Source organism: Tenrec ecaudatus, chromosome 2, assembly GCF_050624435.1.
Source record: "Tenrec ecaudatus isolate mTenEca1 chromosome 2, mTenEca1.hap1, whole genome shotgun sequence".
Classification (NCBI taxonomy): Eukaryota; Metazoa; Chordata; class Mammalia; order Afrosoricida; family Tenrecidae; genus Tenrec; species Tenrec ecaudatus.
Genome location: NC_134531.1, coordinates 199,604,656 through 199,676,744, shown reverse-complemented (window position 1 = coordinate 199,676,744; position 72,089 = coordinate 199,604,656). Strand labels below are relative to the sequence as shown.

General features: G+C 36.0%; 4 protein-coding genes across 4 annotated transcripts in view; all 4 read left to right on the top strand.

The window, feature by feature from the left end:
* The first annotated feature begins 17,049 nt into the window (after positions 1 to 17,049).
* On the top strand, positions 17,050 to 20,815 carry OR2T6 (olfactory receptor family 2 subfamily T member 6). The gene is made up of 2 exons (XM_075543260.1): positions 17,050 to 17,957; positions 20,800 to 20,815. Exons 1-2 carry the CDS (start codon positions 17,050 to 17,052, stop codon positions 20,813 to 20,815), a joined length of 924 nt encoding a protein of 307 aa, XP_075399375.1.
* Positions 20,816 to 28,698: 7,883 nt separating this feature from the next.
* Positions 28,699 to 29,667, top strand: OR2T1 (olfactory receptor family 2 subfamily T member 1). Its single transcript, XM_075543259.1, has one exon. The coding sequence runs from the start codon at positions 28,699 to 28,701 to the stop codon at positions 29,665 to 29,667; it is 969 nt and encodes a 322-aa protein (XP_075399374.1).
* Positions 29,668 to 44,442: 14,775 nt separating this feature from the next.
* On the top strand, positions 44,443 to 45,396 carry LOC142441203 (olfactory receptor 2T27). Its single transcript, XM_075543258.1, has one exon. It carries the CDS (start codon positions 44,443 to 44,445, stop codon positions 45,394 to 45,396), a length of 954 nt encoding a protein of 317 aa, XP_075399373.1.
* A 26,268-nt stretch (positions 45,397 to 71,664) lies between these two features.
* Positions 71,665 to 72,089, top strand: part of LOC142440393 (olfactory receptor 2T2) — a 969-nt gene continuing 544 nt past the window's right edge. The window contains exon 1 of the mRNA XM_075542845.1: positions 71,665 to 72,089. This exon is cut by the window's right edge and continues 544 nt beyond it. Coding sequence (XP_075398960.1) covers positions 71,665 to 72,089 — 425 coding nt within the window.

The window sequence follows — 72,089 nt, the reverse complement described above, 5'->3', positions numbered from 1 at the left end:
TTAATTGTTGCATAAAGATTGTCCTGTGCCTGTGTCTAAGAAGTCATCTTGGATCTCTCATCTAGAAGACATATTCTTTTATAACATACAATATTCACTCAGACTATGTTGTAGCAATCTTCTGTCAGAAACGACTCTGAATTGTGCTCTTGAACATAGAGAAGCTAAAGTAAGTGGAAGACATGATGCAGTAAAAAAATCTGAATAGAAAATGTCTAAGGATATTTGAAGAAGATAGAGTAAAGGATTATAAAGATTGTGTATAAATTTGTTGCTTGAAAACCAAAAGGAAAGAAAATCCTTGGATTTTATCAAGTTGAAAGAATAGAAGAAAAAATATTCAAGTCTTGAATTGAAATGTTGAATATTTCTATGAGAAAAATATTGAGTGATAGATAAAATATCAAAAGAAGATGGAAAGAATATCCAAAAATCATTGTATCAAAACATATTGGTCAATGCTCAAGTTTTTCAAGTGATAATATATGATCATGAATCAATGACACTGTAGGAAGTCCAAGCTGAACAGAAAGCACTAGCAAAGTATAAGGTGATAAGAATTGGTGGAATACCAACTGAATTATTTAAACAAACAGATGTAGTCCAGGAAATATTTAGTTGTATAATCCAAAAATTTTAGAGGACAGTTCATGGGTCAAATAACTAGAAGATATTTATGATAATTTCAAAGAAAGGTGAACTAAAAATGTGGAAGTTAACAGAAAGCATCACTAATGTCACATTCAAATAAATTTTTGTAAAATAAAAATTTATATGTTGATCGCATTACATCATCGTGGATCTGCCAGAAATTCAAGCCATATTAAATAGTGAATGTGGAATGAGGCACATTATTTCTGATATTAGGTGGATATTGACTGAAAGGATAAAATATCATAAAGATGTTTACTTGTATTTCATTGATCATGTTGTCCTTAGTTTCACATCTTCTTCTGAATCCGGCCTGTACTTCTGGCAGTTCCTTGTCAATGTACTGTTGCAAACATTGTGGAATGATCTTTATTTATGTATGATATCAATAATACTATTCTATAATTTGAGCATTCCATTTGGTCCCCTTTCTTTGTAATGGGCCCAAATATGGGTCTCTTCAAAGTCAGAAGGCAAAGTAGCTGTTTTCCAAATTTCATGGCAAAGGCAATGAGTATTTCTAGTGTTTCCTCAGCCTTCTGAAATTTTTAATGCGCAATCTACCAATTCGGAGAGACCTTTTTTGACTAATGCATTCAGTCTAGCTTGAACTTCTCCCTTCAGCACCATGGTTCTTGCTTATTTGCTACCTCCTAAAATTGTGGAATATAAACTAGCTGTTTGTGGTACAGTTACTATATATTCTTTCCATCTTTTCTTGATGTTCCCTGCATCATTCGCTGTTTTGTTGATAGGATATTTTATTATTGCATCATAGCAACACACAACCATAGAATGAGTGATATCATTGGTGAGGTCAGATGGATCTTGCCTGAAAGCACAGAATACCAGAAAGATGTTCACTTATGTTTAATTGTGTATGGCATAGACTCTATGCCATCACAAAGAAACACCTTTTTGACATTCTTTGCTTTCAGCCAAGAACCATCGAATATGAGCAGTGATCTCCTGGAATCTGCATACTCCTCTGAATCAGGCTGTAATGGCTTACAGCACCCCACTGATGCACTGTTTCAGTCAGCTGTGAATTACCTTCAACACCAAATTTAATTGTATGTTATAATGGTGATATTGCATGATATACCTCATCCTTTAGGGTCACTTGTCTTTGAAATGGGCACAAATATGGATTTCTTCAAGCCCATGAGACAGCAAGTTATCCTCCAAATTTTTTGGCATTGACTAGTGCTTCATCAGCATGCCAACACATTTCAATATAATTTTTCAATATTGAATTTGAAGGCTTGAATGATTTTCTCTAGTTCTTTAAGCTTGAGTATGCTGAGCATTTTCTTCCCTTTTGGTTTTTGAGCTCCAGGTTTTTGCACATTTCATTGTACTATTATACTTGGTCCTTTTGTACTGCCATCTGAACTTTTCTGTTGAGCCCTTTTGCTTCTTTTTTCACATCCCCTTTAGCTATTCTATGCTGAAGAGCAAGTTACAGAATTTGTTTTGGCATCTTTTTTTTCTTTCCATTTTTAAAACCTATTTTTAATGGCCTTTAATGGCCCTTTTCTTTCTTCATGTATTATTCATGCATCATTCTATATCATTAGTGTTCAATGCATCAAGTTTGTTCTTGTGGTGTTCTCCAAATCCAGATTGGACATACTCAAAATACACACTTTAGCAAAATTGTTTTAAAATTCTTTATTTTCAGTCAGAACTTGCATATAAGCAAATGATGTTTTATCATATAATTGGCCCCTGACAATTTTGACTGTCAATAGAGTTTCTCTATCATCTCTTCCCATAAACAAAGTTAACTTGATTCATGTGTATTCTTTCTGGTGACATCCTCATGTATAGCCATAGTGATGTTGTTGACAAAAAATTAAGATATTCACACTGGACATGTAATTTGTCTTGCAATATCCTGTAATGAAATCTCCAGATTTTTTTTTCTATTAGTAAGGCCACAGTTTCAACTACTTGTCCTCCTTTGTTTTCAACTTTCACACTCCATCACCAATCACGGCATCTTGTGACTGATCAATTTTAGACCGGGGAAACTGGTGGATCTTGAAATGTTCTTTTTGACAATGAATGTGATGCTATTCCTCTTGAATTTGTCATCTATGACAGCTCATGAATGTCTAGGATATTGGCCTTTAAGTGATCCAATTCAATTTTAATGGCTTCTAATGTTCATAGATTAATATTTGTACATTCCATCTTCTGATTTTTTATGGCTGTTTGCAGCTATTTCTTCTATTTTTAATCCTGCCCCATCAACTGATAAAGATCCCCCAAATTTTGTTCCAGCCATATCAGTAAGGTTGATTCTTATTTAAATCTTTCAGGAGCCAACTCTTTTTAGTGGTATTATTTTTTTTCCTAACCCTTCAGTGGTATTTTGAAAGTCTTCCAAACTTACTGGTTACCTTTCAAGCCCTGTGTCAATGCTCCACATGTATTCATTTGGTTTTCTTTTCAGTGACTATCAGAACTGAATCATTGATTTCTTATTTCTGGTCTTTTCTTAGTCTGGAAGCCCTGGTGAAACATGTTTACCATGCATAACTCTGCTCATGTTTGAAGTATTAGTAGAATAGCTTCCAGCATCACAGAAACAAGCAAGCCATGGCTTCAGCAGTCTAGTGGTGGAAGAATATGTCTATAGGACTATGAAATATATCTAACAATACTTTACCTAAGTCAAGGTATTTTTAATAGTCTCGTATGCTTGTGAAACTGGAACATCTATAAGGAAGACCAGAGAAAAATTGATGTATTTGAAAATGGGTGTTAGTGAAACATATTGAAAATACTGTGGATTGCTAGAAAAACCTGGTAGAATAGTGAGTTACATGTTGGGCTTCTTACCACCAGGTCAAAAGTTCTAACCTCCCAGCAATTCCGCAGTAGACAGATGAGGATTTTTGTTCTTATAAAGATTTACAGATTCAGAAACTCATGAAATCTTGTCCACTTTGTCATATAGGGCCATTATGAGTCAGAATTGATAATATAGCACAGGTTTTGAGTAGCTAGAATAATTAAAATACCTGATTTGGGAGAAGCACAGCCAGAAAGCTCCTTATAAGAAGGAGCAAGGCTTTATATTATGCACTGAGACAATGTTATCAGGAAGGACCAGTTCATAGAAAAGCACATAATGTGTGATAGAGAGTCATAGATAAAAGATAACGAACCTCAATTGACTGTAACAATGGACTCAGACATAAAAACTATGGGGCATGGGATCAGATGGCATTTTGTTCTGTTGTACACAGGGCTACTATGACACAAAACAGACTTGATGCTACCAAACCATAACAACAACTTCCCTAATAAGCTTCACAAAGTATGGTATTTGAGTTCTGTGTGTTTTCCATGGGTTATAAAAACCCGGTGAAAGTAGAGATTTCTGTGGAAGGGACAGTTTGTGGAGGAATTAGTAAGGTAGGGTAGAGGGTGGAGGCATGTCTGACCTCAGCCTCAAAGAAATCAGCCTTGAGTTGATGCTAATGATGATGCACTCTCCAACCCCTATCTCCTTATGAAGTAAGTGGAGGTAGGAGATGTGGCCCCCATACCATTTTTATAACACATCTCAGCTTTCAATAGGGCATATATTTTCTTTAATACTTTAAAGAGGTCTTTTGAAGCAGATTGAGCCAATACGAAATTTCTTGCAGTTCTTCCATTTCTTGTCGGCTGTATATATGAATGTTGATGGTGAATCCCAGTAAAATGAAATCCTTGACCACTTCAATTTTATCTCTCCTCATCACATCTTTGTCTATTAGTGCAGTTATAATTACTATTTTTTAAATTTTACTTTGGATTGTAATAAAAACTGAAGGTTGTTGTCTTTGACTTTTTATGATTGTTTCAAGTGCATCTTGCTTTCTCCAACCAAAATTTTGCCTTCCCCTGATCAGTGGTAATGACCACGTTGGGGTCAAAACTGACTGTGAGTACATAACAACAGCGAAATAGATATAAGTGGTAACAGTACAATGGTAGCATGGTGGAATGAGCGGTTGGATTTCACATATATTTAAAGTGGAGACAGCAAACCCGAATGATGCATTTGATAAAAGGTATGAGCGAAAGAGGGGGGGGAAACAGTAAAGGATGTGTGGGTATTATGTGTGGGTTTTTAATGCATAGTCAGAATGCTGGGTAGCAGGTCTGATTTCACATCAAGATCATGCTGTTCATGTTTGAGTACTAATCAGCTTTCAGGGGAGATGCCTTTCTGTCTTAACTTGCTCCACACTGCTAAGCCTTTGATTGATGCCATGGTCTGAGGTTCCCAGGTTTATTACTGGAAAGAAACAAAAGACTGCTAGGCACATCGTTTTAAGGAAAAACAAAACCAAGAATGTTAATGTTGGTACTGGTAGCTGTAATAGAATAATAATGGCAGTTTATCAGTTAATCACTTTGAGTTTCACATTTTTTTACAAACATATGAACTCTAAGCCACTCATAATGACTAAAATAAGCTACAATTTACATATTAAATAAGATGAACATAAATGATCACTTATTTTCTTAATCACTTATAAGAGCTTTAAAAGCAGATTAGTGAATTGTGAAATTTGGTATATTAATTATGAAGTGAAAGAATATAGTAAATATATTTACTAATAATAACTTTGTCTATCTATGATCTTCCATTAGCATACACACAGCAAAATGTAATAATGTTCTTTTGTGTATTTACATGTAGTATCCATGTTTTACTTACTTCTGTTTTTCTGGGAGCCACCAGAAATTTCATACTAGGTCTGATGCTCCCAGAGAAAATTAAACATATAAAACTTTCCCAAATGACTGGTATATTCTTTCCTTTGTCTATTAGAGGAAATAGATGAATAGTTCTAGAGTTTTAAAGAAATTAATTGTTAATATAAAAATTGAAAAAAAAGGCTTTTATATATAAAGAAAGTTATGGTGAAGCAGTTAATCCTTTTATTTTTACCAAATAAAACTAACCTGTTGTTCATAGAATTAGAGACCCCAGTCCAGGATAAAGTACTTGATTTATGTACATCAACTTGATTTATGTTCAGGAGTTCAAATGTATTTTATAATTGATTCCATAACTGAATTTTCATGTTAACAGATATACCAAAAATGAGATAAATAGTAATGTCTTGGTCGGTGATTTTATAGAATTAATTGATTACACAAGTTGCTTAGATACTACTATAAAATTATCATTTAATTAATATTTGTTATGGGAAACTGCTGCATGGAAGTGAGAAAGGAAGTTGTCAGAGATTATGATTGTTGTTAAAATGAGAAATTGAATGGTCGCAATTTAAAACTTCTCATCCGGTCCTTTGGCAATTTACCCATTTTTATTAATTTGCCCTTGAGGGAAATGACAACATAAGGAACCTGGTGCTGAACCATCCAGAGAACAGTTGGTCTCAATCTGCTAATTACAAAAGAAAAAAAAAGGCGGTTCACTTCAATTTTTAAGAATGTTATTTAATTGCATTCACGTGTTTTAAGTAAAGTTTCAGTGCCACTGTACCAACTGGATCAGTTTAATAGCTATTTCCCTGTTTTGCCCTTTTTCCTGTGAGAAATCTAGGATTTTATGGATCTCTCCAGTTTCAGGCCCCAAAGTGTTAGTGGTGCTGACGTGGAAAATCAATGGCTCTGGTTAATTGGTAGTCCTTAAATACCTATAACACCACTCTCCTGTTTGAAGCTCTGTGCTCTTAATACATGTATCTCCTACAGTTTCTTCAGTATGGAGATAGAAACAGAAAGGACAAGGAGGCTTCCTTTTACTACATTAGTTTCTAAAATTTAATTCCTCATGAAATTGTGCATAAATTTGCATTCAACTACTATCCCTCTCCGTAGATATCCGTGCAGTGATTTGGTGTGCTCGGCTTCATCTGTCTTCATTTTCATGGTAAGAAAGTCTTTAGGCTTCTAGACAATGTGCTTGTTGGAGGGACGGCGTAGATTGGGTGAGAACAGTCACTAAGGTGATGATTTGGAAATATTTGGTGCTTGTCCATTTCATACTAATGAACTTGTTAAAAGCTTGAGGTCAGGGACTTCAATTACATGAACAAATAATTGACCTTAATAGCACAAATAAAAATTTAGAGGAGCTATGAAGTATTTAGATGTTGTAACTGAAATATCATATTAGAAGTGAATGCAGCATAATCTAGGATATGATGCAGAGAGGCTAAATTATATATCAAATAAAGATTTTTACAAATCTAGAAGTAAAATTAAAATAATACAATATTATTGGGATATTGCGGGTACTTCCAAACAATTAATTACTATACTTACAGATATCATTTTCTCATAAATTATTTTTTTACAATTAATGATTTTCAGCTGCTTGGCATTATCATGGAAACACTTGATAGAGATAATAATTTGCTGTTGCTTCATCTCCAAAGTGTCTACACATTTATTTAGAATACATTCATTTATTGATAAAACATTTTGTATAGAGTTAACAAAATGTTATATTGTCTTTTCAGCACATCATGGAACTAGTCACCATTTCATATTTTCTTTTTTTATAATCCATTTTGGACACATTCAGAAGAATAATCTGGAAGTTCAGAGTGACCTTCACTGATGTATTAGGTTTGTTTTGTGAGTTTGTGTTTTATGTGTAAGTGTACATATGGCTAGAAGGGCCATATATGCCAAAGAGGATCCCGTCACCGTTTGATCTTATGATTATTTATTCTTCAGAGAGCAAGCAGTTTTGTTCTGATTTAGGTAACTGTTTAAATTACCCTGTTGGTATAGTGTGATATAGAAAATATGAATGGAAAAATTTGCCTCTTTTGTACCATGGAAAAATGCACAATTCAAATGCGAAAGGTTCGCAGTGCTGCTGTTAGGTACCAGCTGTTGGTTCCAACTCGCCGTGGTCTCACATTTGTAAAAGAGACAAATCCCACCCCTTTCTGGATAATACTCAGTCTTCGCTATGTTTGAGGCCATTGTTGAGACCACTGTGGCAATCATCATAAGGGTCTCCTTCACTTCTTTTAATTCTCTCCTTTAGGATTAAATATAGAAGACATTAACTTCTAGGAGAAACCAATTTGCGTATTACTAAAGAATGTATGTAACATTCTGCTAATGACTCTAAATTTAAAGATCATAGAGAATGTGATAATAAAGATCATGTAGAATGCTAAACTGCCAACACTTTACATTGTCTTCGGGGAGAATAAACACACAACATATATAGCACCAGCCTTATGCTGCAAGTTGTGAAAAATTAAAGTCATTTCAGGCCAAGGTGAGCATGTATTCTCTCTGGTTGGAAGTTAAAGGAAGCATCACAGAGCTACAGAGGTGTCTTACTACACTTTGCTAACCATAGATTCTAGCCTACTTTATTGGAAAGATAAGTCCACAGTAGAACATTCTTGTATGTGCTGATGATTTTATTTACTCTTTAATACCCTTGCAGTTCAACAGTTAGAATATTCTGTATACACAGATGATTTTATTTAATCTTTAACACCCTTACAACTCAACAGTGTCTCAGAGTTGTTAATCTTGAACATGATGTATTTCCTTGGGTTTTATATTCCTTATCTCAACCTGAAACGTGTGGGATCAATGATGGACTATTATGATTTTTCTATGAGCTTCTATTTCTGTAAAAGGTATATGTTTTCATTCTATAACATGTCCTTTAGTGCATAATTTATTACACACATGTTTATACATGAATAATAATATCATTATTAATTAACATGATTTAAACTGATTAATATTTAATTTAGTCTCTCTGGGATTATTGCTCATATGGATTATTTATAAAATTTTTGTTTGTATATATTTTACTAAAGACCCCTGGTGGCATAGTGGTGACTATTTGGGCTGATAACTGTAAGGTCAGTAGTTCAAAACCACCAGCCACTCCATAGGAGAAAGATGAGACATTCAATCCCAGTAAAGAGTTAAAGTCTCCAGAAACCCATAAGGGCAATTCTACCCCATCCCATAGGCTCACTATGAGTAAGTATTGACTCGATGGCAGTGCTTTTGTAAGTTATGTTTTTTTATGATCAATAACAATGTTTTATCTAATGTATTTGCATACACTGAAATCTTTACATTACATCTATCTGTTTTATAGATTACATCAAACAATTTATAGATATATAACTTCTGCTTTTAATCTATAATTCCTGGTTACATAACTCTAGTTTTACAGTTTCCTTCATGGTTGTGAACATTAATGGATTTCTCATTATTCTTGTTTATATTTTTGATGGCATCTTATATATGTATCATTTTCTACACATATTTTCATATAAAGTTGTTCACTAATAAACATTTTAACTGAATTAAGCAATCAACAATTTTGCACATGCTTTTAAAAGATTTTGATTACTATTAGCAACTTTTTTTGTTAATAGTAAAACAAAAAGAAATTGTTTTAATTTATGTTTATACCAACAATGCATAAAAATTACTACTTCATCATACTGGAAATTCTATATCATGCTTTAAATATAGCTTTTCCTGTGAAACTTTTTTTTATTGAAGAGATTCTAACAATGTCCTAGTATTTGGTTCTAGAAAGGTCTTAAATTTTTGTACTTCAGTCCTTGAGTAAAGATTTTTTTGTCACATCATTGTTGTAAAATTTATTTTCCTCACTTACATAATGTTCCTCATTATTATGTGAAAACTGCTTGCTACCTTTCTGTTTCATTTTTTTGGTAGGGGAAGCTATTTTTAAACTCTTCTGAAATGTTGATCTGTCCATTTTTGTATCTCTATAACAAATGCTATAGTGCTCTCAATTTTCCTCTCCTTAAAAATGAACTTGCACTTATTTTTTCAGATAAAATTTTGAACAATGTGTCAAATATCTCTAAAAAATTATTTGAGACTTAGAATTACATTTTATTTAAAAATGAAATAAGAAAGATATTTGAGAATTTGAATTTCCCGTGGTTCTATCCAGGAACATTGTATCCATCAGTACTGATATTTTAGTAATTTTACAGTTTCCTTCATGGTTATCAACATTAATGGATTTCTCATTATTCTTGTTGATATTTTTAATGGTGTTCTATTTATGAATCATTTTCACATATATTTTAATATAAAAGCTGTTCATTAAACATTTTGACAAAATCAAACAATCAACAATTTGGTTGATTATCTTTCTTCCTGTTTATTGTGTGTTGATGTAGGAAGATCTCCTATGGATCCGTCACGCATTTTTTTAATGATAGGTTTTAATGATAATGAACCAAGAGAGAGGAAACCCACACTGTTTATGATCTAGAGAGAATTGTCAACCAACTACATAGTCAATGCTAAAATTGTAATGCGGTTATATGTGCCATATTTAATATTATCTCTGACCACAAGGATGATCCATGAGGGAAACATTATGATCTGACACCTGCGGTGGCAGTTACTGAGTGGAGAGGTGAAGATTGTGCACCAGGCAGAGGGAGTTCTTCACATCAAAACTTTATAGAGATCTAGACATTAGAGAATTAAACATTCTTCTGCAAACCACATTCTGGACTTGAGGAATTTTATCATTAGCTCCCCCCAAAAATATAGAACTTTGAAGGATATTAAGTAGGTAAGAGAGTGGATTTATATGAGCATATTTGTAGATCGATATATTACAAAAAGACCTTAAAAACTTGTGGATAAATGGAATTAAAGAGAGTGCAGTTTTTAATAAACTTGTAAAAAATCCCCTGTATTATTAGTCTATCATTGGTTTCAACACCTAATATTTGTTTAGAATTTTTTCTTTAGTATTTGTGAGAATGGTTTATACTTATTTAGTTCACATAATTAGTGACTTAGAAGTGTATCAAATACATACATAATTAATGAAAACCTTTTACATCCACTGGAAAATTAATTTTAAAATGAATGTTCTTAGAAGTTCTGTGGACATGAGTGAGGATGGTGCAGGACTGGGCAGTGTTTTGTCCTGTCGTGCATATGGTCACTGTGAGTTGGAACTGACTCTATAGCACCAAGCAACAAGAAGTTTTACATAACATGTTTTCTGAGCTAGGTATATCTCAGGGCTATTGTAATATTTTTAATATTTACAAATGTATGGGGGGCTTAATTGATCATTTTTCATGAGTGAATTATATATCATTTTTGAAATATTAATTACAATTAGTTTGTGAAATAATTCCTTTCATTTTTAATTCCATTTTTCCAATAATTTTAAAGCCTTTTTTGTGTGCATATGCATAGTATATGCATTATATATCAATATAATATATACATATACATATGCATAGATAGATATGTATATATAAATTTAATATATATTGCATTTATTGAAACTTCCAAATTTTTAACACAATGTTGAATATAATATTCCTTAATGGAGCCCTGGTGGTGTGGTGGTTAAGCGTTGGGCTGTGGGCTGCATAGTCTGCAGTTGAAAACCACAAGCAGCTCCATGGGAGAAAGACTGGGATTTCTTCTCCCACAGTTACAATCTCAGAAACCCACAGAGGGGTGCTATGAGTCCGCATGGTAGTAAGTTGAGTAACTGGTTTGTTTGCCTCACATCCCTGTTTAGATATTCTTCCTCATACTTAATTAGTGTTTTCTTCTTTCCCCACACCCACATTGCCTGCCATTGTCATAACATGACCTAAAGACGGTTCATTTCATTCTCAGTTTAAATTCATGCAATTTTTGTACGATTTATTTCTTACTCTGGAATCCTTGGATATGTGTTGAACTATTTTATATTCTCTTTCTCTTAACTCTGTTTATAATGTATTGGGTTAGCAATTAGTTACATAATATACCGTTGTAGCGAGTATATGATTGAATGTGATTCAATGTCTATTGAGGAGACCTGGTCAGCAGTCAGTTGGAGATCAGAATCTGCTCAGAGGAGCAAGAGGATGCCTTCAATTTCTGTACAGCTTTCCCTTCCAGCAATCTCACAGGAGTGGTTCTGCTGTGCCCTATAGCATCACTGTGAGTCGGAGTCAACGAGATGGAAGCGAGGGTTTTTAGCATTTCTTCTTAGTGCCTCTTTGGCTGTGTCTTCTGGACTCCGTTATGTATTGCATTTAGTGTTAAATTTAAGTTTGGGCTTCCTACTGGTTTGAATAGCATATTAGGAGTATTTTAATTATCTCTAATTCTCAGATTTAGATATAAATATCTTATTTGTTATAGGAATTTTAGGAACTAATTTATCAAAAATAGGTCACCAACAGTTAAATATATGTAACAGCTCAATATATATATATATATTTTATATTGTATCTTCTATTTTATATTTTTCTTTTCAATTTGCTTCCTTGAGGAGTGAACCCTGGTGGCACAGTGGCTTACGCCTTGGGGTGCTGACCACAAGGTTAGCAGTTCGAAAGTACCAGTCCCTCTGCAGGAGACCGATGGGTTTCCACTCCTTTAAACAGGTACACTCTTCCTTCCTCTGTCCTACCGGTTAGCATGAGTCAGGCTCGCATCAATGGCGTGAGTTTGGTTTGTTCTTTTTGTTGCTCAGTGAATAGACTCTTTAAAGACCTTTTCATCAACCACTGATGAAATTGACAGAGCCATTTTCTCTGTAATTTCAATTAATGATTTTAGGTTAAACCTTGCATTTAACTTTTATTTTTCTGGCATTTTAGAATATACAAATGCATGCATTCCTATATTCCATTCAATGCTATTCAGCTTGTGAATATTTTACAAAGTTGTTCAAATCTTTTAGCACACTTTGTATTTAAGTCATAAGTTAAAATCTATTCTGGCTCATATATAGATGAAAGGTTTTGCATTTCTGATATATTGAACATTTCTTTGTTTATATTTGATCTCTCCCACTAGAACAATGAGGAACATTGTTTATTTTCTTCAATTTCTAGGATACTGCCTGGTGAAGATCAGGCTCCCAATCAGTGGTTGAATGAATTAATGTATGAAAGCTTCTAATACTTCTTCATCTCATTCTATGCCAATCAAATTAGTTTTCTTTTTTATTGCACTTAGCATTATATTTTCTAATCTTACTCTATATCATTGTTGTTAAGAAAATTTTGAATCCTATGTAGTTATTTCATATTTGCATTATGTTTTCATTTGTGCCTCTGCATGCCTGTGCATGTACAGAGTTTAGTATTTGTTATTAGTTATATTAAGCAGTTTCTCCCATGTACTTATTTCCCAGTTGGTTTTCTCTGCACAACATCAGGGGGATTTTAGTGTGTGCTGCCCTACTTGTATCTCAATAGTTTCTTGTTCAATACATAATATCACCAACTTGAATGTATTGATAATGACTTACCAAGAACAATCACATTCTTGGTCCAATCTTAAGGCATTGACATTCATTTCCCTGAAGGGAAACTCAGTCTGAAAGGCCAAATAAATGGCCTGTGGTAACCAATTTGATTGATAAAAACAAAATATAAAACAGAAAAATTCTGGTTTCAGAGCCCACATTTAAAAAAAACTTCACTAGCATATTTCTTTATTCTGATTTTTTTTCAACCCATTAAGATGTTTGTGGCCAGTAAGCAACTTATTCTGTGGTGGATTACTATTTTGGCCTTTTATTTATTTGTTTCACACTACTTAATATTTTCTTCTTTCATCACTCAACATCCTCTTTCCTTTCTCCATCCCTTTTTTCTGTTCCATCTTCATGCCATTTGTTTCTCCATTCATTTATTCAGGTTTACATTTACTTCAAAGTAAAATTTTTCAAGAAAAATATGAATGCATTTTATATGTGTTATTATTGCAATATATGTATATTTTTATTAATTGAGGCTTATATACGTATACTAGATACACATATACTAGAGCTCTGTTTTACAGTGATTGAGTATTTAGCTCCAAAACAAAAATTTGAAGGTTGGAAACTATTCAAAAACTTCATGGGAGAAAGAACTGGAAATCCTTCATAAAGATTTCTGCCAAGAAAATTGGATATGACAGTTCTATTCCCTAAAGTGATTAATGTAGATATGGATTGATTTGACAATCTCAAATGAAACAACAACAACCTCCACATATAGTTTTATTTTTACCTGTAACAAACATTTTTATTTATATATTTTTATTAATAGTTATGTTGAATTTGGAGAATTGCTCCTTTAAAATACAGATAACTTAGTCTTTTATTTTGCATTCCCTTTATTTTACATCAATCATTTACTATCTTTTAATCTCTTAAATTTACTGGTAGAATTATTTGAATTTTATTGTTCATACTTATGATTATTAAAAAATCATCAGTTTTGTTCTTTTCTTCTCTCCTACAATTTCTCGGTATTCCCTTGGCTTTAACTTCCTGGGTATCTTTTCCTTGCCTTGCCAGGATGCTTTACGTTAACTTCTGTGTCGCCCTTCGGAAAAAATCCTCTAACATTGTCAGTTTTTCTTCTTCTCCTTGACTTTGTTAAAGTCTTTTTCTCATTCCAGGGACCATCACCTGGAAATTGTCAGAAACACCACTATCTCTTTCTGACAGACCTGTGCTGTCAGCGAGGCGAAAATAATTATCCTCCCACATTTTGTCCTCACCATTCAGTCTTCCCCAAAATGACAAACAAGACACTAGAGTTATGTTTGATTTTTTTTCAAAATTAGGAAAGACTAACTCGCATTTTCTTTGCAGCTACATATTCCCACCTGCTCATTGTGCTGAGGATGCTCCTCCTAGAACCACCCTAGTTTGGGCTCTGCATAAACCTCTATCCTCTTAGACACAATTTCTATGGAAACTGATTCTGGGGATGAGCAAAGGGAGGACGAGGAAGGTAAAGGAGACTCTTCCCTAGAAACATACTGACAGAGAGGACAACGGATCCTTTTTTGGTGAATGGTTCACATTATGGGGGTTTCTTATAATGTGGTGGTCAATTTCCAAATTTGGAAATAATCAATGTCTATCTCTTCCTACCACCCCAATTTTTTTCATTTTCATATCATCGAGTGGTTGAATTTGTCCTTTAGCTTCACAGACATGTGATGAGAAATAGGAGAGGGGGTATATAATAGAATTTGTAGACATCTGAAAATTAAATCTTACATCCTGGTTATTTATACAATCTTAACCGCTATCTAATGTTTGCTCTTTCTCATTAGTTATAAAAATTGCGAGTGAAATTTGAAATTGAAGCTCTCCTAGAAGTAATTTTCCCCCAAACTATCTTCCTAAAGTCCTTAGTTCTTGCTGAAGATTCACATTAATAGCAATTATTAGCAAGCTCTGAAAGACTTTCCCAACAGTCTATCACTTGAAGTACCTCCGAAGACAGTGTGCAAGAGCAATAGGCCTCCTCTCCTGGGCCCTTTTAGGAGTTCCACAGGTAATGTGTGCTTCTCATTGTATGCTACATTACTGAACACACACAAATGCCTAAAAAGTAACATCAGAACTAGATTACATCTACAGTAGCTAATATTAGATCATTTTAATGTGCCAAGGTGCATCTTTATTTATATATAGTATGCATTTATATTTGCATATACATATAATGGTATTTAGCAATTACAATAGCCCATAAGATACCTGTTGGGTCTTTAATTATGAATCAGGATTCTAAGTTTACAAATATCATCAGGACATGCTGTTAGGTCATATTGGAACAAAGTATCCTTGGTTTATGTATTCCAGAGTTGAGAGTCAGCAGAGACTCCCTACTACAAAACATTATTTCTGTACCAAAAAAACAAAAAGCTGCCTGCCACTTGCCTTTACTTCCAATTCTACCACCTGGCTCGTTTTTATGGTATAATGCATGAGCAGAGAAGAGTAGTTAATATTATGTCCCAACAATTTAAAACTCACAATAACTTTTGAAGAATAATGAAATGCATTTTTTTAAAAGTTTTTAGTCTCATTTTTATTTTCAAGATGAAAATATACCACCAGAAGACTGGGTCTCCTTTCTCTATCAATTACGTTTTCCTTTCCAGAACATGTTTTTGGTAAAGGGGGACAGGGAAAATGCTAAAAAAAAATTGATGTTGGGACACAGGGTGCCATTCAAATTTCCCCAGGCTACCTGGGATATTTGCTCCTATTTGCATATAGTAAAAAGCCACTAATATGTAAAATTATTATTAAAATGTTGAATAAAATGTACAAAACAAAAAAGCAAAAAAAACCCCAAGCAAACCCCAAAACCAAAATTCAGAGCGAACACATTTAAATGTCATGCAAATTTTTCAAAAGTGTCAGCTTCAATTCCAGTCTACTGACAGTACCAAAACATATGTACACTATTCTACAGTTCTTACAGATATGACTGCTGTCACCTAACTACCTCTTTTATTCATCGTGTTCTGCCTGCAGAGAGGTGTGGTTCATGAACATAACAAGCTCCCACTCTTAAATTTTCTCTTCATACTGAAGGAATATCATTCTGCCAACATATTCAAACACAAACCCTCAAAATCACTGCCATCGGATCAACATTGACTCATAGAGATCCCATAGGACAGGGTAGAACTGTCCTTGTGACTTTCTAAGACTGTGACTGCTTACAGAAGTCGAAAGCCCAGTCTTTCTCCCTAGGAGGGGCTGATGGTAGCTCTGAACTGATGAACTATGGATCACAGTCCCACAGGTAACCACTGTACCACTAAAGCTCCTTCTTTTACCATCCATCACTCTACTTAAAAAAATATCCCTAATACTATTTGTTCTCATTATCTGGAAGCATTTTTATATTGTTATTTCATTATATTTGCTTTCCTCCTCCCATAAATAGAATATAAGTTAAGGAAGGTAGTATTACCCGATCTTAGAAAATGCATGAAGAATTCCCAAATAAATACTGATTGGGTTGCATACGAGTGACAAAAATAAACATATGAATAAAAGACAACATCATAATGGTTAATGATAAGATGGTATCGGCTAGATAAAATTCACTACTCTTTTTAGTTATGTCTAAACATGAACAGTTAACTGTACAAAAAGTTAATAGTCAAAGTTATTGTGAAAAATCTCATAATCCAATCAAGTATCATCCAAAGTTATTGGATTATGTGAATTAATCAAAACAATTTCTTTTTAGATGTATCCACACACTCCAAATATCCCACTCCAAGTGAAACATAATTTTCTCTATCCCCAAGTTATATATTAATAATTATCTCATTTAAGGCAACTATCAATTGCCACATTTTCATTTGTCTTTTCCCCCTTTGGACCTAACGTTGAAATTGTACCCTTCATAGAAGAGACAGATAAGAAAGTGGCTAGAATCCCTGAAAAAATTTTTAATATTAGTTATATAAATAATTTAAATTAAAAAACTAGTGTACAGACAGATTTAAAAAGTTGATTTTATCTATAGCATTTAAAAATTAATGCTCTACTTATTTTCATGTGCCTCTAGGTCAAAATCACTTATGATGGATCAAGACAACAAGACCTTGTCTAGTGCCTTTACCCTCATTGGACTCTTCACAGACAGTAAAACATCAGGCTTCCTATTTGGCTTCATTTGTGCCATCTTCTTCATGGCCATTATTGCTAATGGAGTTATGATTTTCCTGATCCACATAGATCTTCACCTCCACACTCCCATGTACTTTCTACTCAGCCACCTTTCCTTCATCGATATGATGTATATCTCCACCATTGTGCCCAAGATGCTGGCTGATTATGTTTTGGGTGATGGGACCATCTCCTTCATTGCTTGCACAGCTCAATACTTCCTCTACATGGGTTTTGTGGGGGCAGAATTTTTCCTGCTGGGGCTCATGGCCTATGATCGCTATGTAGCCATCTGCAACCCCCTCCGCTACCCTGTTCTCATGAGTCGACGGGTTTGTTGCATGATATTGGCTAGCTCTTGGTTTGGGGGTGCTTTGGATAGTTTCCTTCTCACGCCTATCACCATGAGCCTCCCGTTCTGTGCCTCCCATAAAATCAATCATTTTTTCTGTGAGGCTCCCACAATGCTGCGGCTGGCATGTGGTGACAAAGCCGCCTACGAAATGGTGATGTATGTTTGTTGTGTCATGATGCTGCTCATCCCATTCTCTGTGGTGATTGCCTCCTATGCGCGGATTCTCATCACAGTGCATCAGATGAAGTCAGCTGAAGGGAAGAAGAAGGCAATTGCCACCTGTTCTTCGCACATGATGGTGGTTATGCTGTTTTATGGTGCCGCTTTATACACGTACATGCTTCCACAATGCTACCACACTCCAATCAAAGATAAGATATTCTCTGCCTTTTACACAATCCTTACACCCTTGTTAAACCCGGTGATCTACAGTCTGAGGAACAGGGATGTGACTGGGGCCTTGAGGAGGTTCTTGGCAAGATGTAACAGAGCCTGTGGTGAAACCGGATAAGAGCTCTGAAGCCATAAATTGTCAAGAGAGAGAGGTTTCTATCATTTGATGTATTGATATTGTTAATAATTCAGGAAACAATCTCTAATACCGGTTTTGTTGGAGAGTGTATCAAAAGTACTCTGGCCAAAACTTGTCAAAGAGTTAAATTTACCATAACATACACACATAAATAACATCAGTGTTCCATAAATACACTGATGTTTAATCATTTTTAAATATTCCATGTCTTCTCTCATATCACATTACTTTCTGTACTTTATATGGATATGAATCTCCAAAAGCTGGCCACTAATGTTGACTTAAGGAGTCCTGATAGTATAGCCGGTTACTTGTTGGGCCACGAACCATAAGGTCAGTAATTGAAAAGCCCCAGTTGCTGTGTGGAGAAAGACAAGGCGTTCCACTCCTGTAAGACAGAGTCTCAGAAACCCACCAGGGCAGTTATATACTATCCTATAGGTCACTATGAGTCAGGATTGACTTCGTAACTATGAAAGTTTGTTTTGTTATTTTGATTTTTATATGATTTAGATAAACCAGTAGCAAAATGCTTCTGGTTTCATAACATGTATTATAACCAAAATGCTAGGAGAAGTTCTATTCTCTCCTACAGGATCACAATAATATTGAGTAAATGAGAGTTTAATGTCGATTTTTCTCACCTCTATCAGATGTTTAGCATCATACAAATTGAACTGATTTTGATCACATTTATTAAGATTTCTATCAATAAGGTTTATAGGAGACTTGGAGATATATAAATTTTAAGTGTATAGAGACTGAAATTAATAATAATACATACAGAGGAAACAATACATCCATAAAATGAAGCCAAGACTTATACATATTCAAATGTCCCTTTATTGGATAACCACTGAAAAACAGTTTCCTCTTATATCTAAGATTCGAGGTGGAAAATGAATCATTTGTATTTTTCAGAAATTCAAAGGCTTCACCTTAAGGGGAAAGTAGTCTATATATGTATTTGCCACATAATATATAGATGTTATGTGGCAAATAACTATTAATTTTGAAAGCAGATTGAAGAAGGGTCTGTAAGAAACTGTCTTATAAACTTAATAACTTTCTAAGTTACTTCTCCATTTCTTCAAGTTGAAATTGACACAATTGGACTTTTATTTCTTCTGGGGATATTTATGTTAACTTTTCACTTCCAAATAACGAGTTTGTTGTTTCTTTAACAGATGAGAGAGAGGGGGAAGGTAAGTCAGTAGGGAACTCGGTAGGTAGGTAGGTAGGTAGGTAGATGATGGGTAAGTGCTGTCAAGTTGACACTGGGTCCAGGAAAGTGTATGCACAACAGAATAAAATATTGCCAAGTCTCGAATCATCCTCAGATCACTGGCCTGTGTTAGTCCATCATAGTTGCTACTGTGCCAATCATTTTCACCAATGACTTCCCTTGTTCCCTACTTCCCCAAACATTATGCCCGCCTGTCTTAACTGACCCCTTATGATGTTTCCAAAGTTAGAAGTTGAACCGTGTTCTTGGTGGTACATAAGGTTTTAACAGGCTGATTTAAGAAGAGAATTTCAAGGCCTTTTTTATTACGTTGTCTTAGTCTGGCTGTTCTGCTGATTCTGTCCACCTGGGGCAATCCCTCTGGTATTTGCAGTATCAGATAGGCTGGCAGCAACACGATGCAAATGAACACAGAGTGGGCTTTTGGTTCTCTGTAAGACTGGAAATCTTATACCCAATCGTTGAAACCTACAACCATGTACCAGGCCCCATCTCTTCATTATGCTGTGATAGTGTGATAGCTAGGTCTTGTGTGTCAACTTGGCTACACCTGTAGAATGTTAGGGGTGGAGTCCAAACTCTCAGTCCGGTCACAGTCTAACGAGGTCTCTTTGCGGTGTGCACTATTGATAAGGAAAATGTGGAGACCTAGTTTCTCTCTCACCCTTCTCTTTCCTGCTTGTTTGCATCCTGCTACTGGATTCCAAGGCTAACAGCTCATATGACCTGTGGATGCTGGAAGCTGGGGGCACTCCGTCATGCTCCTGCTCACTTTGGAGCCCACCAGCCTGTGATCACACAACTCCCCACTTCAACTTCCTCCTTCCTTGATTGGCAGTGGCATGAGTCTGGAGGGGCCCACAGCTCACATTTGACCCATAGAATAGGAGATGGACTGGACTGGACTACTCCCTTGATAAAGATCTCTTTCTTTATATAAAGTTTTTAATACATATATGAGTGTCACTGGTCATGTTTATTTAGAAAACTCAGCCTAACACAAATTACTATTGCTATTTCACAATTTGATAAAATCCAGGCTGCATTCAGTACTGTGTTACTGTTCCCTGGGCATTAGTAATGATAACGAAAAACAAAGAACAAACTCACTGCCATCAGGTCAATTTTACCCCAAAGTGATTCTGTAGGAGAAGATAAAACTAGTCTGTGGGTTAATTATTGGTTGCTAACCCAAAGTCAGTGGTTTGAACCCACTAGATGATCCTCAGGAGGAAGATGAGGTTGTATGTCTCATAAAAATTTTTATTCTTAGAACCTTATATACAGTCACTATAAACCAAAATCAATTTGATGGCAGTGGGATTGATTAGGGACAGGGCTGCAAATACATGTTATATGAAAAACTAGAAAATTAGTAAACACAATTTTTAAAAAATTTACAATAATTATATAACAGGTAAAATAATTTTAACATGAGTTAATATATTTATGAGTTTTCTTTTACAAGACCAAGCACAGCCCCCTCTGAAAGTGCAGAAGTGAATTACTGACTGGGAAGGTATGCAGTGCAGGTTGTTAAAAAAATAGTTGATGAGATATTACACCATCCAGTATCATGGATGCAAAATGTTATATGGTGACCAGTCATAGAAGGAGATTCTTTAACATAATGAACTTTTTCTAACTCAAGAAAGGAAGGGTTCAATGATAAATTTGAAGCTATGTGTGCTTTAGCATTGTAGTCAAACACAGGATGGGAAGTCCCACGTTCACCTCTGTCACAGTTTTGGTATTTCTAAACAATGTAACACAAATATAAAGGAAGCCTAACCAGTTTTAAATAAAGGGGATAAAGTATTTATTTCTATGAATTCCATGACTGTGTAGACACAGATGATATTCTGTCAAATGATTTACTAATCACAGGATTTTGAAAGATGAAAATAAAAATAAATTGATATTTAAAAACAAATAACTCACCAGCTTGTCAAAATTAGCATTGACAAATAAATATGCCAAATATAAGAATAATAAACCTTTAAGATTTACTTAGAGACTTTTAGGATGCATAAATGAATTGGAAAGTATCAGATGGTATAATCATAATCTGTTACTCTTTTGAAAGCTTATTTTAGAAATAAAATCAAAAGCAATAAGTAATATACAAAAATGGATTAAATAATTAAAGCTGAGGAAAAATTTATGAAGAAAAGTTTATATAATATTTATAAATGTAGAACAATATTTGAGTTAAGAGCAATCATGAATTAAATAAATTTCAGTGTATTATAAAATATAGTACTTTGGATTCTGAAGAACTTTATAACAATATTTCACAACTGATACATATATGATGATATATTTTGTGAACAATTCATATTGTTTAATGATATTTAAACATACACATGTATTGTGCAGTTGTAATATACCCACAGCATAGACAAAGATTCATAGGATATCCTATTCCTGGGCATTATGGGTAGTTATAATGACATACTTTAAAATAATTTTCTCCATATGTTGTGACTTGATACTTAAATAATAGCTTTTAGAAATACTAAAACATCATAAAAATTAGATTGTTCTTAATTTCCTATGAATGTCAGAGTTTTTATCACTTTTTTCTCTGAGGCAATGTTGCTAAGAAAAAAAATCTGATGAAATCTCCAGTAATCTGTGATTTCAAGGCAAATCTTCTTGTCGGATCTCCACCATGTGACTAAGCTTTTCATTAGTTCTGAAAACTCCCATCTAATTGACATCTCCAGGGATCGACAAAGAATAGACCTGCTCTTTCCACTAGTGTTTCATTGTACCTCATCTTCTCAGAAGACTACTTAAACCCCTGCGTCCTCTGACATTGGGCCCTATCAGCCACTGCAGGATTCCCAGACAGTGCAACCAGATGAATTCAACTGTCTTACATCGTCTGCAGCTTTCTTACCGCTTTTGTCTCTTTTCACAGTTATTTGTCCTCTAACTTGAAATATCACCATTTCCCAGAAACCTGGATGATTTGTGTGATTTGTTCCAGTAATGCAAACTATATTTTAAAATGATTTTACACTGAAGATTTATATTACAAAAATACTCAGTGCCATAGGGTCAATTATGCCTCGAGGAGAGTAATAATGCCTACAGTTTACCAAGGTGGTAAACTTTACTTCCACAGAGCACCAGGTGGATGAACTTTCAATAGCAGCCAAAGCCTTTAGCCACTGTACAACCAGGGTTCATTTTACAAAACTACAGAAATTGCTTTTAGTAACTAATGTCATGTTTCTCGGTGGTCATTCCATGATCAGTTGCTAAGGATCTTCTCTAGTCTATCATTCATTTCTGTCATGTCCTTGAATCCAGGTTATAAGCCTCTGTGAGCTGATTCTTCAGGGATAGGATGCAGATAATACATAGGCTCACCCTTAAATAAGATCTTAAAAACTACTCAATGTGTTTCTGTTGTTCATGCACAAGAGTATGAGCTGCTGCTGCTGTTGTGTGTGTGTGTGTGTTTCCTCTCATTATAACTTGATGGAAATTTTACTAAAAAACCCTGTCCCTTCCAGTAAGGAATCACCTTCCACCATCGGAAGTCTTTCCCTTTTCCTCATTCCATGTTTAGCTGTTAAGTGCTCAGGTTCATTATTTTTATTTTGTGTTTTGTTTCATTTAGTACAATATTTATAAACATTTCTACATTTTCACAGTGCTGTCTACCCAGATTGGCTTTCTGGAGAAAATTCTGCTTCAAGTAAGTACACAAGATGATCTTCTTTAGCATGAATAAAATTGCTCAGTAAATGGGGCATCTGGATGAGATTTAACTCTTCCCATTCTTGATGCATGCAAATTACTCCAGACTGTATGGATAAAAGCGATGAGAAATTTGAGTCCAATGAGGCTAAGTAATGTTGGATAGAAGGAAAAAAAATAATTACTGGGTTTAATGCTCAGAGAATCTACCTAAATATTGTGTAAAAGAGAAACCTAATTAAAATGGAAATGAGTGACCCATCTTAGAATTTGTATTATACTTAGACCAACTGTTTGTTTAATCTACTCCTGTTTTCTTAAAATTCATGTCCTCTGAAAATTGTGCAGGAAAATAATGTGATAACAGTCCTCATGCAGATGAGTTTATAGCCTGGCATATCCTAGTGGAACTTTAAGTACAAGAAGTTTGATTTCTATGTATAGAGCCAAGTATAGGTAGATCTATAGAGACAATTACTGATTGTTAATTGGCTAGGGGCACTATAGGGGAGAATGGAAGGATAAGGGGGGCTAACTACAATGAGTAAAAGAAGAACTAACTACAATGAGTAAAACCGTTTGTGGTGGCAATTGCACAAATCTTCTTAATGTAATAGAATGATTAACGTGTATAATATTGTAAAATATATCCCTCCAAGTATATAATTGAAAAATACAAGAAGTAGCGATTAAGGCAAATACTGAGTTGTCACAGTATTTCATAGTGGTGTGATTGAATCGACTTTTTTATATAAAATATGAAATTTGTATAAGTTATATATATAAGGAGATGGGGGCAAAATGATTTGTAATTCATGTGTGGCACGCAAGCATCATGTGCATATTCAATTGGGTAATGATTGTTCTGTGAGCCACACTCTCATCTGCAAAAGTATTGAAAAATAAATTGTGTGTCTTGTCATCTTTGCATATTACCTGGCGTGCATTTTTTAATCTCCGCTTTTAAATTTAGAGGAATACTATGAAAAATTTGCTTTCTATACGATACTTGGATCCCTAGTGGTAAAGCGGGTTGTTTGTTCTACTTGCCACAAGGTTAGCCATTTAAACCCACCAGCCATTCTGTGGGAGAAATATTATGCTTTCTGTTCCAGTAAAGTTTTATAGTCCAGGAAACCCACAAAGATAGCTCTATTCTGTGCTATAAGGTAGATATATCTTTTCTGACATGCATTTTTATGTTTATGATAGTCAACTCTTTAATATATTTTAAAAGTAATTTAAGCACATGACAGCTGTGTTGATTCATTATAGGATAATTTCTTTTTGAAAGAAATAAGAGGATTAAGTGAAAAACATGCTGAGTTATAGATTATAATGTCAGATTTAGAGCGGAGTCCCTGTGTGTCTGTTTTTCTGATATGATTGCTATTACATTCTTTTTATCATTTTATTAGGGGATCCTACAACTCTCATCACAATCCATACATACATCAATTGTGTAGAGCACATTTGGACATTCGTTACCCTCATCATTCTCAAAACATTTGCTCTCCACTTAAGGCCCTAGCATCATCATGTCCTCATTTCCCTCCTCCCTCCCCACTCCCCCTTCCTTAAGAACCCTTGATAATTTATAAATTATTATTTTGTCATATCTAAAACGTTATTATAGTTTTATGTTCACTTTGCAGACGATGGCATTGGAGATTGAAGAATTGCAAATGCTCGGTAGAAGAATGCATGACTGATTGAGGGACATGCATCCAGGCCCTCTAACCTCAACTCAGGGCTTCACTACCAGCAGTACAACAATTGCATGGATGAAGTTCCCTTAACTATTTAAAAGGTATACAGACAACTACATTCTTCAGATCTACTTTGGTGGTGGTTCATTGATGTTTTTTAGTAACTGTCATAGGGAGGTGTAAGAGTAAACTCTCATCAGAAATAGGAGGTCTTAATAGGGCCTGACACTCTGTAGGAGAGGAGGGACATGTCGCTTAAAAAGAAATGTGGTTTTAATCCCCCCCCAGACTAATATTCCAAACTATACAAACCTGTATGCCATTTTCTGAGTCCAGTATCATGTTAGTATGTAATCATTTAGTAATATTAGTTACATTTGATTGTATTCTTAATGATACCACCTGGTTGACATACTTGATAGAATTTAGGAATACAAATAAGATTTAGAAATATTTGTTAGGTTTTGTATTTAGCTTTATAACTGTAAAACTATGAATTTAGTGTGAGAAAATTTCATATGAAATAACTGCAAGTTTTAATCTATACCTAATGAGTCAAGTGTATTTTGCCACCTATAAACACATGAAAATAATTTTTCCAAAGTATTCTCTATTGAAAAAATTAAAAGGAGTGATCTGTTGAATTTGAGGTAGCAAAAAGGACTGCCCCAATTTAATGATTGGAACCCGAGTCAAAAATAAAGACAGACTTGATGGTCAGACCCAGATAGTGATGAGTTGGATGCTAACAAAGAAAAAAAACCTCTCGCTAAGATTTAGAGAGCAAGAAAGACATTTCCCTGAGGTCGGTTTAAATGCAGTGCGACGTAGAATTTCTTAACATGGAGGGCTATTGCATTAACGGAGTGTGGCTCTCAGCCTTTCATTTAGAAGAAGTTAAGCGGAGATCATGAGCAGCAGAAGAATATTGCTCTGTTCAACTTTCAGAGCGCCACTTGATTTAAGAGACGTGCTTAGTAAGATCATCATTAGATGAAAGTCACGTGGGAGGAAAGAATTTTTAGTTCAATGTCAATACAAAGATATACTCAACAAATGATGGAGCATTTATAAAATAGAAGAGAGTATTTCTACATATTAAGATATAATACATGTATTAGTTTATCCTAGCAATGCTTGGTATTGTGCAATAAAAGTTTTCAAATATGTTTTGAATATAATTTTTTCGAATGAAGCAATACAAAATTCACCCAATAACCCGTTGGTTCTTCTCAATGTTTTCAGGCTAAGCATATTTGTGTCTCAAACAAAGACATTTAGATTATCTGAAGATTCAAATAAAATGAACGCATTTTTCTGAAAATTTGTACCGAAGACCATTCCTGTCAAATCAAAGGATATTTGGAAAAACTATTTGCTGAAATAACTCTACAAAAGGTCCTTTGAGTCTCTAATACCTAAAGATTAAAAGGTATTTAAAATTCACATTAATAAATATTAATTTTATATAAATTGCTTAATGAGAGAGTAGGGATATCTCTTATTTATTGCTAGTTTTAAGATAATTTACATATATGTGTAGGACATTGGCATTTTACTTTATGTTGTATATTTCTGAATGATACTGTGAATTTCTTATTTGACATTTAGAACATTCCTTCTTGAACGTTATATAAGCTTATTATATTGTAAATTTTAAAAAGTCTCAGTAAATTTTAGGAGAAAGTTCAGGGTTATTGGATGAATGATTGTCATGGCCAGGAAAGCAACTCAATTAATATGACTGGATTTTTCCTTGATGTGTGTATATTTCATCATTTCAGATATGGGCTTCAGTATAAAACCCAAACTTATTTCAGAATTCCTGGTTTACTTTTAATTTTAAATAAATAAGAGCAATGCAGCATAATATATGGTCAGCAGACATTCAGAGAGTAAATCATATTTCTCAGCCTACTGTCCAAGTATAGAAATAATAGATTAAACAGAAGTTGAATTCAGAATCACAGTTCACATTAAGGCAAACCTACGCTCTGACAAATTTGACCTCTTATATAACCATGCGAGGAAAAAACTGCTTAATGATGATGGCGACAGAGTTTTCTTTTAATTATTTTTAGGTCTAGAACTTTCTAGGAGTCGGTAGAAAAAATAGATGGCAAAATATTAAAAATTACTTAGGAATTAGCAGCCATGTAGTACAGAAAAACATTTTTAAATTTTATTTCCCCTGTTATTTGGTATTTAGAGGATAAGAACAATTCAGCCTATAATTAGGTGGTATGAAAAAGCAGAGACTATTAATATCTAGGTTACTCTACAAGATGAACATAATTTTTCCTTGAAGAATATTGTAAGGACTTAGCTACTGGGAGTTAGAATATGCTTGAGAAAAATAAAGCACATTTTTTATGGTAATTAAATTTCAAATGTTAATGAAAAGGAATTCCTGAGTGATGTTAATGATTAACACAATCAGATGCTAACTGAAAGCCTAGTGGTGCCTCAGAAGAAAGGTCTGGTGATCTATTTCCATAAAACCCTGTGAACACAGTTCTACTCTGACACATATGGGTCTACAAACATTGGAAACAATTCAACATCAAGAGGCACACTAGTCTGTATGATCCAAAGATGTCAAATAAACAAAATCCAAATATGATGAAGGGAAAGATAACAGAGCTCAAATTGTGAACGCCCAATTTGTACAAGTCTATGGAAGACAGAGGAAGTCCAAAATCCATCTGTAGGGTGCTTTGTGGGATTAAACCTCTGGAAGGTTCTCTCTGGTCACAGTCAAGTGACATGAATATTTTTGATATCAGATTGAGATTATTGTAATTTGATTACGGTGGATGGAGCTAAGGTATAATATGATACCTGGTCAGATGACCTTTCTCTGGACCCAATTTGAATTTGTTCTAGATTAAAATATTTATCAGTTGTTCCACCTTAGAAAATTTCTCTCTGGCTTATTTTAATATGAATCTTCTTCCTTCCTCTGCATTTAATTATAAGTTGTTTAGTTTCTATTTTCTTTTATTGTTCCTGATATATCTTCCAGTTTATGGAACACGGAAGGATTGGGTGCGAGGAGACAATAACTGACAATTGAAAGGCTTATTGGGGCTGTGAAGAGAGGTTGAGGGGAATTAGGAAGCAAAGAATGAATGCAAGAGTAGGAAGGGTGCATTGGAACGTATTGTGATAATATATATGCAACTCTTTTTAAAAGCAACTAAACTATGTGAGTATATGGTCTGTGAAATGTATAACAATATCCCCGATCAGTTTTGGATCAGGTTTTTGTGATCTACAGGACTAATGTTGATTTCATAAGTCAATAGCCAGGCTTTTCTTCCTAGTTCACTTAGTCATTTAGAAAATGAAAGCCTCCAGTGATATATCAGTGGTGGCGACATGAGACCCATTTTCCAGGACTCGAATGCCAGTGACCAGCATGGAAGATGAGAATTACACCACTAAATCACCATAGCTCTCTGTGTACCCAAACTTTTGGCTAGTTGATAGACACAGATCATCCACATGCGGTATTGAATTTTTTTTATAATGGAAGTCATGTTTATCATAAAAATGTATATCATAAAAATAACTCTTATATTTACTTAGGGTGCTTTGCTCACATTCTCTCTCTGTTTCTGTTCTCTCTCCTTCTCGTCCTCTTTTTCTCTTTCTGTCACACACATACGTAAAACATCAGAATATGTGTAAATATTGCAGAGCCCAAATACTCTGACAAGTAAGATGCATTCTTAAATGTTACGTGCATCACGATAGTGATGTAGTAATTGTTTCTGTGTCATATTACCCATTAATTTAAAGAATAATTGATTTAAAATAATAAATTTTATTAAAAACGTTAATAGACTAGTTGTTGGATATCGGTGCCAAACACATCTGCAAATATTTTTCCACTTGTTGGAATTTTACTGACCAAGAATTAAGTCACATGTTGGCATTTTAATTCCCTGGGGATGCTATCACTTTTCTTTCTTTTTTTTCAATGATCCTGGTCATCTCAGTATCATGGTGGGATCCGTGGGAGAGCACAATGCATCCTCTACAGACTTTACTTTCATGGGCCTGTTCAACAGAAAAGACACCTCAGGCCTTCTTTTTGCCATCATCACTGTCATCTTCTTCACCGCGCTGATGGCTAATGGGATCATGATCTTTCTCATCCGCACTGACACCCGCCTGCACACTCCTATGTATTTCCTGCTCAGCCATCTCTCCTTCATTGACATGATGTACATCTCCACCATCGTGCCGAAGATGCTGATCGATTATATGCTGGGTCAAAAGACCATCTCCTTTGTGGGGTGCACAGCTCAGCACTTCCTCTATCTCACGTTGGTGGGAGCAGAATTCTTCCTGTTGGGCCTCATGGCGTATGACCGCTATGTGGCCATCTGTAACCCTCTGAGGTACCCTGTCCTCATGAATCGCAGGGTCTGTTGGATGATCATAGCAGGATCTTGGTTTGGGGGCTCTTTGGATGGCTTTCTGTTAACCCCCATCACCATGAGCTTTCCCTTTTGCAACTCCAGGGAGATCAACCATTTCTTCTGCGAGGCCCCCGCGGTCCTGAAGTTGGCATGCGCAGACACGGCCCTGTATGAGACAGTGATGTATGTGTGCTGTGTTTTGATGCTGCTGATTCCTTTCTCCGTGGTGATTGCCTCTTATGCTCGCATTCTGACCACAGTTCACCGCATGAGTTCAGTGGAGGGGAGGAAAAAAGCATTTGCCACTTGCTCATCTCACATGACCGTGGTGACTTTGTTCTATGGGGCAGCCATGTATACGTACATGCTACCTCACTCTTACCATACACCAACTCAGGACAAAATCCTCTCTGTTTTCTACACTATCCTGACACCCATGCTGAACCCTCTCATCTACAGTTTGAGAAACAAAGACGTGACTGGGGCTCTAAAGAGAACCTTGGGGAAGTTCAAGTCTTCACAAAGAGTATCAGGGGATGTCTTCTGAAGGCCATTCCCCATGATAATGGTGAATGGAATACTATAAGGCCAGGATGGGTATGCTCTCAATGAAGGATTAAACTGGAAAGGATTCCACTGTGCAGCCAAAAACAGTATATCAAAATGTGTCTTCTTGGCCTGTCTTCTTCTATCCTTTCTTCTTTCATATTTTCCTTTCTTCTGTCTTTTCCCTTGTACTAAACGTAATGCCTTGTATGTTTCCAGAAACATAAATTTTTAAAAAATCTTAAGAATTTCTCTTGAGGCAAAGTAATCTGCATTCTCTTTTAAATGGTGGAATCTATAACAAGAATAAAAGAGGGAATTTATGGGCACTTTGTTACATTGTTGTACAAATACAGCCCACTATGTAAGGGAAAGAGGATTATCAATTTCTCTATTGTTTTGATCAATACCCTGGCATAGCCTTTTATAAAGTGACTTTTTGTCCCTACCTATGTGTTTATATTTTCTCAGAAGGGATTTCGGGTCATAAATAGTCTTCTTTTAAAATCCCTGTAATCATTAGGTGCTTTTCACTTTGGGTACAAATACAGTATTTAACCTTTGCTTCCAATACATTAGCCAATTACTTTTTAAGTAAGTTGAAATCATGAGATCTATGTTGTCTTCAAAGATGTTTCCAGGAGTTTGGAGACACTTCTGAAATAATTGGCTGGGAAATAAAATCATTTTCAACATTGCCACAGGGTTAAACATATATCAGCTAAGCAATAGCAGTTTGATCATGGTTCATTAACCTAGATATACTTCTCAATGACTCAGATGGGGAACCTTGGTGGGGTAGTGGTTATGTGTTGGGCTGCAATTCTCATGTTTGGCAGTTTGAAACCACCAGCAGCTCCACAGGAGAAAGACCGGACTTTTTCCTCCTGTAAACAGAGTCTTGAAAACCTACAGTGGCTAGACATGAGTCAGCATTGACTCGATTGTAGTGAGTTACTGACTCAGATGTAGAACAGAAAAAGTATATGTCATGTTTTGTGTGTGTTGTGATTAAGAAATTTACTCCGGAATTGAAATGGTAATGTTACTAAATTATCAATGACCTATTTTGAATTTGTGTTGTAGAAACATCATAATGATCCTAATCATATCTGTCTAGCTCTGCCTAAGACTTAACGACTTATGTGCTCATCTCTAACCATCGCACAACAAACAGAGCAGTTATGCCTCCCAATTTATAGATAACAACATTAGGACTAAGGGAATTCTGCAGAGTTGTACTGGTGATGAAATGCACGATATCTCAGGAATTCAAAGGATGTGATTCACAGAGTTCTGTGTGCTACAGATGTATCTTCCTCATTCATTCATTATACATTTGGTACAACTGTGAGAAACACAGACAAATTGTTCTCATGATATTTGCATTCTAGTGGAGAGAATGAGGAAGGAATAAAAGTAAGCGAGAAAGGAAAAATGGATTATACAATGATTTTTTTGTGTGTGCACCAGAACTGAACATATTTATATCCTGTGCATTGACAGGTCCACTCTTGGGTAATTCCTAATGGAAATGTATATGTAGTGTTCACAAAAAGTCATACACACACACACACACATGACAGGTCCACTCTTGGGTAATTCCTAATGGAAATGTATATGTAGTGTTCACAAAAAGTCATACACACACACACATCTCAGAAACTCAGTGATATTGAAATGAATAAATGAATGATTGCACATTAATACAATAGGAATAGATGTTCTAATACTTCTTGAACCAATATAATCTTAGACACATAATGTTAAACTAAAGAAGTAGATGGCAAAAGAGAATATTGTTAAAAGAAATGCAAATTAAAGCAACACATTTTACCATTCGAAAATCAAGGTGGTTTGTGGTTTAGAAGACTCGTGAAGGGTTTTTGGGGTGCTAATGATTTTTTTGGTTTCTTGTTATGGAAGCAGATTTCACACCAGTACTCAGTTTATAAAATAAATTAATTAATAATTTCACATGTTTTGAATGTTTATTGAGTCAATAAAGGTTAAAATATAATTACTTACATATGCACTGCAGTGAAAAATATGAAGAAAACAATAACACCACAATGAGACAGTGTAAGATGGGGGTGGGGTGGAGCGGCTTCCCTAGCTAGGATGTTCAGGACAGTTAATGTTCTCAGTGGTTCCTTTGCTGCAAATCTCTCAAGGGAGTAGCAATGACTATTTTATTATCCTGTGTAATATTTGTGGGCTCACTGTCATTTTTATGTTGGTGTCTCTAATCAGTTATAGAGAATTACCCATCATTATCACTTTGACAAGAACCCCAATGTCATAATGGGTACCTTTGGGGATGCTAACCGTAAGGCTAGCTGTTTGTGACCTCCAGCTGCTCTGCAGGAGAAACATGAGATTTCTACTCCCATACATGCTTCCACTCTCAAACCTCACAGGGAGCAGTTCTACCTGTTCCGTAGCATCCCTATGAATTAGCATTATTCATGCCAGTAAGTTTGGTGCTTTGGTTTTGTTTTTGATACATATATTTTTATCAATATATACATCTTATCATTCCATAGTTCAATCACATCAAACACAATTGTACGATTGGTACCACAATCAGTTTCCAAACATTCTTTTTCTGCACGGGCTCCTTGACATCCTCTTCCCTTCAACCCACTCCATCACTATACCCCCCTTCCCTTGAAACCCTTATTGTACTTGCTGTCTCTATAAGTTCAGCTACCCTGGGTTTCATATATTGAAAACTGGAAGAAAAGTAACACAGCTTCAAGAGTATGACCTCCAATTATGAAACCTCTGAGATGTGAACAAACAGAACAATACAGACCAAAACTACAGAAAATTTTGGAAACCAAATCAGGTCCAGCATGCATCATATGCATGATTTACTGATGAACCGTTAATGGTTCAAGTCATACATCACTTTGACACTGTGACAAGAGCTCTCAGAATGAGTTTATTTATTTATATGTGTTTGTAAAATTTCCAAAAGAAAGATACTCTAACTCTATAATAAGTCTAAACATAGATGACATGTTTTCCACAGATAGAAAAACTATACTCAGGCTTGGCTTGTTATTGCTATTTCAGGTATTTTCATCATTAACTTGCCTCACAGTTCACATTGATACATTAGAGAAGACACGGAAAAAATCATTTTGGGTACATAATAGACCAATTTTCATGAAGAAAAGTTAGGAAGATTAAATTTTTATTTTCATGTAGTACCTAATTAATTGAGTAATGATTAAATGCTTCGTTTGTATCTTATGAACTGATATTATTTTAAAATTATCTAAGAGAAGGCTGTCAGATGTTTGGACAGGGAAACAATTTAAGTGCTTGTCACAGCACTGTTTTCTATCAATAAACCTATCCCAGCATGGCTAGCATAATTGAAACACATACCGAAGGGATTCAAGACCATGTAAATTTATTCTACTCTCTCCATATAGCTACCAATAAATGCACTGCATTAGAAAAATATGTTATCTCTTTAATGTGTTGAGTAGGAAGAATGTCACTTTGAAAACTAAGGTGCACCCGAGTTTTCAGTCTCTTCATATGCTTATGGAAGTTGGACAATGAATAAGGAAGACTGCCCGGGAATCGATGCTTATGAATTATGTTGTTGGTGAAGATTATTGAAAGTATCATGGATTTTCAGAAGAATAAATAGACTTGTCTGGAAGAATAACAGCTGGAATTTTCCTAAGAAACTAGGATGGTGACATTTCATCTCATCCCTTTTTGACAGATTATTCAGAGAGACCAGTCTTTGGAAAAGGTCATTATACTTAGTGAGATAGAGAGTCAGCAAAAAGGGATTGGCACAGTGGCTGCAACTGACCTATTAATACCAAAGCCAAGTTTGTGGGTAATTTTTTCCATCTATTTACTATTCGACATGCATTAAAGTGTCCCGGTGGTGTAGTGGTTACATGTAAGATCAGTACATTGAAATCACCAGTCTCTCCTTGGGAGAACAACAGCGCTTTCTAATTCCACAAAGAGTGACATTGTCAAAACTGACAGGGCAGTTCTACCCTGTCCTGTAGGGTCACCATTAGTCACAATAGACTCGATAGCAGTGAGTTTGGTTTTCAGAAACACGCATGATGTATGTGAAGTAAGCATGTTGTTGTTAAGTGTCATTGTGTCAGCTAGGAGGCATACCAACCCCATGTACAAAAGAACAAAACACAACACAGTCCTGTGAATCCTTGACATTGTTCCTGTGTCTGAGCCCATCATTGTAGCCATGGTGTCAATTATGTTGAAGGTCTTCATATTTTTCTCTGCTCTTCCACTTTACCAAGCATTACATACTTCTCCATGGACTGGTCTCTCCTGACAATATGTCTGGAATAGGTAAGGTGAAGTCTTGCCGACCTTGCCTCTAAGGAGCACTCTGGCCTTAATTCTACTAAGACAGGTCCGTTAGCCATTTTAGCCATCTATGGTGTCTCAATATTTTTCCGCAGCACCATAATTCAAATGCATTGGTTCTTCTTTGGTCTTCCTTGTTCGGTATCTAACTTTCACATACAAATGGGCAATTGAAAATACCAGAGCTTGAGTTAGGTGTATGTTAATTCTAAAAGTAACATCCTTGCCTTTCAATAGAGATGTGCTGTGCAGCTAATTTATCTGATTCAATGAATCATTTGATTTCTTGACTGTTGCATCCTTGAGCATTGATTGTGTATCAAAACAAGACAAAACCTTGGCAACATCAAAGTTTTCTCCATTTATTATGATGTTAACTATTCGTCAAGTGGCGAAGATTTCAGTCTTCTTGACATGGAGTTGTAATCCATTCTGAAGGTTGCAATCCTTGATCTTCATTAGTAAGTGCTTAAAGTCCTCACTTTCAGCCAGCAAGGTTATGTCATCTTCAAATTTCAGATAGTTAATAAGCTTTCCTCTGAGCCTGATGCCACAATCATGTTCATGTAAGCCAGCTTATCTGATTATTGGCTCAGTATATAGACTGAATATGTTTGCTGAGAGGATACTGCTCTGACACACACCTTTCCTGAATTTAACATGCAGTGTTCCCTTGTTCTGTTTGCACAACTGCCTCACTATCCATGTACAAGTTTTTCAGGAGCAAAATGAATTGTTCTGGAATTCGCATTACTCTCAAGGTTTGCATAATTTTTAAAAAATTATTTTAATCATATTATTAGGGGTTCGTACAATTCTTATCACAATCCATACATCCATCCATTGTGTCGAGAACAGATGTACATTTGATGCCATCCTCATTCTCAAAACATGTGCCTTTCACTTGAGTCCTTAATATCTGCTGCTCATTTCCCCTTCCTTCCCTAATCCCTCCTAACTGATGAACCCTTCATTATTCATAAATTATTATTATTGTTTCATATATTACACTGTCCGATGTCTCCCCCTAGCTTCTTCTCTGCTGTCCCTCCCCCAGGGAGGAGGCAATACATAGATTCTTGTAATCAGTTCCCCTTTCTAACCCACATTCTCTCCACTCTCCAGGCATCGCCACTCTCACCACTGGCCCTGAAGGAGTCATCTGTCCTGAATTCCCTGTGTTTCCTGTTGCTATCTGTACCTATGAACATACTCTGGTCTAGCCAGATTTGTAAGGTAGAATTGGGATCATGATAGCAGAGTGGGGGGTCATTTAAGAAATAGAGGAAAGTTATATGTTCCATCATTGCTATCCTGCACCCTGACTGGCTCATCTCCCCACAACCCTTCAGTAAGGCAGTGTCGGGTTGGCTACCAATGGGCTTTGAATCTTCATTCTGCACTCACCCACCTTTACAATGATATGATTTTTTTCCCTTGATGCTTGATACCTGATCCCTTCAATAGCTCATGGTCACACAGTGATCATATAAGGGAGGTGGGCACCCACTAGTATGATTTTTAATTCTTTGATGTCTGATAACTGGTCCCTTCCCCCAGCCGCTATATCTTTTGATAGCCGGTCACTGTCAGCTTTCTTCACCACATTTGCGTATGAACACATTTTCTTCAGCAATCGTGTTGGGAAAATGTGCATCCTGGAATGCCAATTTAATAGAACAATGTGTTCTTGCATTGAGTACGGATTTGCATAATTTTTTATAGTACTGACAGTTGAATGTCTTGGCTAGTCAATAAAACACAAGTAGACATCTTTTTGGTTTTCTCTGCTTTAAAGCAAGATCCAACTGACATCAGCAATGGTGTCCCATATTTCATGCCCTCTTTTGAATCGGGCTGAACATTTGTGAGTTTATTGTCAATATGTTCTTGAAATCATTCATTTTTTAATTATTTTTAGCAAAATTTTACTTGTTTTATCATTTGAGCATTATGTAGGTCACCCTTCTTTGGAATGGATGTGTGGTAGTCACCTAATCTGGTGTCAATTTAAGGATTAAGAGTGTAGGGGTGGAGTCTAGGCTGTCAATCTGGAGATAGCCAATGACACTTTTGTCGGCATTGCCTCTGAGAATTCTGGGAAGTCTGGCACTTCTTCCTTGGAGGCTGAAGACATCTCTCTCTCTCTACTGAAAAGGTCACTCTCTTGGAGACATTGCAGAAGACAAGCCACACGGACGTAATCAGACCTCAGAAGCCAGAGAAGCCACAGAGAGACCCCTGCCAGTGCTGAGATGCTTACAACGCCGCCACTGGATCCAAAGACTTTCTAGCCCCTGGTTTGTGATCATCCTAAATTTGGTGTCATTGTGTGTGTTTCATGAGTCTGAAGAGGACTTATAGATTGCTATCAGACCAATAGGCTAGTATCAGATTTATGGACTTGATCCGGATTGGGCTGGAATGCTTTCTTAATGTTCAATTGCTCTTTTATATAAATCTCTTTCTTGTACACATATATGTATCAATGGATTTGTTTCTCTAGTTTACCTATACTAACACAGGGTGAAAATATGTATCTCTTCCAGTCAACTGGTCAAGTAGCCGTCTTCCAAATTTCCTGGCATAGATGAGTGAGTACTTCCATTGTTTCATCAGCTTGTTGAAACATTTCAATTGGTTTGTCATCAATTCCTGGAGCCTTGTGTTTGGCCAATGTCTTCAGTGTAGCTTGAACTTCTTCCATTAGCAAAGTTGGTTCTTATTCTTATGCTACATCCTGAAATGGAGAAATGCCGACTAGTCCATTTTGGTTCTGTGACTATTCTTTCCATCTTCACATTTGATGTTTCCTCATCCTTCAATATTTTGTCCATAGAAACTTTCAATATTGCCACTTGAGATTGGATATTTTTTCTTGAGTTAATTCAGTTTAAGATAAGCTGTCTTTGTGTGTCTGTTGTTTGTCATACTGTGGTGGCTTGAGTGTTTCCTTAATGCTAGAGGCTGTGTCATAAATGATGTGCATCAGGGCTGCTTCTTCTCACCATATTTGTCAAATCTGTATGTATAAAATCATCAGAGAAGCTGGGTTATATGAAGAATTCAGCATCAGGACGGAGGGAAAGGCTTATTAATAAATGTCAGCATACATATTATCCAATCTTTCTTGCTGAAGGAAAACTTGAATCATTTGCTCATGAAAATCAAGGATTGCAGCCTTCATTGTTGATGACAACTCATTGTAAAAATAATTAGATCAGGATATAACGTCACAGAGAAAATATTGACGTTTCAAGGATTTTGTTTATCTTGGATCTACGATCAGTGCTGATGGAAGCATCAGTCAAGAGATCAAATGGCCCCTTGCTTTGGGTACATCCTGCTGCACCAGATTTTTTTAACGTATTGAACAGCAATGATGTTACTCTGAGGACCAATGTATGCCCTACCCAGGCCATAGTATTTTCAATCACTTCTTATGCATTTGGATGTTGAAAAGTGGAAAGGAAAACTTAAAAAAAAAAAAAAAAGAGATGCATTTTAACAATGATTTGGGCAAAAAAATATTGAAAGTACCCTGGACTACCAGATGGACAAACAAATCTGGCTTGGATGAAGTACAACCAGGAAGCTTCTTAGAGGGAAGGGTAGCAAGACTGCATCACATACTTTGACATGTTCTCAGGAGAAATGATTTCCTGGAAAGATACGCCATGCTTGGTAAAATAGAGAGGCAGCCAAAAGAAGAAGGTCTTTGAGATGGATCGACACAGTGGCTGCGATAATGAGTTCAAATATAACAATTGTGGGGATGGTGCAGCATGGAGCAGTGTTTCGTTCTGTTGTATATAAGGACACTGTGAGCTGCCTTGACTAGATGGCACTTAAGAACAACATAGTCATGCTCACAGAAGAAAATAAAGCAATGTAAAACAAATTAAGTGGTTCGTCATTTAAGACATTAAGTTTAATGTCTCTGTGTTGTGCAAATGTTTAAATTTATTCTCTGGCTAACTAAAGGGTTGGATATTAAATATTATCTGGCGGTACTTAAACAAAAACCTAGTCATCTACTGACACAACTTGGGCAACCATAAATTAAAGTTGACTCCATCCAACTGATTTTCCATGGCTGAGCAGTTAAATACAATTATGCTTTTGCCTCCCTCTCACCACTACTAATTTTGCTTTGGTCTTATTGCCTCATTTGTAAGTATTCTAGGATGCATTTTCTCATTCTAAGTGAATATTTACATATGCATCAAATTATGAAGTTGCAATTCTTTAGCCTTTCCTTAAGAAAAGCATAAACAATTCAATTGCCCTCAAGTCAAATCCAACTCCAGAAGACTCGATGTGTCTCAGAGCAAATCTAAGCTCCATTGGGATTCCCATTAGGATTTTTCAGGAGTAGGAAAACTCATCCGAGGCACCTCTGGGTGGATTTGAACCTTTAATATTTTGATTTTCTCCTAACCATGTTAGTTATATTGGAATATACTCTCCTCTGCTCCCCAATTACACAAACTTCAAGCTCTGTAACACCTGTATTCTACGCCACCCTCTCCCCAGGTATACCAGAGAGAGGTAAGTATGAAGGCCCCAAATAATGAGTCGAGATAAAATAGAAAGAGCTAGCAGGACAGTGAAGCCTCATTATGTGCATTTTAAAATTCCTTTTGAGAAGTAGACTATGGGTACTTTTAAAATATCAATAATATGAAATAATGGATTTTACTGCTCTTTGAGAAACTCAGATTTCCATTTCTTATTTATTTTATTTGTATTGTTATATATGTCGAGTACATTATAAAACTGGGATACATTACATATAGTAAGAATCCAGCATGGTTATATGTCAACTGAATACTTAAGTGGTGAGACTGGGCTAAAAGATTGTATGCTAAGCAAAATCGTGCTTTCATTTGAAGGGGAAGACTTGTCTTGGTACTTTTACAGGAGGGAGGCATTAGAATTGGCAACGCAAACATAGCAAGAAATTTATATATACAGTAAAACAATGGCAAGCAAAGTAAAAGAGAGGATAAAAAGATAATATAATGAGAAAAGTCATTTGATTTACTTAGGGGCAGTATATTTAATGTAAGTTATGTAAATTGAAAGAATTCCTGAATTATAAAGGGAAAGAGCTGGTCAAATTTATGCAACTATGTAATTGTAGGCTAGGGACAGAGAATCCCAGGGAGAGATGTTCTGATAACAATTCCCTTGCCAATGGAAGGGTGGCTGCACTATATTGCAACTTCTCCTATTTAAGACCTTTCTCTTTGTATTCAGCAGAGGGTATAATGTAGCTGTTATCTGCTTACCTTTCATCATCTTTAATAGGAATTTAGGGTTTTATCCCCTCAATTTATTTCTGTGTCCTTGCTAGCATTGAAGGGTTGCAGATTATTTAGACAGACTAGTCATCTGCCACAAGATGTAGCTCCATGCTGAAGACACTGTACATTTAATTCCTTGGTCTTAGACCTACCTCTTCTTTGTGCCACATCAGCAAGATGGTCCCGTGTCCTGCTTCTGGCCCTTTTTCATATCTTGGAAATACCCAAATCCCTAAATTTGGAAGAGTAGTTTCATGTGTCTCGCTTCCCAGACATGATAGAAAGCAGAAACATTGAGTGATTCTATTTCACGTTAGTTCTGTAAGATTATCTTTGAGAAATAGTTATTTGATCTACAGATCTGAGGAGGCTACTCCTTGAGGTAAGTAACTTCAAGGGCTTTATGTCAAATAAATATAGAATTAAAATATGATACTCTGGATTTATTTGTTGTGAAATTGGTTCAAACCAGGATTATTTAGGGAAATATTAAATTTTATTAATTAGAGATTTCTAATTTAGATACTTTTAAGTCTATGAAACTCCCATGAATTTAATATCTTTTAACCAAATTTACTCTATCAACCTGAATAAACTTGATTGTTAAATATGTAAATCATAGTCTTATGGGTTTCTCTGTTCATAAACACTTTACAAAAGTGTATTTCGATGTAAAGATTCTACATGGTTTATCATTGGGGAATTATATTCACTTATATGATCTAGAAAATGTTTGTAGGTATAGGAGCAAGGCCAATTTTTACTATTCAACTTTTTAATGTATTTGTTAAATTCCCTGAAGAAATTTTAGTTAAGAAAAATCCTTCCTATCTTGCTATAAAATTATTAGCCCAGTTCTTCTCTGATCCTCAGAAATTCTTGAGAGGCAGATAGAACTGATAATGTGAATAATAAGTTAGGCTTCTAAAGCTAGTATATGTTAAAGATAAGTTGTGAAACTTGCTTTTCTGATCCTATTTTGGCTTCACATTCATACTATTACATTCCAAATGCTGAGAATAGATATATTTGAAAAATAATCCATTTATGACTGCCACATGTACATGAATTGTATTACCCCAAAATATATATGTTATAATGTAACTTCTATGCATTTGGCATACTGACAGCAAATGACCGCTTAAAAGTAATGAAAAGCAAAGATGTAATTTTGAGGATTGCACTGTGCCTGACCCAAGGCTTTTCAATGGACTCAGATGGATGCAAAAATTGGACCAGAGTTCAATTTTTCTAGCTATATTGCTAAAAGGATCATCTTACCCCTGCTCTGCTCTGTGTTTATAATGTCTGGAGGTCCCAAATTATTTCTGATATCTCATATGTTTCTCTAATTAATTTACTTAAGAAAAAGCATTTTATTCCACAATAAGTAAAGCTTAATATGCAGGGACCGCTATGGTATAAGAATATTGGTTGCAGAGGATTAAATGGTTTTGAGCAAGAATCTCTTTTCATCCTTATTTGCCTAGGTCAGAAATAATGTACTTGGTTTTGCTTGTTGTTTTCTGGTTTCCTATCTATCTTCTTATTCATATGGTTACTTTATTTACAGTCAATATTCAAAATTTCAGTATTTTTCAGAAGAATTATAACATAAAACAATAAAAATCCACACTGGTGATCTCTATCCATTACTATTGGAGAGAAAAACATTAAAACCAAAGAGTGAGGTCCTAAAATTAAGCAATTGATTGATATTAAATATTTATATTTTTTACAGTACAATTTTCCATAAGACTAACTCAGGACATTCCCATTTTCTTATATACAAACATCAGACCAGAATGAACACATTCAACATGGGTGAAAACTTGAGTTTATCCATATTAATATGTTCCCCATATCAACAAAGAGATAGTGAACTTCAATGAGAAATTCCTCCTATTTTTCATTCACATTTGATCTCTCTACATATTTGAAGAAATTAGGGTTAATTGACATGATCTGAAAGGACATATTAATTATAGGTTTGGCCTTGGAAAGCAGCTTATTGTTCCATATTTTTACCAAGTAGCAACATCTATATTAAATGGAATAAAATATTACATATTTTATAAACTATGATAACTGCACTAGTAGACAATTGCATATTAATTATAGATATGTGTGAGGATGAACTTTATCAGCTAAAATCAAAATAAAAAAGGATAAAATAAATGTCTTAACTAGATACATGTTTAAAATTTTAGTTCTAATACAAAAAAATAATATTTTAGGAGAAATTGTTTCCAGTAAATACCACAACTGTATTTATATTCTTGTTCTATAGGGAGAACATGAAAATTTTGGAGAAATTCTTATTATGCCAAAGGCAAAGTTCGTGAGAAATAATGATAAAATCTAAAATAAGTAATAGAATACCAAAAAAATATGTTCAAATAATATGCTTAAAACTCATATTACACTCACTTGTCATTTGTCTAATTTAGAAACTAGTACTAGATACTAGGATGTGAAATGTGCAATAAGTATGCTCACGTGTTATTAATATCAGTGGTAAACAATGTAGTATACAATTTTTGATTGACTTCAAAATCTTCAAAATCTAAATTCCAGGGGCGTATCTCTAAAAATTAAGACCATATATAGAAAAATAAATAAAACACACAGAAAGCAATTATCAAATATTGTACTTTGTAAATAAATTTAGAAGCCCATAAAACTAAATAACTGAGAAATAATTAAGTAGGTTTCATGTTATTCATTCATCTCAAAATTCTGTCTATATGATCTGTATCTTCTATATGGTAAAGAATTATTCAACACTATTCAGTTAGTAATAGTATTCAGTAAAGCTCAAACTCCCTGCTATAGAGTAGTTCCTATGTTGTTAGTTAATTTAGTATCATCTATTCATTATACTATTAATAAAACTTGATACCATTAGAATATTTGATTATGTGTATTCAAATAGCATTTTGAGTTAAATGTCAAGCTAACTTAAAGGATGGTAGTTTAAACCTATGAGTTACTTTGAGGGAGAAAAGTGAGGCTGCTGGATCCCCTAAAAATTTATGATCTTGGAAAGCCTGCACAGGGGCTATGAGTCAGAATCAATTCAATAGATGTGAGCATATTTTTGTATATTTTATGAGTAGGATGTACATTTATAAGCATGTTATAAAAAGGTAAAAGTATGCTAAAATATTTAAAAATATTCAGATATGGAGATAGTTATAGGACATGGAATATTCCAGTTTGTTCCTTTCTTCTTCTTCTTCTTCTTCTTCTTCTTCTTCTTCTTCTTCTTCTTCTTCTTCTTCTTCTTCTTCTTCTTCTTCTTCGTCTTCTTCTTCCTAATGTTGCTATGCAGTTTGCTAATTTTCTTAATGTAAAACATGAGTCAACATTGACAGAATAATAAGATTCTGTTAAAATCTAGGAGCTACAGAGCCACTCAAGCTTCCTTATGATTTTGGGCGGAATGCAGGGGAGATCTCAAGGGTCTCATTAATGAGTTCTATTACCAGGAATATTCCTGGTCAGGCCTGGGGACACCATGTGCCTAAAGGAAAGTGTCATTGCCCGTGCGTCTCTATGGGGCTTTCACATTCCCCGTGGAGCGGTGGCAGCCCTACGCTTCCCCTCCATTAACCAGCTACTAGCTTCTAAATTTATAGCGCGATAATGAATGGATCCCTCCGAGAGCATCCTTATTATGTGCTTCAGGATTAAAGTGCTGGGCACTTCCCACTGCCCTACAAGGTGGATTGCTGCTGAACACCTGTCTTTAATTTCCCCAATGCCTTAGCACAGTGGGGGGGTGGGGAGATAGAGAAGAAACTAAGACACACATCAAACACCTGGTGAAAAGCAATGACGTGAAGATGATGATATTTAAATAACAAACAAGCTGTAATCGCGCTAAAGCTATACTGTGGGTCTCATTAGTAAAAGCAGTCCAGGAATTTATATTAGTATTGCTGCTCTTAGGTCATAGAGTCCTGACTCATAGCGACCCTGTGTACTGCAAAAGGAACCACTGCCCAGCCTTGTACCAGCCTCACAATTGATTTTGGTCTGCGCCTATTGTAGGCTAGGTATTGGATTGCTAACCACAAGTTGCTTCGTTTAAGCCTAACTGGAGCTCTGCAGGGAGAAATGAGGCCACCAACTCTTGTAGAGATTAACAATCTCAGAAACCCTGCGTAGGGTCAATGTGTCAGATGGACTCAAGATCAGTGTGTTTGGGTCTGGTTTATACAAGTAACAACATTGCCTGTTGTCAATGAGTCAGCCCATGGTTTTCAGAGCAGAACTGTTTTTCATGACCCTCTTCAATGGCTGTTGTTGTTTGTGCTTCTGGGAGTATGGGAAAATCACCAGGCCTTTCTTCCAAGGTGCCAATGCATGGACTATTTTATCAGCTGAGGACAACAGTCCAAGAAATCTTTCTTACTATTAATTAGTAGATTGCCTAGTGCCTTTATTTCAACACGTAATCATTATTTTTAAATATCTCATCCCATTAAGCATAAGATAAGCACTCAACTTTACAATGCAAAATGAATCTAGGGGCTGAAATTGGATATAATTCATTAATTTGGTTGTACATGATCACTCAAAATACTTACATACTCTTGATCAAACTTGAGTCCAAGTGTGAAAACTAAAAAGGGTCAGAACTCAGTCTAGAAAGGCTAGGGTATCTTTCCTTTTCTTATATCTTATTCTAGCACAAATTCAATAGTGTTGCCGCATTTTCATATATAAATTATAGGTTAAGATTGCAGTATCCAACCAGTAAACTGTTGGTTGATGAATGACTTATGGTATAATGCTTCAAAATGAAATCCCAATCAGTCTGTTTTTTCAGGAAATTGAAAAATATTAACTTTCTTGTTTAGGACACAAAGGTAAAGACTAATAACTCAAAGCAACCAATTAATTGTAATCAACTCTAGGGAATATTATATTGAGGTGAATTTCACAATGAGATGTGTTTCATTTCTACAAGGATGATTTCTCCTTTGCTACATCAGATGCTTTGAGCAAACTAGATAATTTTCTTTTTAACTCAACTTTACCTATCATATCTCTCTGTCTTTTGTGCAGCCTACACAGCAATGGAGTGGGGGAATTACTCCATGTATGCCGACTTTGTCCTCCTGGGCTTATTCAGCAACACCCGCTTTCCCTGGCTCTTCTTTGCCCTCATCCTCCTTGTCTTTGTGATCTCCATAGCCAGTAACCTTCTCATGATCGTTCTCATTCACATGGACTCGCGCCTCCACACGCCTATGTACTTCCTACTCAGCCAGCTCTCTATCATGGATATCCTTTACATTTCTACCATTGTTCCCAAGATGCTGATTGACCAGGTGGTGGGCCAGAGGGCCATTTCCTTTGCAGGGTGCACTGCCCAGCACTTCCTCTATTTAACCTTGGCAGGCGCTGAGTTCTTTCTCCTAGGACTTATGTCTTACGACCGCTATGTGGCGATCTGCAACCCGTTGCGTTACCCCGTGCTCATGAGCCGCAAGGTCTGCTTGTTGATTGTGCTGGCAGCTTGGGTAGGAGGGTCCGTGGATGGCTTCCTGCTCACACCAGTCACCATGCAGTTTCCCTTCTGTGCATCTCGGGAAATTAACCACTTTTTCTGTGAGGTGCCTGCTCTTCTAAAGCTCTCCTGTACAGACACATCAACCTATGAGACAGCCATGTACGTCTGCTGCATCATGATGCTCCTCATCCCTTTTTCTGTGATCTCTGCCTCTTACACCAGGATCCTCATCACTGTTTATAGGATGACTGAGGCAGAAGGAAGGCGGAAGGCAGTAGCTACCTGCTCTTCGCATATGGTGGTAGTCAGCCTCTTCTATGGGGCTGCTATGTACACATATGTATTGCCTCACTCATACCACACCCCTGAGCAAGACAAGGCTGTGTCAGCCTTCTATACCATCCTCACTCCCATGCTCAATCCACTCATCTACAGCCTCAGGAACAAGGATGTGACCGGGGCTTTACAGAAGGCCCTGGGGAGATGTTTCTCCTCAGGAAGGGTAAATGCTTTCTAAGAAGTATGCCTCTATTGCTGAAAGCACTGAGAACAACAGTACAGCCGTTAGCCAGTCAGGCCTGACCTTAGTGGCCCCATGTGTGTCAGGATCGCGCTCTAGAAGATTTGTCAATAGCTGATGCTTTTGGATGTGGACCACCAGGCCTTTCTTTAATGATAACTCTAAATGGAGTCCAACTTCCAGCTTCTCAGATAGCAACCAAATGCTTTAATCACTTTATTTGCTCTACTGCTAGAGACTTGAATTTAAGGATGCAAAATCTGATAATCACATTGGATTTCAATATGCATTTCCAGGGAGCACAAAAATGTGAAAAACTGTGGGGCATTCATGCGACTTGGCAAGTTGACTATGGGGTTTTGAAGGTGTGGTTATTTACTATGAAAAACAGCAACAATAACAACAACAATAAAATGCCAAGGGACCTGAGGAATAAACTATTTGGGATAGAGAAAAAATAAAGTTTAGATTAGAGTAGTCATTCTTATGCTTTTAACGAAGTATTCATACAGCTACTAGGTAAAGTCAGTCATTGCAAAAGCAATGTTCATCCTCAGCTCCTTTTCTGACTTCTTACCACTATCTCTTCTTAGACCTCCTAGACTATGGCCAATTTGATGGAATTTCTTTTCAAATATTATCTTGCTATATTTATTATTTTGTGGTAGTTAATATGTATGCAACAAGACAGTTACCTTTTCAACAGTTATCACATATACAAATTAGTGGTATTAATTCCATTCACCATGCATTGCAATTATCATGATTCATTTCTAAATTGTATTTCAAACATTATTTCCATGAATAATTTCTTTTTATTCAAGTACTTAATTTTTCATAGACATATTTGATTCAATCAAGCCGGTTCGGTACCATTATTTATTGAAAGGAAAAATGGTTTCTTTATATTCAATTATTTTTTTCTACTTCAGCTAATTAATCTTGCTTATAGTGCATACACAGAAGCACTGGTTAAGTAGTGGTTATGCATTAGGCTGGCAAGCCCAAAGTCAGCAGTCTGAAATCACCAACTACTCCTCTGGAGAAAGATGAGAATTTCTACTCCCATGAGTTACAGTCTCAGAAACCTACAGGGGCAGCTCTGTCCTATGGGCCACTATATGCAATATAATATATGTCAAATGTTGGAGGAAATGGACATCATTATGTGTTTATTTATTTTTCATAACATTTTCTTAAATTCATCTTAGAAAATGGTTTCAATATTTTAAAAGGTGGCAAGTTTGAGAGAGGCTAGGAAATAGTAAACACAAATGACTCCTACAATGCACAGTCTTCATTGTTTCTGATCTTCTAACAATAATTAATAGTAATTAAGATGGCATCTATGAATTACATCATCCTTCTATTTTTAATTTTTGAAAACATTTTTCCATATTAAAATGATGTGATAGTGTGACATGAAAAACTCATGAATAGAGTGTTTAGAAATTGAACTGCTACCTGAAAGGTTGGTCATTCAAACCCCCCAGCAATTCCATGCGAGCAACATGGGACTTCCTGGCCCTGAGAAGATTCACATGAGTAGTAGTTCTACTCTGCCCCACAGGGTCATGATAGTTGGCATCATCTCAATGGCAGGGGTGGGATAGCTTTATATTTCATTCTATACAGGGATGGGAATCTTAGAGGGTGCTTTTAAAATTAACTGGTATTTCTCAGATATTTACATTTATAAAATATTTTAATTTAGCATATTTTATTTAACCATGTGAATATTTTGTCATTGTATATGAACCGCTGTTTAATTTTTACTGTTTTTCTTGTTTCTTTCCTTTTTCCCACTTGACTAAAATGCTATCCTGTTTTCCTTCTTGCATCTTTCCACTTCTACATCTTACATATCATTTTATATTTCATTATCCAAGAAAGAAATATTTTGTGTTACAAAGAAAGTAATTTTCATATCCATGAGGTCACCTCTCTACACTATAAATAGAGAGGTGACATAAAAATGCATACACAAGTTATCAGAGAACCAGTGCATGCTTCAGAAAACAGTGTCGGGACAAGAGTAAAGGAACAGTTACATTGCAAAGCGTGCAAAGGCACATCATGCTTTTATCCTGAATTTACAGAGAAACATATAGGTAAAAGACAACACTCATCCTTTTTTCCTAAATGCAAACTCTTCCTTCAACAATATTCAAATTGGAACCAGAGGTTGGACAGTTAGCTTTTAGACTCCATTATATACTGACTTCCCAGGACTTCTAAGCCAGGTCACTCACCCACTATAGATTTAATTTTCACCATTATAGAAATAAAAACAATGAATTATCAGAATGAGAATTTTTGACTCTTTTGTGATTTGGAAGTATTGAGCATGCTTAATATGTGGATTATAGATTAAAATGGTAATATTAGGAAAATGAAATTCTTACTCTACAGAAGTACATTAATAACAACTTTCAAAAATTAGCATCATAGGTAATTTTATTGTTCTGGATAGAACAAAATAAATTTAATTACTGAACCTATTTATCAATGTATAAAGTAGGATATGCTGACTTAATTCTTATTTCAATGAATAATTCTGATGAAAAATGTAATAATTGGTACAAAAGCAATTTTAGCTTTGGAAGGTGCTGTATGCCATAAAGTATTATTTTAGTTAACTCGCCACCAAAGGGAAGGTACAATAAAACTTCCTTTCCACACTTGCTTCTCCAAGGATGGTGCTGTGTCCTAACACTGAAGACAAAGTGGAATCTTTTCCTGAGCAGATAAGGCTAGAGATGGTATAAATGCTTTCACCATCAACATAAGAGCTTTGAAGAAAAATAAAACCGGTGGAATATACTTCAAGGACTGACTTTTTCATTGCCATTCAAGTGCATCATTTGGGGCTTCGATATAGTCAGGTTACTTAAAATTGATTTTCTCTAAATTTGTAAATTAAAGGAAACAGGACAAACCACTCTACTACTGGTTGAAGTGTGTAACCATACATACATGTTAGCTGCCAGCTCCTGTGAATGCAACCTTTTGTGAAAATATGATCTTCGTGTATGAAATTTGTTAATTTCACATGAGGTCGCTATGGATTAGAAAGGTTCTTAAGTCAATAGGAAGTGTGGCCTTATAAAAAAGAGAAGAGATAAAGGGAAATACACAGAGGGAATGTAATCAAGCAAAGATAATGACAGAGGCTTAAGCGATATATCTAACAGCCGTGGAAATACCAATGATATTGAAAGTCCTAAATTGCAGGAAGTTTCAAGGAAGGTTCTTCCTGTAAAACAGCTTCCTGAAATGGGTGATATTGCCAGGTGGGGCAGAGTGGTGATAGAACCGTACTATGGAGGTAGGTAGTGACTGCAGAAACAGATGTAGCCATCTGTTTATCCTGCATTATGACCTGTGATAATTAGGTTTATTGTGCCAACCTGTCTGATGAACACGTGGGATTACTTGAAGGGCTGAGATTGATAAATGGCTCGGCGAGCCTCGCCTTTTTTTTCTCTTGTTCTCTGATGGTTGGACCAGTTGCTGCTGCCTTAGCTAGTTCTCTGCCTCAGCTGGCAAGGCTCACTTCCTGTGAGACGTGCCTGAGGAAAACCCACATGGACCTAACCTGATGCAGCGCTGGGTGCTGGAGAAGTTGTGTGGAGACCCCTGCCAGTGCTGAGATGTTTACAAAGACTTTCTACCCACTGGCCTGTGATCGTCTTGCATTCGGCATCATTGTGTGTGTTTTGTGAGTTTGAAGACATATGGGCTAATGTTGGACTTATGGGCTTGGACTGGACTGAGTTCAGATGCTTTCTTAATGTATGCTTAACCTTTATGTAAAACTCTCTCTTACACACATATGAGTTTCTGTGAATGTGTTTCTCTAGTCCACCCAGACTAACACATGGTTGACAGTACAAAAATTGTTAATTAGCAAGGGTATGTGAGTTCGTGTGTTTGTTTTCTGAAAAGGGACATTAGGGAAAATAAGTTTAGAGCCCTATGTTCTAGAAACTTCAGAGACCATGAGTCTTCCAAAACTTGGATTTTGAAATTGTGGCCTCAAGAACTGTTAAACAATAAATTTTTGTTGTTCTAAGTCACCTTGTGTGTGAACCTTGTTACGGAAACCCGACGAGAACAATTCATACCTACCATACCACACATTTAGATGAAATTCGTAGGACTTGACCCTCTCTCATTCCAATCTAAAAAATTAAAATGATCCATGTGTCTCCAGCAATATCAACACATAAATGTTTGTGTCTTTGCTTTTAACTTATTTTGTGATGCCCAGTCGGTATGCTGTTATTGGTTTTGTTAGCTTCCGTTAAATTGGTTACAACTTAGCCACCCTCTGTACAAAAGGAAGAAACACTGCACAGTCCGGCACCGACTTCATAAGCTTTCTGATGTGTTGAGCCCACAGTTGCAGCCACTATGTCAATAAATCCCCTTGAGAGGCTTTCTCTGTTTGATGCACCTCCACTTTAACAAGCGTGATATCTTCCTCCAGGGACTGACCGACCGATCCATACACTATGTCTAAAGTGTGCGAGAAGAAGTCTCACCATCATCGCCTCTAAGTAGCTTTCTGACTCTACTTCTCCCAAGACAGATATGTTTGCTCTTCTCCAAGTCCATGGAACTTTCAAAATAATTCACTAACACCATTATGTTAGTCTTTGTACGTTAGAGAAACAAATGCACAGAGACTCCTATGTATAAGAGAGTTTTATACAAAGGCTGAGTGTACATAAAGAAAGCATCCTAGCCCAGTGCTGCCCAACCCCATTAGTCCAACATTAGCCCACAGGTCCAACACTGATTTACAAAGTCCTCCTCAATCTCACAAAACACATATAATGATGCCGACTGCAAAAGGAAAGCTGAATCAGTGAACGTGTAAGCATCTCGGCGCTGGCAAGGGTTTCCACAGGGCTGCTCCCCAGGGATGCATCGGGGTAGGTCCATGAGGCTTCTCATCAGGGATGTCTTGTAGGAAGTGAGCCTTTCCAGCTAAAGCAGGGAACTGGCTAAGGCAGAATCACCTTTATCCGACCAGCAGAAAGCAAGCAACCTAGGAACTAGAAAGATGAGGGTCACCGAGCCATTTATTTCTCTGTCCAACTGTTAACCCCACATGTGTTTATTGGCCAGGTTGGCACAATAAACTTTAACTCTCTCAACCATAATACAAATGCATCAATTTTCTTATTCAATGCATATAACACAATGGCAAATAAAATGGCTTGAGTCAGGCATATCTTATTCTGAAAGCAACATTTTTACTTTTCAACACTGTAAAGAGGTCTTATTCTGCATATTTACCCAATGCAATACATCCTTTGATCTTTTTCCTTCAACTTTCATGAGCATTGATTATGGATCCAAGAAGATGAAATCCTTTAAAAATTCAAACTTTCCTCCAATTTCCATGATGTTGCCTATTGGCCTAATTGTGTAGATTTTGGTCTTCTTCACATTTTATTATAATTCATATTGAAGACTGAAATTCTTGATCTTCATCAGCAAGTGGTTAAGTACCTCCTCACTTTCAAAAAGCAAGATTGTGTCTGTCATCTGCACATCACAGTTGTTAATAAGCCTTCCTTTATCCAATACTATATTCTTCTTCATTTAATCTTTGATTATGTGCTCAGCATAAAGTATGAATAAATATGGTGAGAGGACACAACACTGAAAAATACCATTCTTGATTTTAAGCTATGCAGTATTCTCTTGTTCTTTTCTCATAGCTGCCTCTCGATGCACACACTCAACCCACATGGGTACATTTACTTCTTCTAGAATTCCCATTCTTCTCAATTGTATTTAGAGTTTGCTATGATCCACATCATCAAATACATTGGCATAGTCAATAAAACACAAGTAAACACCTCTCTTGTATTCTCTGCTTTCAGACAAGATCCATTGACATCAGCGATGATATATTGGAATTTAGGTGGGATGCACACAAGCGTGACATCAAGAACATTGTGTATTAAGAAAGCAAAGGGTCATTAAAAGAGAGGAAAGAAGGAACAGATCAGAGTGGGTGTCAGAAGATACTCGAAATTGGTCTTCATGGTGGAGGTGCTAAGACACATAGGAAACCTGGTGAAATCAAAGGGATGAATAGCAAATCTCAAAGGGCAGCTCAGGAAGACAAAGAGAAATATTATAATGAAATGAGCAGAGAACCAGATTTGAAATGTTGAAATTAAACAAGTGGCCACCTATTAAGGAAAAAACAATCCCACATGGAAGAAACACACCAATCCATGTGATCACAAGGTATAAACTGTGTGGGACTATGAAGAGGCTTTTCCCCAGTTTTGTCTCCCCGAAAGATATGCCAAACATTAGAGGCTATTTGCCAACACATGGTGGGAAGTCAGCTGCTTAGAGACATCCTCCCTGAAGATATTCAGTTTCCAGATCACAGTCTGGTCCTACCACAGGTAAGGCCTGCTCCCTGCTATTAAGGACAATGGGTGACTTCTCCCTAAATGCTTTGGCCATCAGTCTGTTCCCTATAGATGGGGTTTATACCCTACTGATAATGGTTTCTATAGTGACCCAGAGAACAGGTCAATCCTACTCAGTGACATGCAAAGTTAGGCTGCCATCCTGAATCTAGGATCCTCCCATCTTGTAATATGTATATCCTTAATCCCTCCTCATCCTGTAGCGTGTATATCCCTAGATTGCCCCCTTTTCATTACCGTAGTACCTATAGCACAACCTCTTTCTGTGATGTATGTCTTTACCTGTAATTAGTGGGCTTGCACCCTCTACCCACAAAGATATATAAGCCTTGGTTACCGATAAAGAGCTCTCTCTCCCCTCTCCCCTGCCCTCTCGGCCTGTGCTGTTTGGACCTGGCTGTTGAGATCATAGATATCGAGGAGGTAAGCTTACTACTATGAAATGTGTCTGACTCCATAATTTCAATCTCTTCCATCTCTCATACTCTCCATGACTTAACTATAATCTATAAATATAATATAATATAATACGATACGATACGATACGATACGATACAATGCAATGCAATACAATACAATACAATACAATACAATACAATACAATACAATACAATATAATATAATATAATATAATATAATATAATATAATATAATATAATAATATATATGAAGTGTACAATTGTGCCTGTTGAATCAGTGATTAATTGTGGGGGCTGGCATTTTCCCCACAAAACTAGATCAGATATCAAACATCAGAAGACCCAAAGCAAACAACCATTTTGATGCAAACAAGGAGGGGAAGATTGGAAACCCAAAGCCCATTTGTAGACATTGGGCATCCCATCATAGAAGGGACACAAGGAAGGGACAATCTAGCCAGGGTGCAGTACAGCCCCGAAGAAAAACACAGCATTCCACTAGTTCTTTAATGCTTCCTCCCCCCACCCCCAGTATCATGAACCCAGCTCTACCTTACAAATCTGGCTAGACCAGAGCATGTACACTGGTACAGATAAGACTTCTCAACACATAGAATCCAGGACAGATAAAATCTCAGGGCTAGTAATGACAGTAGTGATACTGTGAGGGTAGGGGGAAGGTGGGGAGATAAACTGATTGCAATGATCAAAATACACGCCCCCACTCACCGACCCAGGGGGATGACAACAAATATGTGGGAGAAGGGAGACAGCAGATGGTATAAATTATGAAAATAAAAATAAATTACAAATTATCAAGGATTCTCAAGGGCGGGAGGGTTGGGGAGAGAGGGAACAATAGAGGATCTGATACCAAGGGCTCAAGTAGAAAGAAAATGTTTTGGAAAAGATGATGGAAAAATATGTACAAATGTGCTTGTTATAATTGATGCATGGATTGTTATAATAGCTGTAAGACCAGCAATGAAATGATTTATTAAAAAAAGAAATACTAGAGTTAGAAAACCAAAAAGGAAGAACAGATTCAGCATAGCTTAAACAGAAAGAACATAAGAAAATTTCAAGACTCAGGTTGCAATATTGAAAGATTCTATGGGTAAAATTTTGAAAAACGCAAGGAACATCAAGAGAAGAGGGAAGAATGGCAAATTATGCAATTAAAATTGGATAGAAGACATTAACAGTCAGTTTACCCAAAATGACACTCAACTGACTAACAAACACATAACAAAATGCTCAAAATCCCTAACCATCCTATGGATGCAAATTAAAATTGAAATGAAATATCCCTTTATGTCCACAATGATAGCCAAATTCAAAAAACAGAAAACAACAAATGCTTGAGAGGATGTGGATGTACTGGAGCCCTTACACACTGTTGATGATTTTCAAATAGGTACAATCACAATGAAAATTGATATGGTGCTACATAAAACACCTGGGAAGGGAAATCCTATATGATCTATTAATGTTATTCATAAAACGCAAAGAAGTAAGGGTCAGAATAGGAAGAGATATAGGCTTGCTCATGGTTATTACAGTATAGTTCACAATAACAAGACTCTGATAAAAGGCTCAACTGTCAATCAGTAGAAGAGTAGATAAAGAATCTAGTGAACATGCCCACAATAGAATACTGTGGATCCCTAAAAAACAGTGTTGGAAGTATTAAATACTTCATGACATGTATGGATTTGGAGATCATTATTTTGGGTGTTGTTAGTCAATCACAAAGGGACACTATTATGAGTCCACTACTATAAGGATAAACACAATGACAAAGGCAGACTTCTGATTTCAGGTCACGTACATTTCTAACCCAAGTCATCCAAAGAGATAGAGAGCAGGCACAGTGTCCATCAAGTATATATCATCACCTTTATGTGTGCATTCTAAAACAATTTCAACAGAGGAAACCTCACATGAGATGGGACCACTCCTTTAACAGCAGGGTAAAGGGAGAAGACCATTTCTTTTTACCATATAACATTGTAATAAGATCACCCCCAATCAATAAACACTCCTACAAGACTGATGAACAAACATTACTGCAAAGTCCAGTCAAGATAGGGGAGGGGACCATGTATGCTTTGTACAAGGTGTTTATATTTCTGTTGTTGGTAAACAGGAAGGGACAACCTCCCTTCAGGAAAAAAAAATTCATATTCCATATATACTCAAGGATAAGCCAACCCAGATATCAACCGAGGCACCTATTTTACCACAAAACTGCATAAAAAGTGTATGAAAAAACTCGACTTATATACGAGTATATATGGTGACTATATTTTATATAATCCAAGAGGAGAATGAGCATAGTCCTTTATTCCTAATTAGACCCTATTGCCCTTGGTTCTATCCAGCCCTGTGCCCCAGGCCATGCTATAACTGACTAGGACTTTAGATTGGGTCCTTTGCAGGTACACAGTAACCATTCACAGCTCACAACAGAAAGACTTGATGTGGAAACCACACTGCATTAAGCAGGCTCTACCTCTAACTCACCTGCAGCCCTTTGATTTAAAGCTGAAATTCCCTACCTCATGTGAGAAGAAACAGTTGGCAGCCACCCCAAGATGATGGAATTGGTTTTCAGTGGATTTTGGCTCAGATACCTTGCTTTGAGTGTGCCCAATGAAAGGTGCATAAGGGACACCAAATATTTACTGTTTTTATGCTTTGCTTTTTTATTCCCTGGTGGTGTAGTGGTTATACATTCGGCAGTGATCTGCCCGATTGGCAGCTCAAAATCACCAGCAGCTGCATGAAAGACTAGACTTTCTAATCCCACAAACAATTCCAGTCTCAGTGTCAGAAACCCCCTGGGGGTCACTAGGAGTCCACATTGACTTGATGGCAGTGAGAGTTTTGTTCTCCCCTCACATGGATCCATCTGATAGGCATGGTTCTGCTTTGTAAATGAATGTTATTGGAGGTTATGCCCTATCGCCAGTCCTAGGTGTTAGGCTAAATAGTGTCTAGTCATTCAAGAGTGTAAACTGTACAAATTAACAATTCATGTAATGTGGTTTGCATCCAGCCTATGTTTGTATAATTTACTTTTCTCCACAGTGAGTTAAGTTATATACCATTGGATAAATTAATGACACTATCAATAGAATTACCTTGTGTCTTAAGGGACGGGGAGAACTTGATAATATTCTCTATAATAAAATGATTCTGAGGCCTCTAAATTCAGCCAGTGAAACAAGAAATGTAAACCACAGGCATATGAGGGGATTTGGGGCTCTCAATTCTAAACCCAGTCTAAGAACAAGTAATAGTTGTGATATGAAGATATGGGTGCTATAGCAAAAGTGTGATGAAGAAAGCATATTGTGCTCAGCTATTCAAACATAATAGCTTTTGGATCTCAAAGGCTTTTTTTCATGCATGCTGCCAGCTAAGTGAGGTGTCAATTAAGTCTACATGGAAGAAGTACACTAGCCTGTGTGATCCTAGGATTGTGTAAAGTAAAATCCAAACCTGAAGGAGAGAATTATATCAGAGCTTAAATTGTTTTTAAAAGGCTATGAATAACAACGAAGGCCCCAAATCCATTTGCAGGGTTTCTACAGAGATTAAGCCTCCAGAGAATAATGTCTGGCCATGGTTAATGGAATAGCCTTGCTGTCAGATAGCGAGCATTGTAAACTCAATTATGGAAGATGTAGTTAGGTTAAATTTTAATATCTTTCATTTGATCTCCCTTTTGGCCCATTTTAAATGTGTCCTAGTTTTTAATGTCTCCTGCTTTCTTATTTATTAATGTTTTTCCCTGCTTTATTTTGCTATTCCTTTATCTGCACATTTGAGGTTATATTTTCCAGGATAGTTAAACCTATAGAGGCAATAACTAGATTGATGGCTTATTTGGATTATGGGAGTAGGGTTGGGGGAACTGGGCAGCTAACAATAATGAGTACAATGAGGAAGAAAATGTTCTGGTACGGATTGCAGTGGTGATTGTACAACTCCTTTTAATATGACTGAACTATGGCTGTGTATATGGTGTGAATTTATGTCAATAAAACTATTTTTGAAAAGAAGATGGAAAGAATATGGAGTCACTATAGCAAAAAAAAAAACTAGTTGAAATTTCACCATTCATGGAGGTAGCATATAAGTAAGAGCCAATAATACTGAAGGAATAAATTCAAGTTGCACTGAAATCATTAACCAAAAACAAGACTATAGAAATTTATGGAATACCAACGGAAATGTTCCAACAAGTTGATGAATCACTGGAAGCATTCCCTCTTGTATGCCAAGAAATTCGGAAAACAGGCTGGAATTGATCCATATTTGTATCCATGCCAAAAATAGTGATTCAACAGAATGCTTAAATAATAGAACAATATAATTAATTTCACAGGCAAGTAAAATTTTGCAGAAGATCATCCAACATTGTTCACAGCAGTACATTGCCAGGGAGCTGCCAGAGTTTCAGGGTACAAGTGTATATGGAACAAGGGATATTATTGCTGATATCTAATGAATATTGACTGAAATGAAAGCAGAGAATACAAGAAATATATTTACTCATCTTTATTGACTATTCAAAGGCATTTGACTGTGTAGACCATAACAAACTATGGGTAGCTTTGTGAAGAGCGGGAAATGAAAGAACATTTCAATGCGCTCATACAGAAGCCTGCACATGGATCAAGAGGCAGTGGTAAGAAAATAACGTGGTTTTAAATCAGAAAATGTGTGAGACACAGATGTAGACTCTCATAATACTTATTCAATCTGTTTGTTGAGTGAATATTCAGAGAAAATGGATGACGTGAAGAAGAATGCAGCATCAGGATTGGAAAAGTTTATTAGCGATGTGGATTATTCAGATGAAACAACCTTGCTTGCTGAAAGTGAGAAGGCCTTAAAGCACTTGCTGATGAAGATCAAGGATTGCAGCCTTCCATTTGGAAAAAAAAGTATTTGTGAAGAAGTAGTTGTTTTTGCAAAATTCTGTCATGAGATCTCTGACTTTTTTCAACCATGAAAGCTATATTTTTGAACTTCTATTCCTTTGTTTACAATGTTGCATTCCTACCAGCAATATTGACCACTGTTTCTTGATTGCACTTGATCCATTTCAGACTGAAGAATTGGTGAAATTCTTCAACTTCTTCATCACTGTCATTGGTGGTTGTTGCATAAATTTGAATAATAGTTGTATTGATTGGTATCCTTGACTGTGGATAGATACAACCCTATCACAGAGAGCAGGATACTTAATGTTAAATCTTGAAATATCCTTTTTGACAATTAATGTAATGTCATTTTTTTTCTTGATTTTTTCATTCATGACATAGTGAACTGTATGATTTTCTGATTCAAAATTGTCCCTCTAAGTCCACTTCAGCTCACTAGTGACTAGAATGTTCTGTGTATACTTTAGTATAAGCTGACCCGAATATCAGCGAAGGCATCTAAATGTACCACAAAAACTGAATAAAAACGTGCTGAAAAATTTGGCTTATACTCGAGTATATACAGTAGATTTGTATGCTTTCCATTTCATTTTATAAATTTCCAATTTTCCTAGATTAATACGTCATACACTCCAATTTCTAAATATTAACTGATGTTTGCAGTTGCTTCTTCTCATTTTGAGTTGTACCCAATCAGCAAAGGAAGGTACGGTAGTGAGGTACTGATGGCTTTTCTCTCAAAGGTTTTACTCCATTCACGTAACTGTTGTCAGCTCAATTTTGAGACGGTAGCTCTTTTTCCATCATATTTTGGGTGCCGTCTCACGTGAGGGGTTGGAATTCTGGTTTATCGCAGACAATGTCTGTTCTGGTTACTATGTTTTTAGTAACTGCCAGTGTTTTGATGCTCTCCATAAAGTTTTCAGTGGTTAAGTCCTCTGAAGAGAACAGCTGATCCATTCTTTGTAATCTGTTCTTTGTCTGGAAGATATGCTGAAACATTTTCATTTTGGGTGACACTGCTGGCATTTGAAAAATTAGTGTCCAGGATCTCAACAACACACAAACCAGCACATGCAACAACTTGCAGACAAGTGGCGAGTTGATAGGTTAGTACTCAATGAGAATTGAAGATTTTTGGAAAGATCAGACACCTTATGCACCCATTTTCCTTTCTCTACCCAGATGTACAGCATATGTTCTTTTAATATTTTTTCTTGTCCTTGAGTTTCTTCTTTCCTTTCTGACTAATAACTCTTTCTACCTACACATTCCCGTTCCTCTTCCTTTTTCTTCCATCCTTTTCCTTTGGAGGTCTGCTTCCATGTCACGACTCTTTTGTAACGTTCCAAGAATCACAAGTGTCACTGCAATGATGTTGTTCTTCCATGGTAATGGGGCTTTTTAGTATTCTAAGTCATTTCAGATCACCAGAATGTGGGAGGTCAGGGGATGTAAAGGCATTTTATACTCAACCTCTGAAGTGTATTGGCAATGGTCTGTGGAAAAAGGAGATGCACTTAGAGAGACTTGTAGTGGAAACTTAATGCTTTTCTTTACTTTAAATGATTTTATTTGCCTTTAAAAACTCCAAGAGTTTTTCAGTTTTACTTTCCCCCCTCCCGTTTTTGTTTGTTTAGCTACTCAGATTGAGAGATATAGAACAAGAGGAATTTTTGTTTTGATTGTCAAGAAACACACTGTGTATATTTCCACAGCCTATCTTAAGAAATGAAATCAACAACAATAAGTATTAAACCCTCTATAGATGGGGTGTTCTTTCTTCCCTTCCCTTCATTCTTGTTTCCCTCCTTCCTCAATATTCTGTCCCTCTCATTTCCCTTTATCCACCTCTGTTGCCGATCTCTGCATAGTCATCAAAGTCTTGTCTTTTGGTATATAAACAATGATTATTTTTCTTTGTTTTGCCTTCCAATATGATGTTATTAAATATTTATATTTGTAAGATTGACCATTTGCTAAGCAAAATTTTCTCTAGTTTTCTCCGTATCTTGAGTGTTTAAGAATTGTTGTTGTTTTTATTGATGCATAATATCCCATTATATTGACATACCAGGTTTGTTTATCCATTACTCTATAATAAGATTTTTGGTTGTCTCCATGGTTTTTCTATGGGATGTCTACAAGAAAAATATATGTATTGTCTGCTCATGTTGTATCATTTTTTAATTAAAGATCATCTTATTGGGGGCCCTTATAGCTTTTAACAATTCATACATCAATTGCATCAAGCATGTTTGTAAATATGTTGTCATCATTATTTTCTAAACATTTACTTTCTATAGAGCCCTTATTATCAGTGCCTCTTTTTCCCTCCTTCCCCCTACCCTTGTGACCTGTTGATAAATCATAAATTATTATTATTTTCATATCTTACACTGACGACTGTCTCCCTTCCTCAATGGATTCTGTTTTTTATCCCCCATAGGAGAGGTGGGGGGTTTATGCGCCAATCATTGTGATCGATTTCCTCTTTCTCTCCCCACCTTCCCCCGACCATCCTGGTAACACTATTCCCATTCCTGTTCCTTTATCTCTTTAGTCTATACGTCCAGTAGAGTGATTTCTGGATCATAAGGTACTTGTATTTGCATTAAACAGTGTCCTACTGATGTCCATAGTGACTGTATAGTTCTAGAGACCTACCAGCAATGTAAAAGTGTTCTGATCTCTCCATAGCCTCTCCAGCATTTATTTTGTTTTATTGAATTTTGCTGAAAGTGTTGGTGTAAAGTGATATCTGATTGTTTTAATTTGAGTTTCCCTTATTGCTAATGAACTCCAATATTTCTTCATATAGTTGTTGAATAGCTGGATGTCATCTTTGATAAGTTGTCTATTCATGTATTGTGCCATTATTTGTATTTTTCCTCTAAAGATGTTGTAATTTTTCTATAGATGTTGGAAATTAGCCTTTTATCTGACACATTATTATTGAACATTTTCCCCAATCAATGGACTCTCTGTTGACCCTTTGTATGAAGCATTTTGCTGTGCATAAATGTTTTATTTTTAGGAGGTTTCAGGTCTTTATTTTGTCTTTTCTACTGTAGACATTTTACATTATGTTTGATAGTATGTTTATGCCTTTATTAGAATCCTCAAATTTGTCCCTTTCTTTTCATGTCCCTTCATATTATGTGGTTTATTGTTAAGGTCTTTGATCTAACTTTAGTTAATTTTTTGCACACGGTGTAAGGTATGGGTCTTGCTTCATTCTTTTGTAGGTAAAGATCTAATTTTTCCAACACCATTTGTGGAAAGGCTTTCCCTTCTCCATTAAATGTGTTTTAGTCCTCTATTAAAGAATAGGTTTTATGCAGCCTTCGAGCAGGGAAGCAAATAAGCCCACATGGCCAACAGAATGTTTGCCTTTTCTACTTTTTTAAGTGCCTACTCAACAGGCCACTTTAGCTCTGATTTACAAATATAAATCATTTTCAGACTGAAATAGGATAAATTTCTACTTTTTTGATACTAATTTAGATAAGTGGAGAGGCTTTTGTTTGTAAAACTGGGGAACTATTTGATTCTTAGGGTGTCACTATGCTTTTCCTATCATGAATTCCCTCTTATTGTCTTAATAAATTCAATTATTTTGTTTGTATCTGTGCCCTTGGTGTTTATATCAACACCATTCGCAATGGCATATAATTCCCAGACTTTATTTAGTGTTATCCCAAAGCACCTTCAATAATCTCAAGAGAAATAGTCTAAAACTGATTTTCTCCATTTATTTTTGTAGCAAACATATATGTAAAGTAAATGTTCTTAATGATAGAATCTTTCCTTATTATGTAGACATAATAAATCATTATACAAACAAAAAGATAAAAACACATAAAATAGCACATTATTTAAACCAAACATGCATAAAATTTGAGATTGAAGTAACATCAGAGATGACTAAGTTAAACGTTATTATTTAACAGACAGAAGACGAACCTCTAAGAATGGAACAGAATGGCCAAAAGTTCACAGAAAATGGAGGAACTGTTTGAATATCCCAGGTATCTTTACTCAAAGTTCAGGGATCTTTAATATTTTCTTGGACACAGTGTTGTGTGTCTGCCTCTGAGCTTTTAAAATGCTTTCTAAACTGAGGTTGCTGGCTTATATGATTCCTGAGATAGTTTTTAAATTCAATATTTTGTCAGCTAGGATATTCTCTTCTCCCAGGATTTTATTTTTATGCTTTATTTGACTACCTCTGAAGCTCTAATTAAGGACACATTTTTTATGTGTCACTTTCTTTCAACTATATGAAAATAAAAGGCACAATCTTAGAAATATAATAATAGCTTTCCAAAAAACTTTAGGTCTTAAATTGTTCAATTTTTTTTTAAATAGCGAAGATTTTCTGTAAATGTCAAATGGCAAGCTTGAGTACAATGATCCTATAGAATTATTTGAAATCCAACCCAGCTCTGAAATGAGGGTTATGGACTTCTCAGGGGTCATGTCTGTTTTTATATCTATGCAAGGGATATTAATAAAAATAAGGTGTTTCAACATATGGATTAAGGAGAATAAAATGAATAAAAAGTATAAGCAAAATTGGAAGAAAATATAATATGTTCCCTAAAATTTATGATAATATAATTTCAATACTGAAAAAGCAACTTTCAGGAAAATATCAATCAATATGAGGTAAGTAATAAAGCATTGCAACTATTGCAGCTCACACATTTATGGGTTTGTTCTAAACAAACATGTTGAAACATGTCTCTGTGATTGATGGATAACTACAGACACATTCTCTCCATATGCCAGTTGCCTTAGCTTCATTAGGTTTCTCCAAGAAGAAAGAAGTACACAAATTTATTTTTTGCATGGACATTAGCTAACTCGAAGGGCTAATTTTTCATTATTCTTTTAAGAATTATCATGGAATGTTCCTCATTTTAGTTCGCAATTATTGGAATATTCATAGATTGAGCTATTTTTTAAAGAAATTTATAGAGATGAATGATAGAAACCTGATCTAATTTTTACAGCGGTATTTCCTATTTCCATGACAGAGAAATACAAGTAAAGTCCAAGTGTATAGAACATTGTAATACAATGTGGTTATCAAAGCCAGTTCCCTGATGGCTCGCTTCAGTAGATACTGCCAGTCAATGCATTTGAATTGTAGTGATGGGGAAGAACATTGAAAAGGCCATGGGTGCCAAACCAACAAACAAATCTGTCTTGAAAGAAGTATGGCCAAAATGCACCTTAGAGGCAAGGATGACTTTACCTGCCTTCGAGGTGTTGTCAGGAGAGACCAGTTCCTGAGGAACGACATCTTGCTTGGTAACGTAGAGAGGCAGTGGAGAAAAAGAAAGGCCTGAACAAGATGGATGATACAGTTGCTGCAGCAATTGGCTTAAACATAAGACAGCTGTGAGGATGACACAAGACGGGGCCATGTTTCCTTTCACTTTGCTGGGACTCTGAGTTGGAACTGACTTGATGGCACTTAATGGCAACCAACAGACGTCAATCAAGGGCAGAGATGATCAAAATCTGTCATAGGCCATTTGTACCTCTGTCCTGAGTCATGTCGTACTGCAGAAAAGAGTCTACTTCAATATTACAAACATCAAATTTGAAGAAATATATTTTTTATTTATTTGTTATTGATGTGAAACATTCTTGGGTATAATTAGCTAATGAATAGCATTTAATGGCTTGAACTGTGCTTATTCATTTGTATTGTAGGTAACTTTAAGTGTTTTTCAAACTGGAAATTGTGTGAACAAGATTCGCCTCACCATGCTGACTGTATGAAAATTAATCAATGCTGGTATTTTATATAAGTAGTAGAACTATTTTATACTACTTTCAAAGTTGCTCTTCTCAGAAAACACTACTACTTCTTTATTTTCCTCTTTAAAGACAAAATGATTGATAGAGCTTAATTACCTTTGAATTGAAATCTCTTAATATTTTTATACCTATGCAAAAGAATTGTCAGGAAATGTATGAGTTCTGTTTCACTCTATCACTTTTCCTTCTGTTTGCTCCCTTTTCTTCTACTTCACTTCATTTTCTATTTGTTCCATTTTCTTATTTTCTGCTCTGCATTCTCATGTATCTTTTTCTAAATGGATGATTTTGAATCCTTTCTCCACTAATGACCAGATGAATAAATCTGAGAAAAACACATCTTCTTAAAATTTTAAATGTTTATTAATTCATAAAATTAATTCTATCCAATAAATAGGCCAATAACATGCAAAAGAGTTGTTAGTTATTTATTTTCATTCAAGGACAACTTTCGAATATTTAGGAATTTTAAATATTCGCAGTGCCTGTCACATACAACTTATTACTTATATTGCTTTGAAAATATACCAGAATTATGATGAAATATCAAGAGCTGATTACTGTCTTTCACTTGGGAAAATAATGCCCCTTCTGGCAAGAGCGATGGGTTTTGATTGACTTTCCATTAATGCACAAGAGAAACTGAATTAATTGCTAACGAGAGAATTCCTGCTGGGTGTGTGGAAACATCAGTCTATCATGAGTGATAAACACTCTTTGCACCAAATTTCACCTTGATACCAGACTATTTAAGAAACTTATCATTCTGCTATTGCATTACTAAGACTTGGACTACTGCTCTGAGGTAGGAGCCCAGATTTTCACAAAAATCCCAATACTGGGGTAATTTCTCTAGGCCAAATGATATGGCAATTAAACGGCCATCCTCTGTGACAGTGTCTGTCAATGACTGAGACAATTGTTTCTTAAAGATTAAGATAGATGGGTGGGTGCAAAACTTCACTTTATTTGCAACCAGTTTAATGGAAAAGGATAACTTTACCAAAAATGTGGAAATAGAAAGACATGTAGGAAAAGTTAAGACATGTCTAAATGGATTTACTGATGACACTAGCAGTCACTATGAGAAATTTCCAGACGTTAGTGGGCAATTTCAGATTCAATGTGTAGGAGACAAGGATGCTCCGTACTTAAGGATTTTCATAATTGCCATTTGAAATGTAAAACATTGATTGCTTTCATTACACGTAGTTTGAGGTAAATTATGATTTTCTGCCTGCTTTGGAGGAGGTTAATTTATGGTGTGTGCGTATTTTTTCTATTCCAGTTCATTCTAATTCCTGTGTTCTTTTCTTGCAAGGAGCTCTGGTGACCTACTGGTTAAGCATTAGGCGGCTAACTGCAAGTCCATAAGTTCAAAACTGTCCTTTGGAGAAAGATGAGACTTTGCATCTGTAAAGGATTTTTGTCTCCAAAGCGCACAGGGGCAGTTCTATTTCACCCTATAGGGTTGCTGTGAATTGGAATGAGTTCGACAGCAGTGATTTGTTTATTTGTTTTCCTTTCTTTGTTCCTGAAAAAATATACGGCCATTGGTTTGATTTTGACATAGCAAACCTATAACATATGCAAGTATGTTTTCAGGATCTCTGCTAGAGAAAAAAATTGGTTTGTCTTTCTCAGAAATGTATTCCTTAAGGAACCCTGAATGTCTTCATTGCATGGAAATATGAAAGTCTAATGGGTTGAGTCACTGAAGCAGAATGGAATTGCATAAACATGTCCAATGCTTATGATGGCTGGATTAGTAGTGACTTCATTAGATTTGGATCGGGAGATGTTGATTTCTAATCATCTGCTCTGTCATGGCTAATCTTTTTTCACCATCTCTTTCCTATGGTCCTCTACTTTTCCCCTAAAGAAGTAGTGGACTGTACTAGATCATCCCCATACCCACTTTTTATTTCCTTTTGTCACTACACAAGCAATCTGAAACCACTGTTTCAGCAGACGATTTCTGTGGCTCAGAATACTAGATGTCCTACTTGTACCTAGGAGGTTGGAATTTAAGTCCTTCATTCAATATCCCAGTATGTACTGCTCACAACACCTGGACTAATGATCATATCTTTAATAACACTGATTAGATAAATTGGTAACTGGTATTAATTCCTGACACACTGGAAAAAGGATAGATGTTACCCAAGTTCCATAATACTTCTCAATTCTTTAAAGTGAGGAACAGTTTATATATACTAATTTTGCACATAGTAAAGGTCTAAGGTGACTGTGGGAGTTCTCAGGGAGAGCAGAAGAATCATTATCATGCTATTAATGAAACTACTTGCTAATCAGATGGATTAAGCAAGTGAAAGAAATATGTATAGAAATACATGACCATAAAATTTAGAGGTAGCTTGAAAATAAAAAGGCAAAGGTAAGCCATTGGATATTAACTTGCCATATGAAAAAAAGAAATTAAAATTATTTGATAAATGAAGAAGTGCCCACATTATTCCCTAAACTATACAAGTAGACAACGGATGGCACATAGTGTGTATGTAGGTAAAAGACAGAGAAAAGGAGTGCAGTGGTCACAACTCAGTGTAGCTTAAAGAAAAGAAAATGTTGCTCGGTGCTCTCTAGTAGGCTCAGACTCAAAGTGAGCCTATAAACATGGAAACATTACCCAGTCTTTCACTATACTAATGATCATTATTTTTGTTTTCTAAATTTTATTTCACCTGCTTAATTCTTTGTTTAACAGTTATGTTGGCATATAGTTCACATACTTGTAGCAACTGTGTCAAGTCATCCCCTAAAGGGTCTTCTCTGAGTCTCTCCTTTCACTGAGACGCCACTTTACCAAGCTTTATATTCTTTTCCAGGGACTGGCCCTTCCGGGAAACATGTCCAAAGTACATAAGACAAAATCGAGTTATCTCCATTGTGAAGGCACATTTGTCTTTGCTTACTGCAAGGTGGAACTCTCCATAGTACTTTCAATACTCTTTGCCAAGAGTATAATTCAAGAAAATTAGCTAATCATAATTAATATTAACCAACCTGCTTTAAGGATGACTTTAAATAAAATGCCAGATACATTATTCTTGAATAAGTATTTTACCATGTAACTTTCCAAACAACTCGTATTTACACTTTTCCAGATATTTCCTTTCTTTTCAGCCCAGTATATACCAGCCACACATTATTTTACAATTTAACTATCTGTGGAGAGCTGGAGTTGGAGTGAATTATCCCTTGCCTGCTTCCCTCCCATGAATTCGGTCACTTCCTACCCATAAGACTTTCCTAACATAGTTTTCACCATTATCAACCCTGTTCTCCCTTATTTTTAAAATTCAAATTAAAAAGGCTTAGAAGAGACGATTTCTGTGTGTTAGAAAAATTATTCTAAAAAAATTAACTGTAGTTGTATTAACACTATTTTCAAGGATTTCTCACCTTCACTGCCATCAAGTTGATGCGACGCATAGTGACTCTATAGAACAGGTTGAACTGCCCCTGTGGGTTTCAAAGCCTGTAAATACCCATTTTCTCTCATTGGGTATCCGATAGTTTTGAACTGCTTACCTTGAGGTTCGGAGCCCAAGGTGAAACCTATTATGCCACTGGAGTTCACCCTTCTTCCGTGCTTTAAGGTTATCTTGGTCTCTAGCCATCGTGTAAGATGTGTGAGGATAAAGAATATTTTAGAAAAGGTTGCTTAAATGATTGAATGTTAAATCATCTAAAATCGCTTGCACACAGCAACTGTTTACTCTTTATGGTTTTAGGACAGCACAACCTCCTATACCAATCATTACCTCTCTTGGATCTTTTTATATTGTTGGCTGCTTTCCATTCATGAACTTAACCCAAAGCAATTATAACCCAATATGTATAGTCCTTGAGGCCTTTTGCCACATTCAGAAAGAAATCATCTAGGAATATTAGAAGCAATTGATAGTTTTGAACAGTTGGTGTAATTCTACGTTTTACTGACAGAAAACAAGGTCATGTGAGAAAATTTAGCTGCCTAAAGCAAATATGCATATAAGCACCCTTTGATCTGTAGCTTCTTCCAGAACCTCTATGGATGCCACCCCTTCATCTACTGGAATGATTCATGTTGTATAATTTCAGGGTGAACAATTTAATGCACACCTACTATAATATTACCTCTGTTAAAAGCACTCTAAATTCCTCAATACAATGTGTTTCTCTCCTTCCTCAGTATCTGCAGTTAGTTTTATTATAAGTATTTTTAGTTATACATAGTATTTTTCAAACTGTATTGTATAACTAATTATAGTTGCGGGCAATATTCATTTGGTATATCATGCAACACTCGATACAATGTCTAAACCTAGAATGAGTTTATGCTGGAGACATGCTCTCCCTTTTCCTTTCCTATCGACCTAGCATGTAAAACGCCTCAGCTGGGAAATAACATTTCTGGTGCGCAGCATTATTAACACAGAAAGGTCACTTAAAGCTTCCTTGTCACAGATGCAGTCTTGTTGAATTTAAGGGAAGGAGTTTCAAAAAGGGTTGACACAGATTTCTCATTCTTGGTCATGTCCTCCTGTTTTGGGAGATGATAGATAGTCACGTTTCTCTCCTACAGGGAGGCTAAGTGGTCAGAAATTTTTATCTCAATTGATAGCAGAGTGTTTTAACCACTGCGCCACTCAGGCAGCTAAATTACAAAATATGTGGGTCTACATAGCATCAACCAGAAACACTCCCATGTGGATGAACTCTGCTCTTCTGGAGATGTACGATAACTCAAAATATCCTGTGGAAAACAAATTAGGTATCAAGTGTTCAGCTAAAGTGAACTATGGCTAAAATATGAGCTTCCTTGGTTGCACACTACCCGTTTCTAAAGCACAGTGATACCCAACCCTCAGCTAAATTAGCAATGGCAGCCATTGTGCCATCAAGCTTGTTCCCACTCATAGGAACCTTGGGCACAACGGAGCGAAAGGCTGCCTGGCCCTGTGCCATGCCCACAATTGTCAATGTGAGTCCACTGTGGCAGATGCTACATTAACCCAGCTTGTGGAGCACCCTCTTTTTCTTTGCCACACTTACTCATGCCCAAGCATGATGTCCTTTGCCAAGGCACGGTATGGTCTCTTCTGACAACATATCCAATGTATTTGAGGCTAATCTCACCATCCTTGCTTCTAGGAAGCATTTTGGCTGTACACTTTCCAAGATGGATTTGTTATTCTTTGGGCAGTCTGTGGTGCTTTCAATGTTCTTCCCCAGCACCATAATTCAAAGGCATCATTTCTTCTTTGACTTTCTTTTTCAATGGCTGACTTTCATGTGCATATGAAGCAATTAGAAATATCTTGGCTTGCATCAGGCACACCTTAGCCCTCAATATAACATCCTTGTTTTACATTTTAAAGAGGTCTTGTGCAGCAGATTTACCTAATGCAATGAATGTGCCACTTGATATACTGACTACGGTTTCCATGAGCATTGATGGTGGATGCAAGCAAGATGAAATCCTTGACTCCTTCAACATTTTCTCCATTTATCATGGTGCTACCTATTGGTCCAGTTGTAAAGGTTCGGTCTTCTTTACATTGAGTTGTAATCCATACTGAGGCTGCAATCCTTGATCTTCATCAGCACGTGCTTCAAGTCCTCCTGGCTATCATTAAGCATGATTATTTCTATTGGATATTGCAGGTAGTTAATAAATCTTCCTCCAATCCTAATGTAACATTCTTCTTCATATAATCCAGCTCTCTGACTATTTTCACAGTATGCTTTGGATTTGTATGGTAAGTGTATACAGCCCTGACACACACATTTCCTGATTTTAAATCATGTGGTATTCATCTGTTCTATTCCCCACAATTGCCACTTGATCCATGTACAAATTTTGCATGAGCACAAAGTGGTGTTCTGGGATTCCCGTTCTTCTCAAGGATATCCATAGTTTGCTGTAATCCAAAGAGTTTAATTCCTTTGCATAGCCAATAAAACAGTAGACATCTTTCTCATATTCTCAGCCCAAATCCATCTGACGTCAGCATTGAATATACCTTGTCCCATATCCTGCACATGTCAATGCATTACTACAACTGTAATGGGATGATCTTCAGCACACTTTTATTTGAATGTTATTTTATTTGAATGCTATTTTAACAATATTGTTCTATAATTTGAGCATTCTGAAAGGTCACATTTCTTGTAGTGGGCACAAATGTAGCTCTCCTCCTTTCAGTTTGCAATGCAGCTGTCATCCATATTAACTGGCATAGAAAAGTGAGTCTTTCAATGCATCATCAGCCTGTTGAACCATTTTAAATGTTTTAAATGGATGTTTAAACATCAATTCTGGAGCCTTATGTTGAGCTTGTGTTTTTAGTGCTGCTTGGATTTCTTCCTGCAGTATTATTGGTTTTTGTTCGTATGCTGCTTCTTACAATTAGGGAATGTTGACTAGTTATATCGGATACAATGGTTCTGTGTATCCACTCCATCTTCTTTGGATGCTTCCTGCATCGTTCTGTATTTTGTCCATAAAATCTTTCAATATTGCAACTCAGTACTTGAATTTTTGTCTATTCTTACAGTTTAAGGTTTGGTGAGCATGCACGTGCTTTTATGTTTTCTATATCTTCGTATATTTTGTTTTTGTATTTTGTTTTGCATTCTTGAGTTACCCATTGAAATTTGTTCAACTCTTTGCTTTCATCATTTCTTCCACTTGAATTAGCTGCTCTATGAACGAGAGCAAATTTCTTAGTCTTTTCTGAACACTATACTGATATTTTATTTCTTTCTTGTCTTGATGACCCATTACTTCCTTAATTTATGATGCTCTTGATATCCTCCCACAGCTCATCGGGTCTTCTGTCATTAGTGTTCAATTCACCAAATCTGTTTTGAGATGTTCTTGTAGTTCAAGTGGAATAGACTCAAGGTTGTATTTATCTCTCAGAAATGTAGTTGATTTTTTTTCCAGCTTCGATATAAACTTAAAAAGGAGCAATGGTTCTCTTTTCCACAGCCAGCCACTGGCTTCATTTGGTTGCTGAGATTGAGTTTCTCAATCTAATACTTCCACAATTTTATTTCTCTTCCTTCTATCTGGAGAAGTCCATGTGTGTATTTACCGTTTGTATTGTTGGGAAAAACGGGGTAATGCAGAAGTCATTGGTCTTACAATATTCTTTAATGCAATTCCAGCTTTGTTCGAACTACTTTTCCTTCCACTTTGTTTCCAGGTTTGGCTTCCAATCGCCAATAATTATCCTGTAGACAATAATTAGGTTCCTGATTGCACATTTTATCAAGTTAATGCTTAAGATTTTGGAAGAATCACTCAATGTCTTCATCCCTAGCTTTCATGATCAGTGCATAAATTTGAACAATTGTTATACTGTATGGAAAAATCCTATCACAGATGACACTGTACTTCAAGATCAACCTTGAAATGTTCTTTTTTGCCTATTATTGCAAGACCATTCATCTTGATTCTGTCATTCACAGCATATTAAATCACATGATGTTCTCGTTCAAAATGGCCAATACCTGTCCATTTCAGCTCATTAACATGCACAAATTGATCTTTATACATTTCATTTAATTTTTGAAAACTTCCAATTTCCTAGTTCATATTTTGCACATTCCATGTCCCAATTGTTAGTAGAATTTTGCAGCTCCATTTTTTTTGTTTTGATGCATGACCCACCAGCAAACAAATATCGGGGGGCTTCCCTGTAGTAGGCTTTACTCCATTCATGTAATTATGGTTGACACTACATTGAGAAGGAAGACATATTCACTAGGCCTTGAGTGTCTGACAGTGATCTGATGTCACTGGACAGTGGGTTTCTTTTTGATAGTTTAATACTGATCAGGAAGCTACACTGATATTCGTTCTCTTTGGGTGACCCTGTGGCCTTTAAAATAACAGTGCCATAGGTTCCAGAACCACGGCAACAAACAAGCCACAACAGCTTGACACAAGCGAGTGGATGTAGTATTACTACTGACTAATCCAAGGTGATCCAATCATTCACAATTATTTAATGAAAGCATTATACAAACATAGTCTAAGTTTTTAGAACTGAATAACGATATATTATATTCTATAAGTTTACGAATGACACGTGGACATTTTCATGGATTTCAGCAATGTTATGATAGAAATAAATTTAAATTTTCTTAATGTATATCTGTAGATTTCAATACAATAAGGCAGAAATGCACAGATCTCAACCTCAGAAAATTTTCAATGTAAGTGATAAGATTTGAGAGTGTATATAAAAGATATTCCAGAATAAAAATAAAGCCATATTGGACACTTAGACATGATGAATCATTTGCCACTCACTTGCAGTCCAAAGCCATAGTCTTATCTTTGATTAATGATGAATCTGAATTCTCTCAAAGATTAATGCATACAACCAATGTCATGAAGCAATACTTAAACCATAATTCAGAATGATTCTATTGGCAACGCTGATGTTTTTTCCTTTATCCCATCTTGCTTCTAGCATACTATTCATAGTGGGCTCTTCATAAGTACTGGATTATTGCTTAACTTGATTAATTTTTCTCTTGACAGTCTAAGAAATACCATGTGATATGGACATGGGGGTCCTATTGCAGAATTCCACTGACTTCATCCTCTTGGGCCTCATCACTCATCCATTGTTCCCTGAGCTTATCTTTGCGGTGGTTTTCTCCATCTTTGTAGTGGCAATAACAGCCAATGTAGTCATGATTCTGCTCATTCATGTAGACTCTCGCCTCCACACACCTATGTACTTCCTGCTCAGCCAGCTCTCCATTATGGACACAGTATACATATGCATCACTGTTCCCAAGATGTTGCAAGATCTTCTGTCCAAGGAGAAAACCATCTCCTTCATTGGGTGTGCAATTCAAATATTTCTCTACCTCACACTAATTGGAGGGGAATTCTTTCTGCTGGGTCTCATGGCCTATGACCGATATGTGGCAGTGTGCAACCCCCTTCGATATCCTCTGCTCATGAACCGCAGGATTTG

Coding starts and splice junctions, on each gene's coding strand:
- OR2T6 (XM_075543260.1), top strand. CDS start 17,050: ATGGATCAAGACAACAAGACCTTGTCTAGTGCCTTTACCCTCATTGGA.
- LOC142441203 (XM_075543258.1), top strand. CDS start 44,443: ATGGAGTGGGGGAATTACTCCATGTATGCCGACTTTGTCCTCCTGGGC.
- OR2T1 (XM_075543259.1), top strand. CDS start 28,699: ATGGTGGGATCCGTGGGAGAGCACAATGCATCCTCTACAGACTTTACT.